General features: G+C 43.5%; 1 protein-coding gene across 5 annotated transcripts; it reads left to right on the top strand.

Annotated features, from left to right (window-relative positions):
- Window positions 1–2,601: 2,601 nt before the first annotated feature.
- Window positions 2,602–38,618, top strand: LOC135553029 (CMP-N-acetylneuraminate-beta-galactosamide-alpha-2,3-sialyltransferase 4-like). 5 transcript variants are annotated; one of them, XM_064985082.1, is made up of 12 exons: window positions 2,605–2,918; window positions 9,704–9,754; window positions 19,245–19,316; window positions 20,420–20,492; window positions 20,836–20,925; window positions 29,532–29,629; window positions 32,165–32,228; window positions 32,683–32,778; window positions 33,885–34,074; window positions 34,410–34,547; window positions 37,745–37,897; window positions 38,062–38,618. In XM_064985082.1, the coding sequence occupies exons 3-12, from the start codon at window positions 19,289–19,291 to the stop codon at window positions 38,149–38,151; spliced, it is 1,020 nt and encodes a 339-aa protein (XP_064841154.1). In that variant the 5' UTR covers window positions 2,605–2,918; window positions 9,704–9,754; window positions 19,245–19,288; the 3' UTR covers window positions 38,152–38,618. The 5 variants fall into 5 exon arrangements, with proteins under 5 accessions (XP_064841156.1, XP_064841157.1, XP_064841154.1 ...); XM_064985084.1 differs by lacking the exon at window positions 9,704–9,754 and having other exon boundaries at window positions 2,602–2,918; window positions 38,039–38,618; XM_064985080.1 differs by lacking the exon at window positions 9,704–9,754.
- Window positions 38,619–63,004: the final 24,386 nt, after the last annotated feature.

The raw sequence follows: 63,004 nt of genomic DNA, 5'->3' as shown, positions 1-63,004 counted from the left end.
CAAACATGAATTTATTGAACAGTGGGGGGAAAAAAAACAAAGATTGAGTGTAGAGACATCCAGAATGAGATTCTGATGTAATGAGTTGGTTTGGAGTGTTTTTGGGCATTTTATAACATACTTTGACTACAATGCAGTATGAAAACATGTCTAAAGTGACAACTAATTTTCTCTCTAACAAAACATTTTTTTAAATATTTGGAAGGGGATCAACTCCAAGCACAGAAAGAGTAAAAATAATGCCGCATGTTAAAATGTGTGAACTTCCCCTTTAACGTAGGAAGGCTGATTCATCATTGTTATGATGAATTACATATAAATGCTGGATTGCTGATGGTATCCATTGAGAGCGTTTGAAGCCACCGGTCAGCCGTAATGCCCTTTAATGCCAACCTGAAATGGAAAGGAAAGAAACGCTTGTTAGTATCTACCACTAGATGACATATGTCGGACACATTATATCACTGGAGAATGGTATGCAATGAATTAATGTTCATGAGTCTTGTTTTTTGCTAAATATAATCAGCAGATTGAAATGTCACAATACTAACCACACCACACATCAGCACAGAACATGAAGCATCATCTGTGATTAAATTTGTATTGCAGCCTTACATATTCATCTCTATTCCCAAGAACCATCAACATTTTCCTTGGCCAAGGGAAAAAAAAAAATCTGTCTTTTTGTTGTCTTCCGTGCAGTGTTGTAATTAGGGTTCTGAGACGGATGATTTTTGACATTAAGTGGCTTTAGCTAAGCTTATATTGGAGTTGGACATTGCAAATGACCTTTGATCAGGCTTTTAGGTAGGATGATGCTTTGGCAAGGGCAGTGTTCTGGTAATAACCACACTGACAAACAGGATAGTTTTTCATTTTTCAAATTAAGTTATTAAGCTGTTCCATGCTTAGTAATTTTATTGAATTAGCTAGATATCATCTTTATATAATATAAATGATCTATTTTATTACTTCCATTGTACCTGTGATACTGTGTGTGAAATGCAGGGCCTTTTTCGAACAAATCTGTCGATTTAGTTAAATCAATAATCAAGGTGGACAGGATACAAAGTTACACAAATACTTTCCCCCTCCCAAATCTATTTTAATGATGTGATCTCTGCTACGGCTTAAATCAGATTAAAAGGCATTTGAAATTAAGCTCTCTGTAAAAAGCCCTCCACAAAGGGCCCTTTAATGTTTTTGGGGGGCCAAGCCAACTTTGTGGCACAAATGAAAACCAGGATTAATCTTTGAAAGGCACAGATACTCTAAGAAGGTTGTGTTGCCAGAATCAAGCATCGTTCCTCTATGACAATGCAAATGAGATATGAAAATGCACCTTCTACAGAGTCCACCATTTCCCTGCTAACTTAGACCTTAGAGAGAAAAGCCTAAGTACATACTAGGGAAATGTGCAATAGCAACACCTTTGTAAACCACAGTGAGGGAAAACGAGAGACCCTTAAGTTTGTAAAGTTTCACACCGTAGATATGACCTAATTACTATTACCTTAGTCAGGAATATGTGCAAAGACACACACACAGATGAGACTGCAAGATGTAGATTACTTGCACTTCAAATGTGATGTGAAAACTGAAATGGAAAACGGACTTCTCCCACGCAGTTATAACCAAGCAGAGATGCGCAGTTCTCCTGTCTGTTTTTTACAGGGCTCTGACACTGCCCTTGGTCAAAGAAGAAGCAAACATTTGCTCTCCCTTTGGTTATTGGCTTTCAAAGTTTGTAGTCTGTCAGGAATTAGAAGTTCAAAGTCCAGTAAATTTAGGACAGGGGTGGATCCATTTTGTTACATTAGACATCTACAGTATCATAAAATTACAACTTAATACAATATGAGAAGGTAATGATACATTTACTCGAGGAATGTCTCTTTCATATGTATCTCTTTTCCCCTTACAAATAAAAATCCTGTGTGCACACAGCAGGTAATACCAACCTGACCGACCGCTACAATATTCTCGCTTCACTCATATGTAGGCATATTGTTCAGGGTAGCCTAGTGGTTGGTATTACCGTTGAACTAGTAACCGGAAGGTTGCAAGTACAAACCCTGAACTGACAAGGTACAAAATCTGTCGTTCTACCCCTGAACAGGCAGTTAACCCACTGTTCCTAGGCCGTCATTGAAAATAAGAATTTGTTCTTAACTGACTTGCCTAGTAAAATAAAGGTTAATAAAAAGAGCTAAACCTGCTCGTGGGTCTCATGAACAAATGAGAGAGTACTGGATATTTCTTCCCTTTTGGGAATCAGCCTTCTCACTCAGGCTCAAGGACAAAAGCTGCCCACTAGTTCTCAGACAAAACAAATCCAATATTGTCAACTGTGGGTGTTGCGATTTTCTCATCACACACTTTTTTTAAAATAAATATAAATAAATTGGCTATTATAAAATATGATGACTTGAGAATGTGTGAAACTGTTTGTAGTTCACAGGAAAAAAGCACATTTAATTGTACGTACTTCAGAACTACTTTAAATACAGACAGCATTCAATCAATAAATTCATGAATCATTTTCTGTAAGTGGCTCAAGAACTGCATGCGCTGCGCATGTGCCAAAAATAAACATTTTGAAAAAGGGTAGGCGTTGTGCTGCCTACATTCCATTGGATCGTTCACTCTGCCTGCGGAGTTAGCAGCCCGTTAGATTACAGCCAACATATTATGAATTTGATATGAAAAGGTATTTTGCTTCTTAAATGTGTTATGTGTCCATGTTTTCAAGTCGTGTAGCCATAATCTTTGAAACGGAAACCACGGCGCCTCCCACTTGGCGCATAAAAACGCCTATTTCTTGCATCTCAGAGATAGAGTTGTTAAAGTTACTAACGTTCGCTTACATGCCTATGCCATTCTGCTTCGGATTGCCACATTTGTTAACTACATTGCTGGTAAGTGAATTCCCATTTGCTTTTTAAAGTTTTTCTTCTTATCAACCACAGCTGCCAAATACTGTGATTTAGCTGGCTAATTTTAATAATTCAGGAAATAGTGGTTGCATGCCATGCAATCGCATAGAGGCAACTAAAACCTATTTTAATTTAAAAGTTCTTGAATCAAAATGCTTAATGTATACTTTTCTGAACTTACTTTGACATCCATTTGCGAATCGATTTGTTTAGCATCGGATTAATACTTTAGCTAATAACCAATTTGTAAATGTTGTGTTTTTGTTGCCAGGTTACAGCACATTAATTGAGACAGAAACTGGGCATGAATGATGAACAAAACCGTATTTTGTTGGAAAAATTTAGTGAAAAACGAAAAACAAGTGCAACATGGCAGTTGGATGGCTTCACAATTGTTTTCGGAAAGTTTGAAAAATGGTTGTGGAAGTTGTAACATTGGGTCCGGGATGGTGGAAGATGTTATCCTTTTATTTTCACTTCCCTATAGTCTCCCTAAGCAGTCTGTTAACAGAATCACGAGAGCGTCTATTTAGTTTGACTCCCCACATGCTGTCTGTCAGCAGGGGCATGTCGGGAGTTGCCCCCTGAAATGAAATCTGGCCCATGAAATTAAGTGCAATGAGGTTGGCCTTGGCAGTTATGACTGTCTGCAAACTGTCATGCATGTTGAACAACATGCAATGTCCATTGTGTTATATTCAGCTAAATCATTGTTTTTTTTCTGAAAGATAACAAACTAGTGAAGCTCCACACAACAGTGAAAATGTAAAACTGTTATGATATTTTTTTTCTTTAATTGTAAGAGTGCTGACAGTCTTGTTTTCTATTAATGACTTTAGTGTCCTCAGCATTCTTGGATTAGGTCTAAGCATGATATAAAAAAACTTAAATGTATATGCCTATAGTCTTATACAGCAACACACAGTGCGTGTTCAGTTTCTTGTAGGTCAGCCCACTGGTCCTAGTATTGAAAGGTATGACTGATTATGGGTCCTGTGTGGCTCAGTCGGTAGAGCATGGCGCTTGCAACGCCAAGCGTCGTGGGTTCGATTCCCGCTGGGGCCACCCATATGTAAAAGTAGTGGCCCCAGCCGACTTGTAAGTCGCTTTGGACAAAAGCGTCTGCTAAATGGGATATATATAATATATATATATATAAAGAGTAGCATAGTTGGTGCATAATGAGATTACTGATGTTCACTTCAATAGATTTTGTTTTCTCAGATTAAAATTGAGAGATCCAGCAACCCGAGGGCATTGTGGTGTTTTCTTAACCTCTTGACGCTAGGGGGCACTATTTTTATGTTTGGAAAAAGTAGGCACTAACCATCCCTTAAGTGGGATAAATGTCATCAACAACCACTGAATAGCATAGCGCAACATTCAATGAATATTACTAAAAATATTTATATTCATGAAATCACAAGTGCAATATAGGAAAACACAGCTTAGCCTTTTGTTAATCCACCTGTCGTTTCCGATTTTGAAATTGTTTTACAGCGAAAGCAATCCACACGTTTTGTAAGGTTTATCAATCGCATGACAAAACATTAAGTACACTTAGCATCAGGTAGCTTGGTCACAAATCAGAAAAGCAATCAAATGAATCGTTTACCTTTGCTCTTCGGATGTTTTCACTCACGACACTCCCAGTTACACAACAAATGTTCCTTTTGTTCCATAAAGATATTTTTTTTTATATCCAAAATACCTCTGTTTGGCGCATTATGTTCAGAAATCCGCAGTAAAGAGTGGTCACGCCAACGCAGACTAAAATTCCAAATAATCCGTAATGTCCACAAACATGTCAAACGTTTTTTATAATCAATCCTCAGGTTGTTTTTAAAGTATATAATCGATAATATATCAACCGCAAATGTCTTTCACAGTAGGAGAGGGAAAAACAATAGCTGTCCAAATTCTGTTGCGCGAGCAAAACTCATGTGACCACTTGACGTGACGTTATCGTTCTGGCTCATTTTTCAAAATAAAAGCCTGAAACGGTCTGAAGACTGACACCTTGAGGAAGCGATCGGAATAGGAATCTGGTTGATATCCCTAAAAATGGAGCAATGGGAGGCTATGGAACATGGAGTTTTCAAAACTTTTGATTTTCCACAGGGCTTTGCCTGCAATATCAGTTATGTTAAACTCACAGACAATATTTTGACAGTTCTGGAAACTTTACAGTGTTTTTATATCATAATCTGTCAATTATATGCATATCCTAGCATCTGGTCCTGAGAAATAGGCTGTTTCCTTTGGGAACGTTATTTTTCCAAACACAAAAATAGTGCCCCCTAGTTTCAAGTCCAATACAGCAAATGAAAAACGTCTTGTTAATCTACCCATGGTGTCTGTTTTAAAAAATAAATAATAATAATAGAATTTAAAAAAATGCTTTACAGTGAAATCACAACATATGATTGTTAGATCACGCCAAATCCAAAAAACACAGCCATTTTCCCAGCCAAAGATAGGAGTCACAAAAAACAGAAATGGAGAGAATTAATCACTAACCTTTGATCTTCATCAGATGACACTCATAGGACATCATGTTACATAATAGACCCTGCTCAAAAAAATAAAGGGAACACTTAAACAACACAATGTAACTCCAAGTCAATCACACTTCTGTGAAATCAAACTGTCCACTTAGGAAGCAACACTGATTGACAATACATTTCACATGCTGTTGTGCAAATGGAATAGACAACAGGTGGAAATTATAGGCAATTAGCAAGACACCCCCAATAAAGGAGTGGTTCTGCAGGTGGGGACCACAGACCACTTCTCAGTTCCTATGCTTCCTGGCTGATGTTTTGGTCACTTTTGAATGCTGGCGGTGCTTTCACTCTAGTGGTAGCATGAGACGGAGTCCACAACCCACACAAGTGGCTCAGGTAGTGTAGCTCATCCAGGATGTAACATCAATGCGAGCTGTGGCAAGAAGGTTTGCTGTGTCTGTCAGCGACGTGTCCAGAGCATGGATGCGCTACCAGGAGACAGGTCAGTACATCAGGAGACGTGGTGGAGGCCGTAGAAGGGCAACAACCCAGCAGCAGGATCGCTACCTCCGCCTTTGTGCAAGGAGGAGCAGGAGGAGCACTGCCAGAGCCCTGCAAAATGACCTCCAGCAGGCCACAAATGTGCATGTGTCTGCTCAAACAGTCAGAAACAGACTCCATGTGGGTGGTATGAGGGCCCGACGTCCACAGGAGGGTGTTGTGCTTACAGCCCAACACCGTGCAGGACGTTTTTCATTTGCCAGAGAACACCAAAATTGGCTAAATTGCCACTGGCGCCCTGTGCTCTTCACAGATGAAAGCAGGTTCACACTGAGCACACGTGACAATCTGGAGACGCTGTGGAGAACATTCTGCTGCCTGCAACATCCTCCAGCATGACTGTAGCTTCCTTCAGTAACCACGAGCACAACCATTCCTTGATTTTAACTGGCGGCTTTATTCTGTAGTTTTAGTCAGAATTATCACCTTCCGTGAGAACTATAAAGTAAATGAAAAATATAGTTAAGCACACTCTTACAACCTTATCTTACGAGTGACTTATTAGCTTGGTATAACTCTGAAGTGCTTACATGCATAATAGTTTAACCGGCGTTATAACGGGTTCAGATTAAACACACGAATAAAGGAAAAAATACCTCATTGGCTGCTTATACAGAAGGGAGGAAATCAAACTTCACACGTATTATTCCTGGCATGAATTCACACTTCATCCTAACATACACTCTTCAACCTTTATGAACTACACCCGATGACATGAAAACTTAGCTAACTAGCGGCGCAGGATTGCCTTCCCTCCAACAGTGTGTTGCTACAATAAGCATCCCTGTTACAACAGTATTAGCTACGTAGTTCCGCTTGTATTATCATTTCCCCCGCACAGCGGACACGTAAACAATTCAAACAAAAGACAACGACAACCTGTAAGTCTAACTGTCAGTTACAATGACCGGTTTGGCGGTGGGTCAGTCATGGTGTGGGGTGGCATTTCTTTGGGAGCCCTCCATGTGCTCACCAGAGGTAGCCTGACTGCCATTAGATACCGAGATGAGATCCTCAGACCCCTTGTGAGACCATATGCTGGTACGGTTGGCCCTGGGTTCCTCCTAATGCAAGACAATGCTAGACCTCATGTGGCTGGAGTGTGTCAGAAGTTCCTCCAAGAGGAAGGCATTGCTGCTATGGACTGGCCTGCCTGTTCCCCAGACCTGAATCCAATTGAGCACATCTGGGACATCATGTCTCGCTCCATCCACCAGCGCCACGTTACACCACAGACTGTCCAGGAGTTGGCGGATGCTTTAGTCCAGGTCTGGAAGGAGATCCCTCAGGAGACCATCCGCCACCTCATCAGGAGCATGCCCAGGCATTGTAGGGAGGTCATACAGGCACGTGGAGGCCACACACACTACTGAGCCTAATTTTGACTTGTTTTAAGGACATTACATCAAAGTTGGATCAGCCTGTAGTGTGGTTTTCCACTTTCATTTTGAGTGACTCCAAATCCAGAACTCCATGGGTTGATAAATTTCATTTCTATTGATAATTTTTTGTGATTTTTGTTGTCAGCACATTCAACTATGTAAAGAAAAAAGTATTTAATAAGAATATTTCATTCATTCAGATCTTGGATGTGTTATTTTAGTGTTCCCTTTATTTTTTTGAGCAGTGTATGTATGTTTTGTTTGGATATAAATATGCACATTATCAAACATCTCAGTTTACATTGGCGCCATGTTCAGAAATGCCTCCAAAATATCCGGAGAAATTGCAGAGAGCCACATCAAATAACAGAAATACTCATAATCATTGATGAAAGATGCATGTTTTACATACAATTAAAGATACACTTGTTCTAAATGCAACCTCTGTGTCAGTTTCAAACAAACTTTACGGAAAAAGCAAACCATGTAATAATCTGAGACGGTGCTCAGATAGAAACAACATTTCTTCGCCATGTTGGAGTCAACAGAAATAGGAAATTACATTATAAATATTCCCTTACCTTTGATCTTCATCAGAATGCACTCCCAGGAATCCTAGTTCCACAATAAATTGTTGTTTTGTTCGATTATGTCCAAGTAGCTACTTTTGTTAGTACGTTTAGTACACATATCCAAACGCTCGTGCAGGTCCAGTCAGACGAAAACTTCAAAAAGTTATATTACAGGTCGAATAAACTTGTCAAACTAAGTTTAGAATCAATCATTAGGATGTTTTTATTATAAATATTCAATAACGTTCCAACCGGAGAATTCCTTTGTGTCTATAGAAGTAATGGAAGGCAAGTCGATATCATGTGGAATGAGCATGACCAGGACCTGGCTCTCTGCCAGACCACTGACTCAGTCCCCTCTCATCCGTCCCCACATCAGAGTAGAAGCTTCATTCAAGGTTCTACAGGCTGTTGACATCTAGTGGAAGCCGTAGGAAGTGCAAACAGATCCATATCCCACTGGGATTTCAATAGGTGATGAGTTGAAAATCGACCAACCTCAGATATCCCACTTCCTGGTTGGATTTTTCTTAGGTTTTCGCCTACCATATGAGTTCTGTTATACTTAGACATCATTCAAACAGTTTTAGAACCTCCAGAGTGTATTCTATCCATTACATTACATTTACATTTAAGTCATTTAGCAGACGCTCTTATCCAGAGCGCCAATAATATGGATATATTATGATCTGGGACAGAGTAGGAGGCAATTCACTCTGGGCACGCTATTCATCCAAAAGTGAAAAAAAAGTTTTAAACAGTCCCAAATCACATTACACAATTTTACAAACGGTATCATCCTCACTCATTCGTCTTATACAACAATTCGATGTCAACCTCATATCTGAGGCTATTATATAAACAGCGTTATGGTAATATGGCCGCACCGTCTCCCATGAGTTTCACCAAAACGTAGCAAACGGACCAGTTCGGTGAAGAAACCAGCTACGATCTTCTATACCTTCTCCGGAACATAAATGTTGTTCGGGCCTCAAGTTCTGTGAGATGAAAGAAATGCCTTTGTTCTCTATGAAATGTCACTCTGTCTATACTGTGTGGCCATGAGGCAGGGGCTTCACTGGGAATTTACGACCTCTCTGACCACAGCAGCCTGGTTGTAGGAGCAGAGAGAGGGTGATGGTGCTCGCTGTACCCAAAGAGGGCAACGTCATGACACAGTGGTCAGGTATTCTGCCACTGTGTACGCTCTGTTTAGGGCCAAATAGCATTCTAGTTTGCTTTTTATTTTTTTTAATTATTATTCTTTCCAATGTGTTAAGTAATTAGCTTTTTGTTTTCTCGTGATTTTGGTTGAGTCTAATTGTGTTGATGTCCTGGGGCTCTGTGGGGTGTGTTTGTGAACAGCGCCCCAGGACCAGCTTGCTTAGGGGATTCTTCTCCAGGTTAATTTCTCTATCGGTGACTGCTTTGTTATGGAAGGTTTGGGATTGCTTCCTTTTAGGTGGTTGTAGCGGGTATCGGCCTAATTCTGCTCTGTATTCATTATTTGGTGTTCTACGTTGTACACTGAGGTTATTTTTGCAGAATTCTGCATGCAGAGTCCCAATTTGGTGTTTGTCCCATTTTGTGAATTCTTGGTTGGTGAGCGAATCCCAGACCTCACAACCATAAAGGGCAATGGGCTCTAACTGATTCAAGTGCTTTTTTTGTCAGATCCTAATTGGTATGTTGAATTTTATGTTCCTTTTGATGGCATAGAATGCCCTTCTTGCCTTGTTTCTCAGATCATTCACAGCTTCGTGGAAGGTACCTGTGGCGCTGATGTTTAGGCCAAGGTATGTATAGTTTTTTTGTGTGTTCTAGGGCAACGGTGTCTAGATGGAATTTGTATTTGTGGTCCTGGCGGCTGGACCTTTTTTGGAACACCATTATTTTGGTCTTACTGAGATTTACTGTCGGTGCCCAGGTCTGGCAGAATATCTAGGTACTGCTGTAGGCCCTCCTTGGTTGGTGACAGAAGAACCAGAACATCAGCAAACAAGACATTTGACTTCAGATTCTAGTAGGGTGAGGCCGGGTGCTGCAGACTTTTCTAGTGCCCGCGCCAATTCGTTAATATATGTTGAATATATTTGATTTCTTTATCTTTTATAGTTTCATTTTTTTTTAAATTGAATTACAATTTTGGGAAAGAGTTTCTCTTAGGTCTGAGTATTTGTCACAGTATAATAGGAAATGCAGCTCTGTCTCTACCTCTCCCCTGGAGCAGAGTGAGCACAGCCTCTCTGGGCAAACAGGTTAGTCTGTGACGACCGGTCTCTATAGCCAGACTGCTCAATGAGTCTGTACCTCGTCAGTGTTTTCCTCACTTTTCTGTCAGATATTCTGCCACCATGTACTGTCTGTTTAGAGCCAAATAGCATTGAAGTTTACTTTACTTTTATTTATTTTTTGTTTTTCCAATAGGTGATATATTTTTGTTTTGTGATGATTTGGTTGGGCCAGATTTTCTGAGTGCTGTCCTGAGGCTCTATGGGGTTGGTTTGGGTTAGTGAACTGAGCCTCAGAACCAGCTGCCTGAGGGGACTCGCCTCTTGACATTGTAGAGCTGTGTGATGGAATGTTTTGGGGTCACTTTTTTTTTAGCTGGTTGTAAAATTTGATGCCTCATTCGAAAAGAAAAAAAGGGGTATTGGCCCAATTCTATTGGCCCGTTATTTGGAGTTTTTCTTTGTACTTGCAATACAGTCTTGCAAAACTCTGCATGCAGTATTTCGATTGAATGTTTGTCCCATTTGGTAAATTTGTTGTTAGAGATTGTACCCCATACTTCTCTGCCATATAGAGCAATTGGTTCTATAACTGATTTGAAAATTGAGCCAGATTCTAATTGGAATTTAGATTTTGATGTTCCTTTTAATGGCATAGAATGCTCTTCTTGCTTTCTCTCAGCTCATTCACAGCCATGTGAAAGCTACCTGTGTTGCTGATATTTAGTCCTAGATGTGTGTTCTAATAGAACTGTGTCCAAGTAGATTTATATTTGTCATCCTGATTTCTGGACCTTTATTTGGAATATCATTACATATATATTTTTTAGGTTAACAGTCAGAGCCCAGGTCTGACAGAACCTGTGAAGATGATCGAGGTGCTGCTGTAACCCCTCTTTAGTGGGAGACAGCAGCACCAGGTCATCTGCGTACAGCAGGCACTTGATTTCAGTGTTGTGTAGGGTGATACCAGGTGCTGCCGATTCTTCTAATGTTTTTGCCAATTTATTAATGTAGAAGTTAAATAGTGTTGGACTTATTGGGCAGCCATTTGATTTAATAACATATGTTTTCCCTCTAATACCACTTTCTATAGTTTATAAAAAAATACCTTTGTGCCAAATTGAATCAAATGCTTTCTTGAAATCTACAAAGCAAGAGTAGATTTTGCATTTGTTTTCGGTTTACTTGTTTGTTAGTGTGAAGGGTGTAAATGTTGTCTGTATGATGATTTTTTAGAAATCCAATCTGGCTTTGCTCAGGATGTTGTTCGTCAAGGAAACGGTGTAGTCTACTATTTATAATACTGCAGAGAATTTTCCCCCATGTTGCTGTTAACGCAAATTCCTCTAATTATTTGGGTTAAATTTGTCTCAATTTTTATAGATTGGTGTGATCAATCCCTGGTTCCAAATATCGGGGGAAATACCTGCAGTGAGGATAATGTTGAAGGGTTTGAGTATTTTGAATTTGAATTTGAATTTGGGGGGGGGGGGGGGGGGGGCAGGGGACCCAAAAGCAGAGGCAGAGGCAGAGGACCCAAAAGCAGAGGACTTCAATCCTTGTAAATTCCAACAATCAATGTAAAAAGATCTCATAACTTTTTTTTTCCTTCAAAATGAGACCCTCTCAATCCAACAAGAACTATTAAATTACGATTTTTAAATTAACGTAAACTCTTATTATTCAAATGTGATTTATCATTTTAAGATAACATTTGTGTCATGCCACTTGGGTGGATGTAGTGTGAGGATGGTGGAGTTCTTGTGCTCACCATGACCCTCGGCCTATCACATGTGAGAATAGTAGACTCAGCATTTGTTTAATGTCACTAATTTCGCTGGTGGGGGCTGGACCAGTTGCTCCTCTCACAGCCTGTGCGTAGCTCTGCCTGCTGGGCTGTGGCTCCTCCAAGTGTGGGTCTGTGGTGGGGGGCTGGGGGGTGGGAAGCCTCGTCTGGGTGGCTCTGAAGCTGGGGTTGTCTGTGCTGTGGTGGGCATTGAGATTTGGTGCTGTGACCGTGGCTGGGGGGTCCAGGGTGCTGGTCCGGGGTGTTGTCTCTGTGATCTCGGAGGGGTGGAGATTACTCCGCTGTTCCTGGGTGGAGAGGTCGGACTGCGGTTTAAAGCAACGTCCTTGAGTCTTGGCAAGGATGGGGACTGTCTCCCTGTACAGGTGAACATAGTCATAGAGACAGTCCAGATTGAGGGTGGGATGGTGGGCCAGGTGTGCATTGGGTCGCAGGCCACAGTCTCGGGAGAGGCTGGCCTTTATTCTTTGGATTGTGGTAGGGTGGAAGTCCTTCCTCTGTAGAAGGGTTGACACCACAATTCTTGAGTTGGGGAAGATTGCGGAGGCCTTCTCAATCACTCCCCATAGTGAAGTCGCCACCCTCTCCTGCTGAGCACGCAGGTCGTTGCTTCCGCTGTGTATGATGGTGGCTTGGCGACCCAAGATGGGCCTTATCAAGCAGCTCCATGGCACTCTGCATTGTTGGGCACCACACCTTTCTCATTGTGTCTAGGGAAAAGTTTCTTCTCCTGAACAAACTTCCCATTTGAGTCCCTCAACAGGACGATGTCAGCCAGTGTTTCTTCTGGACTGGAGGGGGAAGAGGGGGGGCTGGTGGGTGTTGGAGCTGGGGTGTGGCTGGCCTGTGCCGCTGTCAGTGGGAGGCTGTTCTGTTGGCTGGGGAGGAGGGGTGCAGCAGGCAGGGCTGGGAGGCCTGGCTGGTTGAGCTAGGCTTCTCTGCTGTGTGAGGGCAGGTCATAGTGGTGATCTAGCTGCTTCTGCAGTCTGTCCTGTGTTCTCTTTCTCTCCTGCAGCTCTTCTCTTAGTGTGGTCAGATCGTTATTACTGTTCTGCCGGTCTTTTTGGAGCTCTCTCACCTCTTTTGTTAGATCAGCCAGCTCTCTTGAGATCAGAGCTCTCTCTTGCTGAACCTCATTCAACTGTGTTGCAAGGCTGCTGTCCCGCTCTGTCCACACCTTGGTTAGGAGCTCCTCTAAGGTGTGGTTGTCTGGTTGCTGTTTTCTCATGCTCTCCCTGAGCAGGACCACCTCCCCCTCCAGTTTGGTGACCTCATGGCAGCCATGGTGGTGAGGGCCTGAGCCTGCTCTGCACTGAGGGGGTTGCTCTCCTCCTGGGGCGTGTCCTCCACTATGGTGGGAAGAAGTCTGTTTCAAACCGCCTAAGATTACCTTGCACCATGACAGTCCCAGTCTTGTAGAGATTGATTGTTATCATGGTGCTGTTAGGGTTGTCTGTCTCTTTTGATTTTCAGCTTCCACCCATTAGATTCCCTCTTTCTTTATGGATGGGTAGTGAGAGCACACTGCTGAGCACCATGCCCGGTCAGTGACGAAGATGAGATTACTCACATCACCGTTTTTGTAGAGATCTGCGAAAAATAGTTTCTGGCCTCCCATTTAGAAGTTTCTGTTTAAAATCTATTGTAATTTTTGGCCTCTGGAGGACAGAGAATCGATTCAGCGCTGAGGGTGAGTGGGGACATGGTGTCTGTGGCCTCTGCTACGGCTTTGTCCTGCGCCCCGTTGCCATAGCAACCGATTTGTTTGTCTGCTGCTGTTGCAAGCTAGCTCTAAATTTAGTTCAAAAACCAGAAAAAAGTGACATCTTTACACACAAAAACAAGATATGTTTAAAGTTAGTCCGTGCTCCTTTTTGGTTTACTCACTCAGTTTGGTTGTTTTGATGTAGTTGTATTAACTCCCCTTGCTACGTTTGTTCTAGCTCATTTCTTCTGGCTAGCTTGTTAGTCTGCTGACTAGGTCTTTATTGTGTAGCTAGCTAGCTAGAGTCAACTTCTAAACTTGAGGTGTGAACAGTGTGTGTTCTCAGTGTGAACCAAGATGGCATAGCAGTTCAGTCGTCGGAATACCTAGGATAGGATAAAGTAATCCTTCTCACCCCCCCCCCTTAAATGATTTAGATGCACTATTGTAAAGTGGCTGTTCCACTGGATGTCATAAGGTGAATTCACCAATTTGTAAGTCGCTCTGGATAAGAGCGTCTGCCAAATGACTTAAATGTAATGTAAATGTCTTTTGTCCTCGTCTTGTCGTGTCCCGTGTGTGTGTGTGTATATATATATTTTTTCATACATTTTTTATTTTATTTTTTATTTTCCATAAACTCATCCTCAAAACACTCCTACAACCCGCCTCACCAATTTATATTTATAAAAAAGTATTATTTACCTCAAGTCTGTAATCATCCAAGAAGCTAGCCAGAAACTCCAAACTCCAAGGAGCTAGCCAGAAGCTAGCCAGGAGCTAGCCAGGAGCTGGCCAGGAGCTAATCCAGAAGCTAATCGGAAGCTAGTTGGAGTTTTTGTCGATTCCGGAGCGAGCATCGGTTGTTCCGGAGCTAGCCAGCTTAGGAGTTCCATCAATCGCTCCTGGGCTGCGGTCACCTGTACGGACCCGTTTTGCTGCCTGCGCGGAGCCCCGCCGGCGTTGTCTACCCGAGGGAGTTATCCGTCTGGTTCCTCCGTCGCGACGTTGCCTGGGCGCCCATCTGCAGCCTGCTAGCCATTAGCTGTCTTATCGGCTGCTATCTGAATAGATAATCGGACAATTTATTTATTTATTTTTATTGTTATTTTTTTTCTTCTTCTGGGCCTCTAGCTATATCTATTGTTTTTATTTTTGTTGTTTTTGTGTGATTTGGATTGGTCCCCTCTACCACACGGAACCCCACTAATCTACTGACGGAGCGCAAGAGGTGGCTAATAACAGACGTCCATCCTATGCTAGCTTGCAACCGATGGCCTGGCTGGCTGTCTGGATCGCTGTGCCCCCAAACAACCTCTCCACTCTGGACCCTTTTGATCACTTGACTAAGCATGCCTCTCCTTAATGTCAATATGCCTTGTCCATTGCTGTTCTGGTTAGTGTTTATTGGCTTATTTCACTGTAGAGCCTCTAGTCCTGCTCACCATACCTTATCCAACCTATTAGTTCCACCACCCACACATGCAATGACATCTCCTGGTTTCAATGATGTTTCTAGAGACAATATCTCTCTCTTCATCACTCAATACCTAGGTTTACCTCCACTGTATTAACATCCTACCATACCTTTTGTCTGTACATTATACCTTGATGCTATTTTATCGCCCGCAGAAACCTCCTTTTACTCTCTGTTCCAGACGTTCTAGACGACCAATTCTTATTGCTTTCAGCCGCACCTTATTCTACTCCTCCTCTGTTCCTCTGGCGATGTAGAGGTGAATCCAGGCCCTACAGTGCCTTGCTCCACTCCTATTCCCCAGGCGCTCTCTTTTGACGACTTCTGTAACCGTAATAGCCTTGGTTTCATGCATGTTAACATTAGAAGCCTCCTCCCTAAGTTTGTTCTATTCACTGCTTTAGCACACTCTGCCAACCTGGATGTTCTAGCTGTGTCTGAATCCTGGCTTAGGAAGACTACCAAAAATTCTGAAATTTTAATTACAAACTACAACCTTTTCAGACAAGATAGCACTGCCAAAGGGGGCGGTGTTGCAATCTACTGCAAAGATAGCCTGCAGAGTTCTGTCCTACTATCCAGGTCTGTACCCAAACAATTTGAACTTCTACTTTTAAAAATCCACCTCTTTAAAAACAAGTCTCTCACCGTTGCAGTCTGCTATAGACCACCCTCTGCCCCCAGTTATGCTCTGGACACCATATGTGAAATGATTGCCCCCCATCTATCTTCAGAGCTCGTGCTGCTAGGCGACCTAAACTGGAACATGCTTAACACCCCAGCCATCCTACAATCTAAACTTGATGCCCTCAATCTCACACAAATTATCAATGAACCTACCAGGTACCTCCCCAAAGCCTTAAACACGGGCACCCTCATAGATATCATCCTAACCAACTTGCCCTCTAAATACACCTCTGCTGTCTTCAACCAAGATCTCAGCGATCACTGCCTCATTGCCTGCATCCTTAATGGGTCAGCTGTCAAACGACCCCCACTCATCACTGTAAAACGCTCCCTGAAGCACTTCAGCGAGCAGGCCTTTCTAATCGACCTGGCCGGGGTATCCTGGAAGGATATTGATCTCATTCCGTCAGTAGAGGATGCCTGGATATTTTTTTTTTTAAATGCCTTCCTAACCATCTTAAATAAACATGCCCCATTCAAGAAATTTAGAACCAGGAACAGATATAGCCCTTGGTTCTCCCCAGACCTGACTGCCCTTAACCAACACAAAAACATCCTATGGCGTTCTGCATTAGCATCGAACAGCCCCCGTGATATGCAGCTGTTCAGGGAAGCTAGAAACCATTATACACAGCCAGTTAGAAAAGCCTAACTTTTTCAAGCAGAAATTTGCTTCCTGCAACACTAACTCAAAAAAGTTCTGGGACACTGTAAAGTCCATGGAGAATAAGAACACCTCCTCCCAGCTGCCCACTGCACTGAAGATAGTTAACACTGTCACCACTGATAAATCCACCATAATTGAGAATTTCAATAAGCATTTTTCTACGGCTGGCCATGCTTTCCACCTGGCTTCTCCTACCCCGGTCAACAGCACTGCACCCCCCACAGCAACTCGCCCAAGCCTTCCCCATTTCTCCTTCTCCCAAATCCGTTCAGCTGATGTTCTGAAAGAGCTGCAAAATCTGGACCCCTACAAATCAGCCGGGCTAGACAATCTGGACCCTTTCTTTCTAAAATTATCTGCCGAAATTGTTGCCACCCCTATTACTAGCCTGTTCAACCTCTCTTTCGTGTCGTCTGAGATCCCCAAAGATTGAGCAGCTGCGGTCATCCCCCTCTTCAAAGGGGGGGACACTCTTGACCTTAAACTGCTACAGACCTATATCTATCCTACCATGCCTTTCTAAGGTCTTCGAAAGCCAAGTCAACAAACAGATTACCGACCATTTCGAATCTCACCATACCTTCTCTGCTATGCAATCTGGTTTCAGAGCTGGTCATGGGTGCACCTCAGCCACACTCAAGGTCCTAAACAATATCTTAACCGCCATCGATAAGAAACATTACTGTGCAGCCGTGTTCATTGATCTGGCCAAGGCTTTCGACTCTGTCAATCACCACATCCTCATCGGCAGACTCGACAGCCTTGGTTTCTCAAATGATTGCCTCGTCTGGTTCACCAACTACTTCTCTGATAGAGTTCAGTGTGTCAAATCGGAGGGTCTGCTGTCCGGACCTCTGGCAGTCTCTATGGGGGTGCCACAGGGTTCAATTCTTGGACCGACTCTCTTCTCTGTATACATCAATGAGGTCGCTCTTGCTGCTGGTGAGTCTCTGCTCCACCTCTACGCAGACGACACCATTCTGTATACTTCTGGCCCTTCTTTGGACACTGTGTCAACAACCCTCCAGGCAAGCTTCAATGCCATACAACTCTCCTTCCGTGGCCTCCAATGGCTCTTAAATACAAGTAAAACTAAATGCAAGCTCTTCAACCGATCGCTACCCGCACCTACCCGCCTGTCCAACATCACTACTCTGGATGGCTCTGATTTAGAATACGTGGACAACTACAAATACTTAGGTGTCTGGTTAGACTGTAAACTCTCCTTCCAGACCCATATCAAATATCTCCAATCCAAAGTTAAATCTAGAATTGGCTTCCTATTTCGCAACAAAGCATCCTTCACTCATGCTGCCAAACATACCCTTGTAAAACTGACCATCCTACCAATCCTCGACTTTGGCGATGTCATTTACAAAATAGCCTCCAATACCCTACTCAACAAATTGGATGCAGTCTATCACAGTGCAATCCGTTTTGTCACCAAAGCCCCATATACTACCCACCATTGCGACCTGTACGCTCTCGTTGGCTGGCCCTCGCTTCATACTCGTCGCCAAACCCACTGGCTCCATGTCATCTACAAGACACTGATAGGTAAAGTCCCCCCTTATCTCAGCTCGCTGGTCACCATAGCATCTCCCACCTGTAGCACACGCTCCAGCAGGTATATCTCTCTAGTCACCCCCAAAACCAATTCTTTCTTTGGCCGCCTCTCCTTCCAGTTCTCTGCTGCCAATGACTGGAACGAACTACAAAAAGCACTGAAACTGGAAACACTTATCTCCCTCACTAGCTTTAAGCACCAACTGTCAGAGCAGCTCACAGATTACTGCACCTGTACATAGCCCACCTATAATTTAGCCCAAACAACTACCTCTTTCCCTACTGTATTTAATGTATTTATTTTGCTCCTTTGAACCCCATTTTTTTTATTTCTACTTTGCACATTCTTCCATTGCAAATCTACCATTCCAGTGTTTTACTTGCTATACTGTATTTACTTTGCCACCATGGCCTTTTTTTGCCTTTACCTCCCTTATCTCACCTCATTTGCTCACATCGTATATAGACTTGTTTATACTGTATTATTGACTGTATGTTTGTTTTGCTCCATGTGTAACTCTGTGTCGTTGTATGTGTCGAACTGCTTTGCTTTATCTTGGCCAGGTCGCAATTGTAAATGAGAACTTGTTCTCAACTTGCCTACCTGGTTAAATAAAGGTGAAATAAAATAAATAAAAAGGTGCAAAGTTACTTTTTTCTATTCTGAATGAATAGAGTTCATCACTTGTCTGGAATTGTTTTTTTTATTAGTGTTTAACTCATTCTAAAAACAAAAAAATATTAAATATATCAGGATCTCATGTTGAGCATGACTCTCTCCCTCTGGTGCTCAGTCTCGCTGTGTGTCGGGCTCTGTGTGTCTGGTGCGTGCTCTCTCGCTCGTGTGTGTGTGTGTGTGTGTCTCTCTATACATCGATCTGCCACGCTGTCTGATTACTGGACACGGCTTTCTGGTGGATGGACACTGGTTGCAGACAATTCCACTTTTTTCACAATGAGCAGAGTCTACGTATTGCCTTGGTGTTTCAGCTCACTTCCAGCTGCTCATTTATCACCCGGAAGGAGAAAGCTGTCATTTATGGTGCTGTTTAAAGCGCTTGGTTAATTTAATTGGCTCGTGCCACTGCTGTCCGATTGAGCCAGATGTTTTTTGATGCTAATATGTTGTTCCTCCTCCCTCAGGGTAACATCATGCGCAGGACTGAGATGAGAGAGCGACGGAGCATATGAAGATGTCCCTAAAGACTGCTAAAAGTAAGCTCCCCCGCTGCTTCCTTACAGTGGGTGGTTAGTAGACCTGTACATAAAATACTTTTATCACACATTGAACCCCTGTCTCTTCATTTGTGGCAGTTGTACATTAAATTTGTCTTCTTGGATTTTCTTTACTTTTCTTTTTATCAAAGGATTACAGTATTTGTACAACTCTAGCCCAGTACAGTTTAATTTCAATTCGCTCAAGATTTTGGTGGATGTAGTGTTGCACAATAACATCCTTGTGTTATAGCTCTCACATACTGTGCTTTGTCTTACACATTAATTCAGCCATTGTACATACTATAAGACACATTCCAAGCCTGTCATGTATAGTCCCGATGTTACTGGATGTGTTATGATCATCATACAGAAACACACAGCTTGGCTCTGCCTTGATCTGGCCTTCTCATTTTGTCTCCTTTGACAGAAAACACATTGGCCTTGCCCTCAGAGACGGATACTTGCTTTTGCAATTTACACCAGCTCATTTTGGTTTTGACTATAGCTGCTGTGCTGAAAATGAAAAGCCATTTCAAGGTTTCTCTGGCTCAGTTAATGGGAGGCCCAGAATGCAGATTCAGCTCGATGGAGACCGTGTTTAGTTTGGCACTACATGTTTGCCTTCATGTAAGCAGCCATTTGTATTTCTGTAAGAAACGTGTGGGAAGTATGTCTTTGAGTTGGAGGACTGCCCTCCCTCCCAATCCCCTATACATGTAGATACACTCCCCAGCCCAGATAGTGCCCTATCAGACGAGAGAATGGTTGTGGTCTGAGATGTTTCTCATGTGGAGGTAGAGGGGACTTTTGTTCGGCAGAGTTGTTTGATATGGGAACTAAGTTCTTGGTTCTGCTGTGTTTTTTTGTTTTCTTTTGTCTTTAAGGCTCAATTAATAGCACTCCTCCGTTCCACTCCAGTTAAGTTAGTAATACTGTACTGTAGGAAGTTAGAATCTGCTTGCAGTCCTGCCTGCCTGCAGATTGGATCTCATGCCATAATTATCAGCAATTTACAATGTCATGAACTAGGATTTGACCACAGGCTATACAAGAAAAGCATGAGGTTGGTTTCTAATCTATTCATGTGGTTCTCTCTCCAGCATGGTGCTTTAGACTGATCGTTATTGTTCTGTTCTTCGTCTCCTACTACTGCTCCCATGTCTTCCTGCAGAGGTAAGGCTGCTCGGCCCTCAGCCCTGGTCTACCGCCTAGAAGCTCCCTCTCTGTGGAGTGGCAGGTAGACCAATCACACAGATACTCATTTATGCTTTTACTGAAGGAAAGAGAAACCTTGAAATAAGGCCACTGCTGAGTCACATAACGTTGACAACCATTCCATTCGCCTAGCATCTAATCAACCCACAGCTGTAAGTGGGTAAATGGCGGTCAATTTAGGCCTTCAATAGATACCCACACTTGTCTTTTTTTTTATTTTTAACTAGTGTCACTGGACATGCTGAGTTAAAAGTAATACGTTTCTGTTCCAAATGTGGTGATTCATGTGCTTGTGTTTCAGCTATGGAGGCACCAGCAAGTCTCCTCCAACTCCGAGCAAGTCACTGTGTGGTGGCTGGCTAAAGCAGAAATGGGAGAGCCTCAATTTTAAGTGAGTAATGGAATGTCTATCTTTAAAACAAGGAGGGTGGGGGTGATGCCAATGCTTTTACTGGAATGCCAGGTGCCAGCTTCTCTGTCCATTTGGGGGCTGTTTTCACCCAGTCACCAGTAAAAATCAGATTTTTTTTTGCAAGTAAGAACAATTTTATTATGAAAGGAAATAATTTTCAGCCCAAAGATTAAAGTACATTTTCTGTAACAATCGTGTAAGTTGAAACTGTTGCTGGCTCATCATTGAAAACAGACCACTAAGAGCAAGTCAATTTTTAAAGGATCTTTCGATTCACACAATTATTTTTCAGGAGGACAATGGACAAATGTATTCCTCTGGCTTGCTGAATACCTTTTGTCAAGGATACTTGACTGGTCCCCCTTTTTTTTATCTTTTTTTTTAACTCTGCTATTATCAGTTTATTCAATTGGGTATTTTCTCATGGTCAATACTGTTTGCCAATGATTGTGATTCATGTGCGTGGCAGTGATGGTCAGGTCATTTTACACATGCAAATTACATTTACATTACATTTAAGTCATTTAGCAGACGCTCTTATCCAGAGCGACTTACAAATTGGTGAATTCACCTTCTGACATCCAGTGGAACAGCCACTTACAATAGTGCATCTAAATCATTTAAGGGGGGGTGAGAAGGATTACTTATCCTATCCTAGGTATTCCTTGAAGAGGTGGGGTTTCAGGTGTCTCCGGAAGGTGGTGATTGACTCTGCTGTCCTGGCGTCGTGAGGGAGTTTGTTCCACCATTGGGGGGCCAGAGCAGCGAACAGTTTTGACTGGGCTGAGCGGGAACTGTACTTCCTCAGTGGTAGGGAGGCGAGCAGGCCAGAGGTGGATGAACGCAGTGCCCTTGTTTGGGTGTAGGGCCTGATCAGAGCCTGGAGGTACTGCGGTGCCGTTCCCCTCACAGCTCCGTAGGCAAGCACCATGGTCTTGTAGCGGATGCGAGCTTCAACTGGAAGCCAGTGGGGTGACGTGAGAGAACTTGGGAAGGAACACCAGACGGGCTGCGGCGTTCTGGATGAGTTGTAGGGGTTTAATGGCACAGGCAGGGAGCCCAGCCAACAGCGAGTTGCAGTAATCCAGACGGGAGATGACAAGTGCCTGGATTAGGACCTGCGCCGCTTCCTGTGTGAGGCAGGGTCGTACTCTGCGGATGTTGTAGAGCATGAACCTACAGGAACGGGCCACCGCCATGATGTTGGTTGAGAACGACAGGGTGTTGTCCAGGATCACGCCAAGGTTCTTAGCGCTCTGGGAGGAGGACACAATGGAGTTGTCAACCGTGATGGCGAGATCATGGAACGGGCAGTCCTTCCCCGGGAGGAAGAGCAGCTCCGTCTTGCCGAGGTTCAGCTTGAGGTGGTGATCCGTCATCCACACTGATATGTCTGCCAGACATGCAGAGATGCGATTCGCCACATGGTCATCGGAAGGGGGAAAGGAGAAGATTAATTGTGTGTCGTCTGCATAGCAATGATAGGAGAGACCATGTGAGGTTATGACAGAGCCAAGTGACTTGGTGTATAGCGAGAATAGGAGAGGGCCTAGAACAGAGCCCTGGGGGACACCAGTGGTGAGAGCGCGTGGTGAGGAGACAGATTCTCGCCACGCCACCTGGTAGGAGCGACCTGTCAGGTAGGACGCAATCCAAGCGTGAGCCGCGCCGGAGATGCCCAACTCGGAGAGGGTGGAGAGGAGGATCTGATGGTTCACAGTATCGAAGGCAGCCGATAGGTCTAGAAGGATGAGAGCAGAGGAGAGAGAGTTAGCTTTAACAGTGCGGAGCGCCTCCGTGATACAGAGAAGAGCAGTCTCAGTTGAATGACTAGTCTTGAAACCTGACTGATTTGGATCAAGAAGGTCATTCTGAGAGAGATAGCGGGAGAGCTGGCCAAGTACGGCACGTTCAAGAATTTTGGAGAGAAAAGAAAGAAGGGATACTGGTCTGTAGTTGTTGACATCGGAGGGATCGAGTGTAGGTTTTTTCAGAAGGGGTGCAACTCTCGCTCTCTTGAAGACGGAAGGGACGTAGCCAGCGGTCAGGGATGAGTTGATGAGCGAGGTGAGGTAAGGGAGAAGGTCTCCGGAAATGGTCTGGAGAAGAGAGGAGGGGATAGGGTCAAGCGGGCAGGTTGTTGCGCGGCCGGCCGTCACAAGAAGCGAGATTTCATCTGGAGAGAGAGGGGAGAAAGAGGTCAGAGCACAGGGTAGGGCAGTGTGAGCAGAACCAGCGGTGTCGTTTGACTTAGCAAACGAGGATCGGATGTCGTCGACCTTCTTTTCAAAATGGTTGACGAAGTCATCTGCAGAGAGGGAGGAGGGGGAGGAGGAATCAGGAGGGAGGAGAAGGTGGCAAAGAGCTTCCTAGGGTTAGAGGCAGATGCTTGGAATTTAGAGTGGTAGAAAGTGGCTTTAGCAGCAGAGACAGAGGAGGAAAATGTAGAGAGGAGGGAGTGAAAGGATGCCAGGACCGCAGGGAGGCGAGTTTTCCTCCATTTCCGCTCGGCTGCCCGGAGCTCTGTTCTGTGAGCTCGCAATGAGTCGTCGAGCCACGGAGCGGGAGGGGAGGACCGAGCCGGCCTGGAGGATAGGGGACATAGAGAGTCAAAGGATGCAGAAAGGGAAGAGAGGAGGGTTGAGGAGGCAGAATCAGGAGATAGGTTGGAGAAGGTATGAGCAGAGGGAAGAGATGATAGGATGGAAGAGGAGAGAGTAGCGGGGGAGAGAGAGCGAAGGTTGGGACGGCGCGATACCATCCGAGGAGGGGCAGTGTGGGAAGTGTTGGATGAGAGCGAGAGGGAAAAGGATACAAGGTAGTGGTCGGAGACTTGGAGGGGAGTTGCAATGAGGTTAGTGGAAGAACAGCATCTAGTAAAGATGAGGTCGAGCGTATTGCCTGCCTTGTGAGTAGGGGGGGAAGGTGAGAGGGTGAGGTCAAAAGAGGAGAGGAGTGGAAAGAAGGAGGCAGAGAGGAATGAGTCAAAGGTAGACGTGGGGAGGTTAAAGTCGCCCAGGACTGTGAGAGGTGAGCCGTCCTCAGGAAAGGAGCTTATCAAGGCATCAAGCTCATTGGGCACCTGGAGGGCGATAAATGATAAGGATGTTAAGCTTGAAAGGGCTGGTAACTGTGACAGCATGGAATTCAAAGGAGGCGATAGACAGATGGGTAGGGGGAGAAAGAGAGAATGACCACTTGGGAGAGATGAGGATCCCGGTGCCACCACCCCGCTGACCAGAAGCTCTCGGGGTGTGCGAGAACACGTGGGCGGACGAAGAGAGAGCAGTAGGAGTAGCAGTGTTATCTGTGGTGATCCATGTTTCCGTCAGTGCCAAGAAGTCGAGGGACTGGAGGGAGGCATAGGCTGAGATGAACTCTGCCTTGTTGGCCGCAGATCGGCAGTTCCAGAGGCTACCGGAGACCTGGAACTCCACGTGGGTCGTGCGCGCTGGGACCAGCAGATTAGGGTGGCCGCGGCCACGCGGTGTGGAGCGTTTGTATGGTCTGTGCAGAGAGGAGAGAACAGGGATAGATAGACACATAGTTGACAGGCTACAGAAGAGGCTACGCTAATGCAAAGGAGATTGGAATGACAAGTGGACTACACGTCTCGAATGTTCAGAAAGTTAAGCTTACGTAGCAAGAATCTTATTGACTAAAAATGATTGAAATGATACAGTACTGCTGGAGTAGGCTAGCTGGCAGTGGCTGCGATGTTGACACTACACTAATCAAGTCGTTCCGTCGAGTGTAATAGTTTCTACAGTGCTGCTATTTGGCTAGCTAGCTAGCTAGCAGTGTTGATTGCGTTACGTTACGTTAAAAGAATGACAATAGCTGGCTAGCTAACCCAGAAAATCGCTCTAGACTACACAATTGTCTTAGATACAAAGACGGCTATGTAGCTAGCTAGCTACGATCAAACAAATCAAACCGTTGTACTGTAATAGTTTCTACAGTGCTGCTATTCGGGGGCTAGCTGGCTAGCTAGCAGTGATGATTGCGTTACGTTATGTTAAAAGAACGACAATAGCTGGCTAGCTAACCTAGAAAATCGCTCTAGACTACACAATTGTCTTAGATACAAAGACGGCTATGTAGCTAGAAAGCTACAATCAAACAAATCAAAACTGTTTTACTGTTATAGTTTCTACAGTGCTGCTAGTCGGGGGCTAGCTGGCTAGCTAGCAGTGTTGATTGCGTTACGTTACGTTAAAAGAACGACAATAGCTGGCTAGCTAACCTAGAAAATCGCTCTAGACTACACAATTGTCTTAGACGTTAACTAGTTGCTTAGCTAGCTGCTGGGCAGATAGCAGTGTAGACTACGTTAGGACGACGAAATACGATAATTACGCAATTATCTTTGATACAAAGACGGCTATGTAGCTAGCTAAGAAGAAATTGCTAAGATTAGACAAATCAAACCGTTGTACTATAATGAAATGTAATGAAAATGTAATGAAAGGTTATACTACCTGCGGACCGAAGTGTAGATGCCACCGCCCGCTCCAACCCGGAACCGGAAGACAATAACGAGCAAATCAGGCAATAACGAGGTCACTCCTAATTGGAAGCCCCCAAGATGTCCCCTAGTCTTTCACTGACAACTACAACTGGCACAGCATGGCAAGAAATGTCTCCACAACTAACAGTCAAAGACTGTTACTTACTCGTAAACAGCTAGCGTCTAAAACATAATCCTCCATGTTAAATTCCAACCAGAGAATTAACATGAGGAGACTAAGACAGACATGACTGTATTCACATACATTTAATTACTAGTGAGGGCATGATGTTCGTCTCACCCCGTTCCTTGGAGTTTCAGTACGGTATATCATTGTTTTGTTCTTCTTGGCAGTAAAAATATGTTAATTTTAATTTGAACCTTTATTTAACTAGGCAAGTCAGTTGAGGACAAATGTCTTATTTACAATGACGGCCAAACCCGGACGACGCTGGGGCAATTGTGCGCCGCTCTACGGGACTCCCAATCACGACCGGTTGTGATATAGCCTGGATTCGAACTAGGGTGTCTGTATTAAAGCCTCGAGCACTGAGACAATCGGGAGCCCAAAAGTAGCTTTTAGCAGAGGATGGTTTATGGAGGGTCATGCTTGCTGAATGACATTATGTAGACATTACGTGTTGAGGGGGAAAATGTATTGAAATCAGCTTTGCTTATAATGAGTACGATTTTGTCTGCCTAACATGCTGACCAAACCAGACGCATGCGGGCGCCATTGCGCGCATGATTTTGTAGCCCCACACAAGACACAATCAGGACACGCAAGTTGAAATATCTAAACAAACTCTGAATCTATTATATTAATTTGGGGAAAGGTTCGAAAAGCATTAAACATTTGTCTATTTAGCTAGATAGCTTGCTGTTGCTAGCTAATTTGTCAAAGGATATAAACATAGGGTTGTTATTTTACCTGAAATGCACAAGGTCCTCTACTCAGACAATTAATCCACAGATAAAACGGTAAATCAAATTCCTTTCTCGTCATCTCTCCTCCTTCAGGCTACTTCTTTACTACTTTGGACTTTATATGGCGGTTGGCAACCAACTTTACGGTACATTACTACAACCAACTAGAGTGTGGACATCAGTTCATCTTTCAATCACCCACATGGGTATATGCTCCTAAAACCAATGAGGAGATGGGAGAGGCCGGACTTGCATTGCGTTGAGCTTTACAAATAGAAATGGGTTCTATTTTAGCGCATGGCCACGCAGATGCTCGCTGAGGCGTGCGAGCAGTGTTGGTGCAATGTTTGAGTAACATGTACAATTGAAGTCAGAAGTTTACATACACATAGGTTGGAGTCATTAAAGCTTGTTTTTCAACCAGTTAACAGACTATAGTTTTGGCAAGTTGGTTAGGACATCTACTTTGTGCATGATACAAGTAATTTTTCCAACAATTGTTTACAGACAGATTATTTCACATATAATTCACTGTATCACAATTCCAGTGGGTCAGATGTTTGCATACACTAAGTTGACTGTGCCTTTATACAGCTTGCAAAATTCCAGAAGTAATGTCATGGCTTAAGAAGCTTCTGATAGGCTAATTTACATTATTTGAGTCAATTGGAGGTGTACCTGTGTATGTATTTCAAGGCCTACCTTCAAACTCAGTGCCTCTTTGCTTGACATCATGGGAAATCAAAACAAATCAGCCAAGAACTCAGAAAGGAAATTGTAGACCTCCACAAATCTGGTTCATACCTGGGAGAAATTTTCAAACGCCTGAAGATCGTACGTTCATCTGTACAAACAATAGTACTCAAGTATAAACACCATGGGACCACGCAGCCATCATACCGCTCAGGAAGGAGACTCGTTCTGTCTCCTAGAGATGAGCGTACTTTGGTGCAAAAGTGCAAATCAAGCACAGAACAACAGAAAAGCACCTTGTGAAGATGCTGGAGGAAACGGATACAAAAGTATTTATATCCACAGTACAACAAGTCTTATATTGACATAACCTGAATGGCTGCTCAGCAAGGAAGAAGCCACTGCTCCAAAACCGCCATAGAAAAGCCGGACTACAGTTTGCAACTGCACATGGGGACAAAGATTGTACTTTTTGGAGAAATGTCCTCTGGTCTGACGAAACCAAAATAGAACTGTTTGACCATAATTGCCATTGTTGTGTTTGGAGGAAAAAGCCGGAGGCTTACAAGCCGAAGAACACCGTCTCAACCGTGAAGCATGGGGGTGGCAGCATCATGTGGGGGTGCTTTGCTGCAGGAGGGAAGAAAAATTGTGGATATATTGAAGCAAAATCTCCAGACATCAGTCAGGAAGGTAAAGCTTGGTCATATGTTTCTTCCAAATGGACAATGACCCCAAGCATACTTCCAAAGTTGTTGCAAAATGGCTTAAGGACCAAGCCCTGACCTCAATCCCATAGAATATTTTTGGGCAGAACTGAAACAGTGTGTGCGAGCAAGGAAGCCTACAGACCTGACTCAGTTACTCCAGCTCTGTCAGGAGGAATGGGCCAAAATTCACCCGACTTATTGTGGGAAGCTTGTGGAAGACTACCCAAAATGTTTGACCAAATTTAAAAGCAATGCTACCAAATACTAATTGAGTGTATGTAAACTTCTGACCCACTGGGAATGTGATGAAAAATAAAATATTAAATAAATCATTCTCTCTATTATTCTGAAATTTCACATTCTTAAATAAAGTGGTGATCCTAACTGACCTAAGATGGAATTTTTTACTAGGATCAACTGTCAGAAATTGTGAAACTGAGTTAAATGTATTTGGCTAAGGTGGATGTCATCTTCCGACATCAACTGTATGTGTACCTTTTTTTTTTGCATTGCATGTGATGCAAGCGGTATGGTCAGCATGTAATAGACATGCGGGTTGATTACGTTGAACAATGAGAAGGAATTATGGCCATTAAGTTCATTTCAGTTTAACTCTTGAAACTCCCCATCCGGGATCGTGACTAAAGCCTCAGGCTCATTAGCATAACGCAACGTTAACGATTTCTGAAAATCGCAAATAAAATGAAAATAATGCGCCTGCTCTCAAGCTTAGCCTTTTCTTAACAACACTGTCATCTCAGATTTTCAAAATATGCTTTTGAACCATAGAAATTGACTAATTTGTGTAAGAGTATGCAAAGCTAGCATAGCATTTTGAGTAGCATTTAGCACGCAACATTTTCACAAAAACCAGATAACCAAATAAATAAAATCATTTACCTTTGAAGAGCTTCGGATGTTTTCAATGAGGAGACTCTCAGTTACATACCAAATGCGCAGTTTTTCCTGAAAGCGTCTGTGTGTAGGAGAAATCGCTCCGTTTTGTACATCACATTTGGCTACCGAAACGAACCGAAAACCGAATTAACTCCATAATATCGACCGAAACATGGCAAACGTTGTTTGGAATCAATCCTCAAGGTGTTTTTTCACATATCTCTTCATTGATATATCGTTCGTGGAAGCCTGCATTCTTCTCTGAATTCTGTGGAAAAATACTTGCAGCTGACTTTTGCGCACCAATTTCGGCGCAGGACACCGGGCGGACACCTGGTAAATGTGGTCTCTTATGGTCAATCTTCCAATGATATGCCTACAAATACGTCACAATGCTGCAGACACCTTGGGGAAACGACAGAAAGGGCAGACTTACTCCTCTCGCATTCACAGCCATATAAGGAGACAATGGAAAACAGAGCCTCAAAAATCCTGCTCATTTCCTGGATGCCGTCGCATCTTGAAGCTCACGTTCTAGGGCACGCACAGAAAATATCTTTGCAGTTCTGGAAACGTCAGAGTGTTTTCTTTCCAAAGCTACCAATTATATGCATAGTCGAGCATCTTTTTGTGACAAAATATCTTGTTTAAAACGGGAACGTTTTTCATCCAAAAATGAAATTGCGCCCCTAGAGTTTCAAGAGGTTAATGACAAACTAAACTGCCAGGTCAACAGTGTAGATCTCCATGCCATTGGCAGTGTGGAATATTTAGTAGGAACTGTACAGCATATCTTTGTATTTCTGTTTTTGTAATGTGAAATCTATTCTCCCCTGTTCCTAATACAGCATTAGCAGACAAACACAGCTCTTCTTCAAACTGGATGATTTCTTCTGGCGACATAATCAGTCCACTCTTCCATTACCCTACGGTATTAAAGGCAGTGGTATGTGCTCTCATTTCATTGTGTAATTGCTTTGTTTTCATTTTTCCCACAAAGCCTTTAATGGAACATGTTTAGGAAATTACATTTCATTCTAATTTTGCTTTTATTTCAAAAAGTAAAAATAAGGATGCCATTGTATTCTCTATCGCCCCCAATCTTTGATAAACACAGATATTAAACTTTTTTTCCAACAATGTTGTCGTCTCATGACTTACCAAATTGAGCCACACAGACCAAAGCGTTTATCCTCGGATAGCCTCTGACTATGGGCTGTATTATCTCTTGATGCAGAAAAAGCTTTTGATTGACCAAAATGGTCATATCTCTGGTCTGTTTTGGAACATATAGGAATTGGCTCCATTTTCATTAATATTATTGAAATACTATATGCCAATCCCTCAGCGATAGTTATAACAGACAATATCTGCTCTGTTCAGAATCACTAGAAGTAGCAGACAAGGTGATCCAATTTCACCTCTGCTATTCTTATTATACATGGAACCTCTTTCCCAGGCAATTTGTCAATCAAAGGAAATAACACATTTCTGTCAAATCTACTGATGTATTCAATCTGACCTCAGTCGGTGTAATTATATCCCAGTTGCTTTAACCAGCAGCATATTGTCAAAATGAATATATTGCCAAGGCTGAATTTCTGTAGTTTAATGCTTCCCGTTGGCTCCACCTTCTGGAAATTTAGATAAAAATCCATAGTCCTGCTTCAAAATGTAAACAATCCCAGATAAATGAATACATTTACAAAGAGGGAAAGAGGTTGGTACAAATAGTCCTCCTAACTTTAAATTGTATTTCCAAGCTCTAGCATTTTGCTCCACCTTGAATTTGTTTAGACATTATTATTGTACTGGCTGAGTAGAGAAAAATATGGTGTCTCCTATGGCCCTGATATAAATCTTCACTGATTTATATCACTTAAACAATGTAAACTACGCTTAGGTCATATTATTGCTCATACAATTTCTATTTGTTGCAAAATGTTTAAACAATGTGACTGGGATTCTAAATGTCATGCCCATACTCCAATATTTCACAATAATGCCCTGCAATCTGGAGGTGGCCTTTTTCATCCGCCCCAATGGTCCACATGTGGAATCCGTACCCTTGCTGTTATCATGGACACTAATGATTTGAGAACATTCCAAGATTTGAAAGATCACATTACAAGGTAACTCCTTTTTTCTAAATGTACAATTTAGGACATTATAGCTGCTCAATGTAGTCCCTTGGGAAGCCCAACTACCGAAACATCCAATGATGAGATTTATAAATAAATTATCCGTTCTTTCAGAAGCCCAGATCAGTATAATATAAATCAAATTCTGAGCTAGCCATTAAACTATGGTCCACAGATCTAATTGAATTTGAACCACCACTGGAACAGAATATAGAAAAATATGACTTTGGCATCCCGTAATCCAATGCATCAATTTATACATTTTTAAGTTTGTTCAAAGAATGTATTTAACACCAAGGAAATGTTTTATGATGAAATTGCCCCCAACTCCCAACTACTACCATTCCTTCATGTGATGTGGGAGTGCAATGCAGTTAAATGCTTCTGGGATGAAGTTACACAATTTATTTCCAAGTGCATGAATTTAAATATTCAATGCTTTGCATCTATGTTACGTGACAGTGATTGATCAAGAGATTCATGGAGCTGTCAGAGAAGATGACTGCTGGCAGGCAGCACTACTGTGAAAAAAAAAATGTTGGCTCTAAGATGGCAACCACCTCACTCTCTATAATATTAGAAGTTATTACTTTTATAATTTATTGACAGATAGGCTGAATGGTGCTAGTCAAGGAACAATTGAGTTTTATTTTATTTTTTATTTTACCTTTATTTAACCAGGCAAGTCAGTTAAGAACAAATTCTTATTTTCAATGACGGCCTAGGAACAGTGGGTTAACTGCCTGTTCAGGGGCAGAACGACAGATTTGTACCTTGTCAGCTCGGGGATTTGAACTTGCAACCTTTCGGTTACTCTGCCGCCCCAGAGTCTTTGACTCTGTTCTTTACAATCTCTGCTAAATCCCCACACATTCAAACCAATTTATATACTGTATTTATTTAGACTTTTGTTAATTTCTATGCTTTCAGGCCCATGGGGAAGGGTTGGTACAGGGGGAATCAGAGGATGGATAGGAGGGGGGGGGGGGGGAGAGACTGATAAGCAACTTCAGTTGCTGGGTGGGTGGGGAAAGGGTGGGAGGAATGCGGGAGGTTGGATGGGACTAGGGGGTCCTCTTTGTATGCATTTATTTGTATTGTTTTCTACATGTAAAAAGAAAATGGCAAAACCTAAATAAAAAGCAAAAAATATTAATGCTCTACACGCTATTAGCTTACTAAGAGTAATTTGATTGTGAGAAGCATTATGGAGTCAATGTCCACTAGGTTTATGCTCCCTTTCCAGAAAACGTGTGTGTGACATGCGTTGAGTTTACCACACATTTATCAGCATTTACAATCAGTCCAAGTGATCACACCTTGTTTAATCTCTTTTCCAGAGTTGCTGCTGCTGAAGGTTTTAGCCATTATTGCCAATTACAAAATGCCGGCCAGCATTGATAGGTAATGGGATGAGTGATTCTTAGCCATATTAGCAAGGTTGTTAACCTCTGGTGTGCCGTATGAACCACTTTATTTCTTACAATAATTGTTATGGTCACAAAGAACCACCGATAGCTGATATGTGTCTGAGAGCAATATATGTTGGTGTGTCTCCTAAATGTAGTGTAAATGCTGTGCTAACATAATGACTCAAATCGTGTGTGTGTAATGGGTGGACAAATGTGCCACAGGGAAGCTGCCTTAGTTCATTGACTTCATTTCAAGCAAGAATGCCAAATGTCAACCCAAGCAGTGACCAGTCACTATTACAATGGCAGTGCTGGAAAATGTCCAGTAGTTCTACTGTAGTGTGCAGTTAGTCACCCCTCAAAGTGTCCTTGAACTTTAAAATAATGGATAAGGCAACACTAAAGTAAAGGGATTGTAATAATTTTATTTTGTTTTATGTCCGCAGTCTAGACTGCAGAACGTGTGCAGTCATAGGAAATGGGTTTGCCATTAAAAACAGCTCCTTGGGCGGCATCATCAACGAGTACGACGTGGTGATCCGGTAAGTATAAAGCCTAATGGTTCCATCCTTTTTTCTACCACACGATTGTCATTAAGTCCATCCTCCCTCTCTCTTCTATTGAACTGTTGCTACAACTCACCACTTCTGTTTAATTTATCAGATCTATCTGATTCACTACGTTTGATGGACTATTTCCTCATTGACCCAATGATGCTCCTGCCCAATTCAATTAGTGTTATTCCTAATCAATATCATTATATAGAGTGCAATATAATGCCGTACAGTCGAGCCATATAATTTGATATTGAAATATGGCTTAGAGTCCAGTCTGTAGCTGCAATAGTGTTTAGCCATTTCCCCAATGGCCTTTTCCATAGCAATTCCAGTAAAAAACAAACAGATTTTCTATGGTGCGGAGTCAAGGGATAATCTAATTCGTATTGCCCACAAAAGCGTAATGCAGTCAATGTGGCTGTACCATAATGGCCAGCTCAGACTTGTGAACTTGCTTTAATGCCTTTCTCTGTGTAACCAGTATACTGTTGGGTTAACTCTGTCTCTTTAAAGGGGGGATTTGGTCTACCTGGCAGAAAAATAACCCAGTGACCTCTCCAAATCTCATTTATAGCCTTTGACTGAATACAGGCATTTTGAGTTTTGTATAAGCCTCTTGCCAACAGCCCAGACAATTTTGCCGGGTCATATTGAGGGTTAGGGTTAAGTCATATCCAGCATTAGGTCATATCAAGGCACAATGCACTCTGCTCTGTTCTGTTCAGCTCAGTTCTTACATCTCCCGTTCTCAGACGCTAATCTCACAGGCTGAGGAAATCGAGTTCATTGACATTTTTGTTCTGCTCTCCTACAAAGCGTTCTCCTACCTCCATTCTTGTTTTGATACATGGTGGTGAAATGTGGAGTTAATTCTGTTACATTAGAGGGAGGGTAGAACAGCTCTAAACTTAGTTATTATGTTAATTTATTTTTGTCCAGAGTTGCACTGTTACATGGCAACCTTGTGTTTTTTGTATTGCTTTTTTTATTCAAATGTAGGACACGCAATGCTATTTAAACTACTACTCTGTTTAATTACTATTTTTATAGAAGGGAATGGCTAAGGTTTCTCTTTCTGTATTCCTGTGCAGGCTAAATGACGCCCCCGTCAGAGGTTATGAGGACGACGTGGGGAACAAGACCACTATGCGTCTCTTCTACCCTGAGTCGGCCTCCTACAACCCCAGCATGCACAACGACCCCGACACCCTCATGGTCCTAGTGCCTTTCAAACAGCAGGACCTCCGCTGGCTCAAGGAGATCCTGTACGACGAGAAGAGGGTACTGGATGTGTGCGTGCACACACCTCCGTTTTATCTGCTTCCCTGGTACTTGCCATGCAGTGACAAAATATGCAGAATCAATGGCAGCCTTGCCAAACCTACTTGAAAATTTCAACTGTGGTCTCAGCAGCCCCAACACCCCCACTCTCTGGTTTAGCTCAGGCTGCTATGGTCGCTCTTAGCATGATTAGGAATAGGGTCATTATCCCCTCATTTACACATCGACTAGGTTGCCCTGAGAAACTGAGTAGAATGAGACTAAAACAGGGCCTCAATTGTGTAGACATAGGCTCTGTGTGTGTGCACTCGCTGATCAGTGTGTGTGTGTGCCAGGTGAGGAAGGGTTTCTGGAAGCCCCCTCCACAGATCTGGCTAGGCAGTACCAGTCGCATCCGGGTGCTGGACCCTCACTTCCTGCATGGAACGGCCAGCAGTCTGCTACAAATCCCCCTTCACCCAAAGACAAAACAGGTAAGGGACCAGCTCCGTTTATTCCTATCTACTTTGGGAACCAGGATATGGGCAGAAAATAAATCTGAAGTGGACTTAAGCTCTATCAAAAATCTTCAAAGACTGCAGTACTCAAAGGTCCAATATTTGATTAGCTACAGCACTTAAAATTGAATATTATTTAGCAAACAGGCTTTTTGACTTGAGGTCAAGAGTGGTGTTTGTACCACATAAGTGCACAAATGAACATTTTGCTCCTCTTGACATTTCATCAACGTCATTAAAAGATAAGGCCTTGATGTTTTTTTAGGCCTCTCAGTACATCCTTAAAAATAATTGGTTGTTGAACAGGGGCCAGTGTTCTGTGCTGTCTGTAAGCATTTCTACCAGCTACAGTTTGGAAAGGAGAAGGTCAGTTTCAAATGCTCTACTGATTACCCAGAAATGGAAGAGCAAGAAAAACAGAAAATATCAGTGGAACATATGCAGAATGGAACAACAGAACTAATGGAATCAAGAAAAATGATTGTGAAATAGAATATTGTGACAGATTACATTTTAATAGTAAGCCATTGAGCTGTTTTCTGTTCACAAATTGGACCACAATTCTCCGCTTGGCTGAGGAATTCTAGGTTTTGAAATACATGATACATTGATTTGAACTATAACTAATGTGGAATTATGTTTTCATTGGCCAAGAGGTCCATCTGCCAAGAGAGCCTGTTCAGTGCATGGTGGAGATGTCTTTGAGATGGAACAAAGCCAGGTTTAGTTTGATCTCTCAGCGAGCCCCTATGTCAGAGACTGAAGCTGTGCACCCTTTGGTCTGCTGAAACAACATTGAGCCAAGGTAACAGTGGTAAAGAAGGGGTACTGCAGGCAATCAGTCCGACAGTAGCCCGCCATCTGCGTGACCCTATTGGCCACTCCGAGCACTCGGCCCTGACCCCTTTCCCCACTCTCTCCTCTGCCTTGTCTCTTTCCTGGGTCAGAGAAGCCTGTGTGTGCCCCTTCAGCCAGCAGGAGGCTAAGAGGGCCTGACCGCAGACCCACAGCCCCCATGCCTCTCTCACCCTGCCCCGTGGGTGCCATGTTGGCAGTCATCCACATGCCCTGTGAGAAGGCAGCAGCAGGCAGTCCCCCTGGTTACAATAGAGGCTGACTGAGCTGAGGGCTAGAGGGCTAACTAATGCCCCTGCCAGTCACAGTCCCCAATGCCTCTCCCACCCCTTTCCAAAACAAAGATCCCACTCCCACCACTCTGGTCTGGCTGGGGAACAGCAGTGACAATATTCACCCCCTCTCACCAAGGCTCCATGGGCCCACGACCAAACTATGCGACGCACTACAGAAGTTGGAGTGCTCGTTGACCGACCACATTAGGCTAATGCACCCAGCCCAGCCAGGCTCATTAGGAACCTGGTTTGGAGTAATGTCCCCAACGGTGTGATGAAGAGAAGCAGGGGTTTGAGAACTTGACTGGTCCTGTCCAATTTCTCTCTCCTTAGGGCTTGGGGTTGGATGTTCACCCCAGACCGCATGCTCGTAAAGCCTTGCGGGCCACGCTCTGACAGATGCATCCTCTTTCCACGCAGGAAACTGACGTGTCTCGCCTCGAACAGGCGAAAGAGATCGAATGCATGTTACTGATAGGAGGAGCAGAATGGAAGTTTTATTCCTGTGTCACAATATTGATGTTTTAAAAGTGCCTCTTACACAGACATTTACTTTGGAAATGGTCCTGCACCCAGTATTGGCTCGGTCTGCCATTTTGAAGGTTTTGTGTCTTGTTTTATTTTCATTTTATGTGGCTGATTTATACTGCAGACCATCAGTAGGGGTCTATTGGAAAGAATTGGGAAAGCAGTGGGGTGTAGTAATGGACCTGAACAAGAAGCTTTCTTGGAAATTGTGGGTAGTTGAGTAAACCAAGGGTAATGATTACATGGGAGAATAGGGTTGAGCCACCCTTGTTTCTAGGAAACAATTTATAATTTGACCAAATACTTAGGAAGAGGTCTGAAGGAAGAAACCACATTGTAAAAGTTAGGTACAACTACTTACCACTTTTAGATACTTTTAAGACTGTTTTATACATGAGTTGGCCTCTACGCTTCAATATGAGCTCCTTAACCTAGCACGAAAGTGTGTTATTGTAGCTTTGTGGGCTAATATAGTCAAAATATTTGCCTTTGGTTAAGTTTAGCCAATGGTTGCTCTAATGGCAAGTTAAGCAAATTGAAGTGTTTCCTTTCCAGGTGTAATGCAAGGCATTATTGCTGGGATATGAGGTAACAAAAGGGTCTGGCCTATGTTGAAAGTGTTTTTTGTGTGTGTTTTTTTTAAGTACAAGGTTTTTATTCGGTTTTAAGCCTGTGTTAAAAGACAAAGTGATTGTGTTGAATTGTGTTTGGGAAATAAAGGTAGACATGGTTTAAAAAGGTAGTGGTAATATTACATTCAGTACAGAAATGTGTAGGTGACTTACCCTGTCCCACTTTTTTCAAAACTAATGTTTACATGAATTCTGATTAGTTCCAGGGATACACAACATATGAAGTATATGTAAATATCTTTGTTGGAAAGAGTACTGTTTCCCTTGTTGGGAGTGATGCTGAGTGTAAACAATGGCTCAATTTATCCCACTCTCCCCAAGGACAGATAAGGAAAGGCTATTGGAAAGTGAACAGAGTGCACCATTTGGAAATGGGGAATTTATACTCCCTCACAGCTGTCATGTGGAAACAATTCCCCTGTGAACATTAGTAATCATTTAATTAAAAAAATTTAAAAAATCACCTTTTATTTAACCAGGTAGGCCAGTTGAGAACAAGTTCTCATTTACAACTGCGAACTGGCTAAAATAAAGCAAAGCAGTGAGACACAAACAGTTACACATGGAATAAACAAACGTACAGTTAATAACACAATAGATTAGTAATTATTTAAGTCAGCAAGAGCTGAATCAAACCAGGGACACCCCTCGTATTGTTCTGGAGACAAAAGTAATAATACCATCTCCCTTTGTCCCAATACACATTAAGGAAAGGGCACACTGCTCTGTAATATACCAGTGATGCCAACTAATGTACTAGAAGTGCAGAACTAGAGGACTCATGAGTTTTTACAGGTCCCTGCTACCCCCTAGTGTCAAACACGATACTACATGTCTGTTACCATACCATAGTTGTCATTGGTTTTGGTTCTCACTCCTACAGAAACCAGTACACCCCACCACAGGGATCCTAGCCGTGTTTGTGGCACTCAACTACTGTGACGTGGTGCACATAGCTGGGTTTGGATATCCAGCATCCAAAAACCAGAAGTATCCTATACACTACTATGGATATGACACTATGAAATCCATGAAGGTGAGTGTACATGGGATTTTACTCAACTCCCATGTCAGGGATGAACACTCTAAGTGTTCTACGCCATGGTAGTATTTTTTTTTTGTGCACTTGTGTGTATGTTTTCAAAAAAAAATCTGGCAAAATAAGTGATATGTTTAGGCTTTGCTTTCGTTCTGTTTCAGGATTCCTACCACGACCTTACCCATGAAGCAGAAGCCTTAAAAAAACTAGAGGATTCGGGGGCTATCATGTACTTACACCCTCACTCCTGACACATACTGTACACACATGGGCACGGTCCAGAAACAGCCCCTATCCCTTACCTCCTAGGAACTTAATCAAAATATGAAAGGAATTTTCACTGCACTGCTAATACCTATACATTTTCCTTTAGGTCTACACACAAGCCTAGGTGGTAGAGGTTAGCGGGTGTTTTTGGACTGGGTTACACGCAGATGTCAGTTGTGAACTTGAATCCTCTCTGCTGGCAACACGGTCCATACAGTCCAAACATCATAATCACACATTGTGCCATTCTTAATTCACCTCACTCTTATTGAAAATAAATATGTATTTTCAGAAAAATATATATATTTAGAAGAATTATTATTATTATTTTTGAGTTCTGATTTTATTTTTTTATTTTTTATTAACTTTAAAAAAATTGTCTCTTAAATGTTACCACTGGATATTTTATTGTATGTAATTAATTTTTATTAAAATGAAATCTAAATGGAAATATCACTGTTCAGTTTTAAATTTCTTAGCAAAGACTGATTTCTTTTGTGCCATGGTCAGACATTTTTTCATAATTTGTTGATGTTTTTTTAGTTGTGAATATTTTTGTCTTATGAGATGTACATTATGAACACCTGCTCTTTCCATGACTCAGACTGACCATGTGAAAACTATGATCCCTTATTTATGTCACTTGTTAAATCCACTTCAATGTAGATGAAGGGGAGGAGACAGGTTAAAGAAGGATTTTTAACCCTTGAGACAATTGAGACATTGATTGTGTATGTGTGCCATTGAGGGTGAATTGGCAAGACAAAGATTTTAAGTGCCTTTGAACGGGGTATGGTAGTAGATGCCAGGCACACCGGTTTGTGCAACGCTGCTTGGTTTTCAGTTTCCCGTGTGTGTCAAGAATGGTCCACCACTCAAAGAACATCCAGACAACTGTGGGAAGCATTGGAGTCAACATGGGCCAGAATTCCTGTGCAACACTTTTGACACCTTGTGGAGTCCATGCCCCAATGAATTGATGCTGTTCTGAGGGCAAAGGGGGGTGCAACTCACTATTAGGAAGGTGTTGTTTTGTACACTCAGTGTATGTAGCGGAGTTCATTGTAATTTGGTTTATGGGAAAAGCGATAGCTGACCTTTGTTAGCTACATGGAAGTGTATTTACAGTGGAAGTTCTGTCAGCTTTTGGCCACTAGATGGCGAAAAGGCACTCCATGAAGTTGGCGATGGATACAGTAGGTAGCCTCTCCTTTCACAGTCCCCAGAAAACAGACACTTCAGAGATTTTAAGTTTGGTGCAGTTCCAACAACAGCAGCCAGCCGTACCATGCAGTACTTGTGCTAAAGCCAATCCTGAACATCTGGAGTACCAGGAGACCGTGCAAGACTCTTTATTCAGTGACTAGTGACAGATGTCAATGATGTTTTTTAACCACTCTAAATGCAGTGCAATCCTTATTAGAGCTGACATTAAGTTCTGTCTGTCACTACATCCTCATTGCCAGCGAGTGGCCAAGCACAGCCTCACTCATAGTCTAACCCAAATCAGTCAGTAAGTCTACACAGGAGCGGACATAGTGATTTGGAGGCCAATTTGATCCCCCCCACCACCCCCTGCTAAGAAGTAAATGGGATTTCTAGTAAATATGTAATTTCACTAAACATTTTATTTTAATGTGCCATGAACATAACCTCATGACTGGTTCATGGTCTTCATCTGATTGTCAAACAAATCACTTCAAATGCTTGTGTTCCTATCTCCAACACTGCAGTAATATCTAAAGATGCACAAATCTAAAAATGGAATTAAGAAGTATATCCCTGAAAAGTTGCATATCACAGGGGCTATTCGATGCTAATGCAGAACGCCACAGGATGTTTATGTGCTGGTCAAGGGCAGACAGGTCTGAAGTGAACCAAGGACTTTATCTATTCCTAGTTTGTTTTTTATTGAGAGGGGCATGCGTACTTAAGATGGTGAGTAAGGCACTTTTAAAGAATAGCCAGGCATCTTCTACTGACGGGATGAGATCAATGTCATTCCAGGATACCCCGGCCAGGTCGATTAGAAAGGCCTGCTCGCAGAAGTGTTTCAGGGAGCATTTAAAAGTGATGAGGGGTGGTCGTTTGGTCGCAGACCCATTACGGATGCAGGCAATGAGGCAGACAATAACAAGGGCATTTATTTTCTTCTGTATCAAAGACATGTAAGTGCTACTCTTTCAACTAATGAGTGAACTGATGATGTGCAAAGGCTGCTCAGGGACACAGACTGTCACTGCAGATACAGTGGAAGTTGGAAGTTTACATACACTTAGGTTGGAGTCATTAACTCGTTTTTCAACCACTCCACAAATTTCTTAAACTAGTTTTTGCAAGTCGGTTAGGACCTCTACTTTTGTACATAACACAAGTCATTTTTCCAACATTTTTTTTACAGACAGATTATTTCATTTGTAAATCACTATCACAATTCCAGTTGGTCAGAAGTTTACAAATACAAAGTTGACTATGCCTTTTAAACAGCTTGGAAGAGTCCAGAAAATTATGTTGTGGCTTAAGAAGCTTCTGATAGGCCTTGAAATACATCCACAGGTACACCGCCAATTGACTCAAATTATGTCAATTAGCCTATCTTCAAACCCAGTGCCTCTGCTTGACATCATGGGAAAATCAAAAGAAATCAGCCAAGACCTCAGAAAAGAAATTCTAGACCTCCACAAGTCTGGGTCATCCTTGGGAGAAATATCCAAATGCCTGAAGGTACCACGTTCATCTGTACAAACAATAGTACACAAGTATATACACCATAGGACCATGCAGCCATCATACCGCTCAGGGAGGAGACTCGTTCGGTCTCCTAGAGATGAACGTACTTTAGTGCGAAAAGTGCAAATCCATCCCAGAACAACAGAAAAGCACCTTGTGAAGATGCTGGAGGAAACGGGTACAAAAGTATCTATATCCACAGTAAAATGAGTCCGATATCGACATAACCTTAAAGGCCGCTCAGCAAGGAAGAAGCCACTGCTCCAAAACCGCCATAGAAAGCCAGACTACGGTTTGCAAGTGCACATGGGGACAAAGATTGTACTTTTTGGAGAAATGTCCTCTGGTCTAATGAAACGAAAATAGAACTGTTTGGCCATAATGACCATCATTTGTTTGGAGGAAAAAGGGGGTGGCTTGCAAGCCGAAGAACACCATCCCAACCGTGAAGCATGGGGGTGGCAGCATCATCTTGTTGGGGTGCTTTGCTGCAGGAGGGGCTGGTGCGCTTCAAAAAATAGATGGCTTCATGAGGAAGGGAAATTATGTGGATATATTGAAGCAACATCTCAAGACATCAGTCAGGAAGTTTTAAAGCTTGGTCGCAAATGGGTCTTCCGAATGGACAATGACCCCAAGCAAACTTCCAAAGTTGTGGCAAAATGGCTTATGGACAACAAAGTCAAGCTTTTGGAGTGACCATCACAAAGCCCTGACCTCAAACCTATAGAGCATTTGTGGGCAGAACTGAAAAAGTGTGTGCGAGCAAGGAGGCCTACAGACCTGACTCAGTTACTCCAGCTCTGTCAGGAGGAATGGGCCAAAATTCACCCAAATTATTGTGGGAAGCTTGTGGAAGGCTACCCGAAATGTTTGACCCAAGTTAAACAATTTAAAGGCAATACACTCAATTCGTATTTGGTATCATGTAAACTTCTGACCCACTGGGAATGTGATGAAAGAAATAAAAGTTGAAATAAGTTATTCTCTACTATTATTCTGACATTTCACATTCTTAAAATAAAGTGGTGACCCTAACTGACCTAAGACAGGGAATTTGTACTCGGATTAAATTTCAGGAATTGTGAGAAACTGAGTTTAAATGTATTTGCTAAGGTGTATGTAAACTTTTGACTTCAACTAAATGTAAATGTAAACTGTATATTCCTTCTCTCGTCTGTATACAATATCAGCTTTCCACTCGATACAATTACATCTCTCTCTGTGCTACACAATTTAATGTTATGGGTTATTGTTGTTTAGAAGGGTAAAATTATTTACTGTGCTTACAACCACAGTACTGTACATTAGACAAGCCCAGTGAGCAAAATTGTTTGAAAGATGTTTTTTCAACTAAAAATGTCTTTCTGATACCTTGTGCTCATAGGGAGGTTCAGCTCAGCTCTCAATTACCACAAGGTCAAGACTTTTAAAGGTTTTCCTGTGGCTCATATCTGGCACGTCATAATTGAATGAACTGCTAAATTAAAAAAAATACTTGTTTTATTTCAGTTGAAATGGCACCTGAAATGCATTGCCTCTCGATTAAGGCATGTCCTCTGCGTATCTGTGCCTTGGCCGATCTGTTTACACTGTCTATTATGGTATGGTGCATCCAGGGAAGAGACCTCCTATTCACTGAGGAGACCAGTCTAATCTCACCAAAACAACTGTGAGTTTGATAATGTAGCGTGGCCATTTCATGCAACTTAAAACCAATTTGATACTGCGTGTTGAAACAAATAATTTACTTTATTCATTTAACCATTCAGTTTCAGTCTCCAGGGCCCAGTTTTTCCAAGTTATCTGGATTTCAGCTATAGGATTAAATGCAAAGAAATCTACTGAACAAAAATATAAACGCAGCATGCAACAATTTCAAAGATTTTGCTGAGTTACAGTTCTTACAAGGAAATCAGTCAATTGAAATGCATTAATTAGTCCCTAATCTATGGATTTCACATGACTGGGCAGGGGTGTAGCCATGGGTGGGCCTAGGAGGGCATAGACCCGTCCATTTGGGGGCCAGGCCGACCCTCTGGGGATCCAGGCCCAGCCAATCAGAATTAGTTTTTCTTTTCCCACAAAAGGGCTTTATTACAGACAGAAATACACCTCCCCCTTCTGACGATCCCACAGGTAAAGAAGCCGGATGTGGAGGTCCTGGGCTTGCGTGGTTACACACAGTCTGCGGTTGTGAGGCCAGGTTGGACATTCTGCCAAATTCTCTAAATTAATGTTGGAGGTGGCTTATGGTAGAGAAATTAATATGAAATGATCTGGCAAAAGCCCTGGTGGACATTCCTGCAGTCAGCATGCCAATTGCATGCTCCCTCAACTTGAGACATCTGTGGCATAGTGTTGTGACATATCTGCACATTTTAAAGTGGCTGTGTCCCAGGCACAAGGTGCACCTGTGTAATGTTCATGCTGTTTAATCAGCTTCTTGATATGCCACCCCTGTCAGGTGGATGGATTATCTTGACAAAGGATAAAATGCTCACTAACAGGGATATAAACAAATTTGTGCACAACATTTGAGATATGTTTTTTGTGCATATGGAACATTTCTGGGACCTTTTATTTCAGTTCATGAAACATGGGTCCAGCACTTTACATGTTGCATTTATTTTAAACTCAATGATTTGTCTGTTCTATTCATTATATTTATTTGCATTTAATCCTATCTGATAACTTTGGAAAAACTAGGCCCAGAGCACTACCATTATATGTTGAGGGGATTGACTGATTTTAAAAGCTTATAGTGTAGTTTTCTCCATTCTCTCTGTATTCTGTCCGAGACACAACTGGCCACGAATGAAGAACTCCGATGATTGTTGATGCACGTAACTGCCATGGTGTTGATGAGAGGAGCTCACTGTGTCATGCTTAATGGACTGCTCTCACACTCTGTTCTCTTATGCAACTGACTGAGAAACTGTGGGCTGTTTACAAGAGAGCTGGAAACCAGGTCAGTCTGTTGGAGGATGCGTGCACGCAGTTCAACCTGGCTGGCTCTGGACATTATTGTTTTGAGCAGTACACTGTTTATCTCTGGCCAACTGATTCATGGGTGCAAACAAATAGATCCAATTGAGATGTATTCTCTTGCCTTCTCAGATATTTACACAGCAACACTATCATTTAAGTGCCTATTATTCTGAATTTGATCCAACTGTGACTTTAATTGCCCTGTGCAGACAAAAATGTGATTTTCTTGTTTTTTATTTATATATATATATATATATATTTACACACTGAGGTTGGAATAATACTGTGAAAATAATTATAATGCCATTTTAGTGTAAGAGCTGTTTTAAAAAATCTGACATCTCTGACTATTTTGGTGGGATGGAGAAATGCCTGCCTGGTTATATCACCAGGTGGTATATGAGTTAATAGATCAATAAGAAAGGGTTCCAAACCTTTCTGCCAATAACAACTTTAATTCAGTTTTCCCCTCCCCACTCAGACCACTCCCAGATGGTCCTAACATAATTATTGCTTTAGAGATTGCTCTTCCCAAAAAGCTTTTTTTGTTTGTATTTTAATTTAAAACAATCACAATAAGGTACTAAATTGTTAACCAGAAATAATTTGATATTGAAAACGGATGCATTGGACCTTTTTTTAAGAAGTTTTCCTTGACAATAATAAGAGCCAGTTTAGCCAGAGCCCTACCTCATATCTAATTTCACCATATGGTACATACATGCAGTCCACCCATTATGATATTTTGCAAACCAGTTCGGTTACTGGCCCGATGCTCTTAACCTCTAGGCTACTTGACACTCCACAAGTCGCCCCCCTGTGACCAATTTGGGTATTTTGTTTTGTATACCTCACTCCTCCCGACGCGGGTGAGAGATGGAGACTCAATGCTGAAGTGTTGGAGCCCAGAGGAAGGTTTCTCTCTGGATTGTGTGGGATGCAAGGAAAAAGGGGTGTATTCTAGAAGGATCTCGCTTTACACACCACTCACTCGCCCACAGTGAGGGGCACTGCAGTGATTCAGGTGCTTCTCCCATAAACACCAAAGCTAAATGAAGTAGGGAACTGGGTACATGGGGAGAATAATGAAAAGAATAAGCTTATTTTTCGTGTGCGTGGGCACTCATTAGAGATGGGTGTCCAAGTTTGATTTCCTCTCTTTCTACCCGAAGTTCTGCAGTAAGATGACTGCTCACAGTTGTAATTAACCATTTCAGTATGGATAAAAAGGGAAGCTGTGCGGGACAAGTGGAATGGTTATTTTCACTGATTCAAGGAAAGCCAGGCATACCTAATTATTTGTTTTATTTAGATGGGCAAGTCTGTTAATAACAAATTCTTATTTACAATGACGGTCTACTCCGGGCTAACCCGGACGACACAGGGAACTGGGTACAGTTCCTATGGGACTCCCAATCACGGCCGGATGTGATACAGCCTTTACAGCTTTTAAACTACATTCGCTAAAATCCTATTCAAAGTTTATAGTCCAACGTTTTAAGACCATTGCTTCAAGAGATGTTAAACGAATTCGCCCATCAAGTATGGGTCGCGACGTGTCAGACTAAGTGTTTAATTAGTGGAATTGATTTGGCCAAGAGCCACTGCGCTCTCTGTGCAGTGCGCACTCTGCTTAGCAGCGGTGCCTCTGCTCAGTTTGGCAGCTGCGCGAGTGGGAGGAGATGCCCGTGTGCTTTACCAGATATTTTTCCTGCAGTTTTATTGAAGATCACTCCACGACCCACACGCTGCATTGCTGTCGTTCAGAAGTAGATGATGCGCTGTCAGCGACTTTGATAATTCCCACTCGCCATCACCAAATGGACTCCAGGTAGCCACAAGTTCTGACTGAGCTTAATTGTCATGAAACGCAAATACAGCGATTAGTTTCTCTATCTTGGTTTAATACGAGGAGCGCCCACAAAATGTTTTGTGCGGGGAAGTGTTTAGTAATGAGTCTCACAAAACGAACAAATTAAAACGACACGTCCTGACCAAACATCCACAGCATGACGGTAAACCCATGGAGTTATTTCAGAACAGGGCAGAATGCTTCAGGAAACTGCTTCGACAGTGGAAAAGTAAGTCAGCAAGCAAGGCATTGTTGTCATTTTATAACAGGTGGTGATACGCAGAAATAAGGGAGTACAGTACTATGTCTGAGGTGCGAGTTTATTTTTCAAAAAATCCCGTTGCACACAACGAATAGCTAGCTAGCTAACTACTGATAGTATAACCCTAAGTAACTACAGATGAAGTTGAACATTTCAGGCCGTCTGTACATTTTACTGTAAGAATTATTGTTGAAAACAGTCTAGATTGAAACTGTTACTTTTTAAATACAAGTAATCATGTTTATTCTGGAATAAACCGATTGACGCAAGATGCAGTTAACAGTTCATGGTTGCGGTCTCCTGTCTGACTGCGAATGCAGTAGATGTTCTTATCCAGTTTGGCACCACATACCTGTACCTATATGAGTCGGGGTTCTCAACAATGGCATACTTTTTAAAAAACCTGTAAAAAGTACAGTAACAGACTCTTATGTAAGCATGACCTCAGGGTTGCATTGTCCAAAACCAAGCCCAGAGCAGACATGCTTGTTGAAAACTTCAACCAGCTACACGCTAGGAGTGTATATATATATATATATATATATATATATATATATATATATATATATATATATATATATATATATATATATATATATATATATATATATTCTGGTCTACATCTGTGTGATGTGATCAGTCAGTTTTTTTTCTCAGTTCAGAATTGTTGTTTTAACAGCAACAGTTTCAGCCTAGACCTTTTTTTTCAACAATACTTTGTACATTAATATGTACAGTAGGCCTGCTCAAGTTTTCATCTACAGTTACTTATGGTTTTACTATCAAACTGAGCCTGTGTGTGTTCTGTTATACATCTGTGTGTTGTAATCAATTATTTAATGTATTTTAATAGCAACAGTTCCAACCTAGACAGATATGCAAGAGTGTTTGTAATGGGGAAAAATAAACATGAAAGGGTATTTATATGGGTGTTTTGTCATTTGTCTAATAATTCATTTGTTTTAGGCATAAGGGCAATAAAATGTACTGATGTGTACATATACAGTGCCTTGCGAAAGTATTCGGCCCCCTTGAACTTTGCGACCTTTTGCCACATTTCAGGCTTCAAACATAAAGATATAAAACTGTATTTTTTTGTGAAGAATCAACAACAAGTGGGACACAATCATGAAGTGGAACAACATTTATTGGATATTTCAAACTTTTTTAACAACTCAAAAACTGAAAAATTGGGCGTGCAAAATTTTTCAGCCCCTTTACTTTCAGTGCAGCAAACTCTCCAGAAGTTCAGTGAGGATCTCTGAATAATCCAATGTTGACCTAAATGACTAATGATGATAAATACAATCCACCTGTGTGTAATCAAGTCTCCGTATAAATGCACCTGCACTGTGATAGTCTCAGAGGTCCGTTAAAAGCGCAGAGCATCATGAAGAACAAGGAACACACCAGGCAGGTCCGAGATACTGTTGTGAAGAAGTTTAAAGCCGGATTTGGATACAAAAGATTTCCCAAGCTTTAAACATCCCACTGAGCACTGTGCAAGCGATAATATTGAAATGGAAGGAGTATCAGACCACTGCAAATCTACCAAGACCTGGCCGTCCCTCTAAACTTTCAGCTCATACAAGGAGAAGACTGATCAGAGATGCAGCCAAGAGGCCCATGATCACTCTGGATGAACTGCAGAGATCTACAGCTGAGGTGGGAGACTCTGTCCATAGGACAACAATCAGTCGTATATTGCACAAATCTGGCCTTTATGGAAGAGTGGCAAGAAGAAAGCCATTTCTTAAAGATATCCATAAAAAGTGTCGCTTAAAGTTTGCCACAAGCCACCTGGGAGACACACCAAACATGTGGAAGAAGGTGCTCTGGTCAGATGAAACCAAAATTGAACTTTTTGGCAACAATGCAAAACGTTATGTTTGGCGTAAAAGCAACACAGCTCATCACCCTGACCACACCATCCCCACTGTCAAACATGGTGGTGGCAGCAGCATGGTTTGGGCCTGCTTTTCTTCAGCAGGGACAGGGAAGATGGTTAAAATTGATGGGAAGATGGATGGAGCCAAATACAGGACCATTCTGGAAGAAAACCTGATGGAGTCTGCAAAAGACCTGAGACTGGGACGGAGATTTGTCTTCCAACAAGACAATGATCCAAAACATAAAGCAAAATCTACAATGGAATGGTTCAAAAATAAACATATCCAGGTGTTAGAATGGCCAAGTCAAAGTCCAGACCTGAATCCAATCGAGAATCTGTGGAAAGAACTGAGAACTGCTGTTCACAAATGCTCTCCATCCAACCTCACTGAGCTTGAGCTGTTTTGCAAGGAGGAATGGGAAAAAATTTCAGTCTCTCGATGTGCAAAACTGATAGAGACATACCCCAAGCGACTTACAGCTGTAATCGCAGCAAAAGGTGGCGCTACAAAGTATTAACTTAAGGGGGCTGAATAATTTTGCACGCCCAATTTTTCAGTTTTTGATTTGTTAAAAAAGTTTGAAATATCCAATAAATGTCGTTCCACTTCATGATTGTGTCCCACTTGTTGTTGATTCTTCACAAAAAATACAGTTTTATATCTTTATGTTTGAAGCCTGAAATGTGGCAAAAGGTTGCAAAGTTCAAGGGGGCCGAATACTTTCGCAAGGCACTGTAGTTGCATGTTTTCATAAGCTTTGGTGTGAAGAAAACACAGGATTTATTATTTGGTTCCCAGGCTGGAAAAGTTTAAGAACCCCTAACCTAAGTTATGGTTTTATGGCAAGAGGAGTAATTCATCTCCCTGACAACCAACAAAGATCAGTTGTCCTGGATGATTTAAAGTCTGGTAGACTGCCATTTTCTCCTAAACTGTGGTTGAAGGTGTTGTGGCCAAACATTGTTTGTGTTATTGAGCAGCACTACAGTTGCTGGCTGCTATAGGTGGACAGGGTCAGGGGGGAATTGGTATGCTGTGTGCATAATAAACCATGACTGCGAAGGCTGCGTGTGTGTGGTTTTATCCATGGTCTGATTGCAGATCTCAGTACTCTCACTTGTCTCGCCTCATTCACTGAGACTCTCTGGCCATTTTGCATGGCATGTGGGTGGGATTTCTGCCAGGCACCACTCTCTGTCTGGCAGCATGCCCGCTGTCAGTGTTACTGTCAGTCTTATCTGTCTGTCATCTCCTCCTGTCCTCCAGCATCTAAAGCTAGGACAGTGTCACAAGACTGTCTGTGTCACCATGCTTCTATTAACAACGCCAGTTTATGTTCCATCTGACTGACTAGGGACAGGTAAACAAGAGTGACATTCAAGCTTTGTTCACACAGGAGGCCTTAATGCTCAAATTAGTTTTGTTTTTCAAATCCGTATTGGAATACTGACTGTCCAAACAGCAAGTTACAAGTGACTAGATTTGTGTGTGTGCAGACTAGTCATTTGCTGACATGGCTACGCTAGTTGTCATGGTAATGGCGGGTGTGTGTAGTGGTGGTGGTGTTCTTGCTTTCTATCACTCAGAAGTTATGTGGCAAAAGGTGACAACAGTGCTTGCAATGGAAGTTTCCCAGTAGCTTTGAGTGTTCAAAATCAGTTTAAGAACACTTAAAGCCTCAGGATAAGATGATCCAACTTTCAAAACAAGTCATTTTTGGCTAGCCACAGCAGTCAACTAGCTAGCTAGGTAGCTGTTTCGCTTTGTAGCATGTTCACTAATCTGTTTGACAAAAACGTGGTAGCTTGTTAATCGTTAACAAACTGTCAACAGAGTAGGTAGCAAGCAACACAATCCGACAAATAAGTCTCAAACCCACTAGAGGGAAAATAAATCAGATATGACTTTTCAGACAAGTCACATTTCCAAGAATCAGATCTGTAAATGATTTCAAACCATGAAATATCCAGTTAATGTGCCTTTTGGCTGTTCAGACTGCAGGAAAAATAACTTATTTTTAAAATGTATTTTATTTGAGTCACTTCAAATAGCCAGTGTGAACAAGGCTAAACCCACTTAATCCCATCAATCACAGTAGTAAAAAAAGTATTATTTGTACTTTACAGGCTCTAGAGAATTTAAAGTTGTACTTATCAACAAATAAGTCATTAAGGTGTCTAGTATTTTTCATGATTTCTCAAAATGGTCACAAGCATACAATTCAAAGGTATAGTTCAGACAAATTTGCCACCAGAAGTCTGTTTTCGACACTTAAAGAACAAATACATTGTTTTTAAAAAATATTTTATTTGTAAATATGTAGTCTTATGTAGCAAAATGTACATTGAAGAATGTAAAATATAACATTTTGATTTGTTTAACACTTTTGGTTACTACATGATTCCATATGTGAATGATTAGTGGGAATCTGTGTGGGTAGCTGGACAGGTAGGATGACTGACAGTGAAGGTGAACAGGCGGTCACGTGTCAGGTGACAGGAATGGATGAGACTGAGGCAGGAATTCCTTTAACCATAAAGTGGTATATTTACTGAGTAGTCTGTGGTGGATTCATGGACGTACAGAACTTCTGGATCAGATGGTGTTAAGGAAGAGAAAGCAGCGAGATCAGGCGATGGCCATTTCCTCCTTTTATGGAGTTGAGATCTGTCGGACATTTCCACCTGACCTAATTAAAGCGCCCCTGGCCCAGCTGAGTAAATGGCAATGAATTAAAGAATTATTCCACCAACTCCATGGGCCTTTTCTACAGCCACCCCGGAAATTTGTTAAATTCCACACTCCTCAAAAAAGGCTCATTGCTCCCCGTCCTCTGTCATCTCAGGGAGAGGAATTAGTCGGGCAACTGGCCGGATATATGTCCGGTTCTTCACCTGGATCTCCACTGATCTAACACGACCATCGGTCCCAGGCATGGTCTTAGTTATACGGCCCACCGGCCAGGAGGCTCGAGGCAGCTGAGGGTCCACCATCATTACTACTTGGCCAGTTTCTAGGCTGGCCATTTCTGTCCACCGTTTCTGTCCACGAGAGCAGTTATTATAGCTACAACAACCTTTTGTTTCTGTCCACGGTTGTTTGGTCGGTAGGGGGGGGGTTTGCTTTGCTCCAATGATGTAACCAAGATGGCATAGCAGTTCAGACGTCTTTTGTCCTCGTCTTGTCGTGTCCCGTATATATATATATATATATATATATATATATATATATATAAAAAATATATATATATATATATATAAAAATATATATATATATATATATATATATTTACAACTTTTTTCATACATTTTTTTATTTAAATTTTCCATAAACTCATCCTCAAAACACTCTCCTACAGCCCGCCTCACCAATTTATATTTATAAAAAAGTATTATTTACCTCAGGTCTGTAATCATCCAAGAAGCTAGCCAGAAACTACAAACTCCAAGAAACTAGCCAGAAACTACAAACTCCAAGAAACTAGCCAGAAGCTTGCCAGGAGCTAGCCAGGAGCTAATCCAGAAGCTAATCACAAGCTGGATCAGGAGCTGGACGGATACTGGCCAGAAGCTAGCCAGGGGCTAGCCAGAGGCTAATCCAGAAGCTAATCGGAAGCTAGTTGGAGTTTTCGTCGATTCCGGAGCGAGCATCGGTTGTTCCGGAGCTAGCCAGCTGAGGAGTTCCATCAATCGCTCCTGGGCTGCGGTCACCTGTACGGACCCGTTTTGCTGCCTGCGTGGAGCCCCGCCGGGCCTTCACGGCTGAACTGCCGACGTTGTCTACCCGAGGGAGTTATCCGTCTGGTTCCTCCGTCGCCACGTTGCCTGGGCGCCCATCTGCGGCCTGCTAGCCATTAGCTGTCTTATCGGCTGCTATCTGAATAGATAATCGGACAATTTATTTATTTATTGTTATTGTTTTTTTTCTCTTCTGGGCCTCTAGCTATATCTATTGTTTTTATTTTTGTTGTTTTTGTGTGACCCTTTTGATCACTCGACTAAGCATGCCTCTCCTTAATGTCAATATGCCTTGTCCGTTGCTGTTCTGGTTAGTGTTTATTGGCTTATTTCACTGTAGAGCCTCTAGTCCTGCTCACCATACCTTATCCAACCTATTAGTTCCACCACCTACACATGCAATGACATCTCCTGGTTTCAATGATGTTTCTAGAGACAATATCTCTCTCTTCATCACTCAATACCTAGGTTTACCTCCACTGTATTCACATCCTACCATACCTTTGTCTGTACATTATACCTTGATGCTATTTTATCGCCCCCAGAAACCTCCTTTTACTCTCTGTTCCAGACGTTCTAGATGACCAATTCTTATTGCTTTCAGCCGCACCCTTATTCTACTCCTCCTCTGTTCCTCTGGCGATGTAGAGGTGAATCCAGGCCCTACAGTGCCTTGCTCCACTCCTATTCCCCAGGCGCTCTCTTTTGACGACTTCTGTAACCGTAATAGCCTTGGTTTCATGCATGTTAACATTAGAAGCCTCCTCCCTAAGTTTGTTCTATTCACTGCTTTAGCACACTCTGCCAACCCGGATGTTCTAGCTGTGTCTGAATCCTGGCTTAGGAAGACTACCAAAAATTCTGAAATTGTAATTCCAAACTACAACCTTTTCAGACAAGATAGAACTGCCAAAGGGGGCGGTGTTGCAATCTACTGCAAAGATAGCCTGCAGAGTTCTGTCCTACTATCCAGGTCTGTACCCAAACAATTTGAACTTCTACTTTTAAAAATCCACCTCTCTAAAAACAAGTCTCTCACCGTTGCAGTCTGCTATAGACCACCCTCTGCCCCCAGTTGTGCTCTGGACACCATATGTGAACTGATTGCCCCCCATCTATCTCCAGAGCTCGTGCTGCTAGGCGACCTAAACTGGAACATGCTTAACACCCCAGCCATCCTACAATCTAAACTTGATGCCCTCAATCTCACACAAATTATCAATGAACCTACCAGGTACCTCCCCAAAGCATTAAACACGGGCACCCTCATAGATATCATCCTAACCAACTTGCCCTCTAAATACACCTCTGCTGTCTTCAACCAAGATCTCAGCGATCACTGCCTCATTGCCTGCATCCGTAATGGGTCAGCTGTCAAACGACCCCCACTCATCACTGTAAAACGCTCCCTGAAGCACTTCAGCGAGCAGGCCTTTCTAATCGACCTGGCCGGGGTATCCTGGAAGGATATTGATCTCATCCCGTCAATAGAGGATGCCTGGATATTTAAAAAAAAAAATGCTTTCCTAACCATCTTAAATCAACATGCCCCATTCAAGAAATTTAGAACCAGGAACAGATATAGCCCTTGGTTCTCCCCAGACCTGACTGCCCTTAACCAACACAAAAACATCCTATGGCATTCTGCATTAGCATCGAACAGCCCCCGTGATATGCAGCTGTTCAGGGAAGCTAGAAACCATTATACACAGGCAGCTAGGAAAGCCAAGGCTAGCCTTTTCAAGCAGAAATTTGCTTCCTGCAACACTAACTCAAAAAAGTTATGGAACACTGTAAAGTCCATGGAGAATAAGAACACCCCCTCCCAGCTGCCCACTGCACTGAAGATAGGAAACACTGTCACCACTGATAAATCCACCATAATTGAGAATTTCAATAAGCATTTTTCTACGGCTGGCCATGCTTTCCACCTGGCTACTCCTACCCCTATCAACAGCACTGCAACCCCCACAGCAACTCGCCCAAGCCTTCCCCATTTCTTCTTCACCCCTAATACTAGCCTGTTCAACCTCTCTTTCGTGTCGTCTGAGATCCCCAAAGATTGGAAAGCAGCTGCGGTCATCCCCCTCTTCAAAGGGGGGGACACTCTTGACCCAAACTGCTACAGACCTATATCTATCCTACCATGCCTTTCTAAGGTCTTCAAAAGCCAAGTCAACAAACAGATTACCGACCATTTCGAATCTCACCATACCTTCTCTGCTATGCAATCTGGTTTCAGAGCTGGTCATGGGTGCACCTCAGCCACACTCAAGGTCCTAAACGATATCTTAACCGCCATCGATAAGAAACATTACTGTGCAGCCGTGTTCATTGATCTGGCCAAGGCTTTCGACTCTGTCAATCACCACATCCTCATCGGCAGACTCGACAGCCTTGGTTTCTCAAATGATTGCCTCGTCTGGTTCACCAACTACTTCTCTGATAGAGTTCAGTGTGTCAAATCGGAGGGTCTGCTGTCCGGACCTCTGGCAGTCTCTATGGGGGTGCCACAGGGTTCAATTCTTGGACCGACTCTCTTCTCTGTATACATCAATGAGGTCGCTCTTGCTGCTGGTGAGTCTCTGCTCCACCTCTACGCAGACGACACCATTCTGTATACTTCTGGCCCTTCTTTGGACACTGTGTTAACAACCCTCCAGGCAAGCTTCAATGCCATACAACTCTCCTTCCGTGGCCTCCAATTGCTCTTAAATACAAGTAAAACTAAATGCATGCTCTTCAACCGATCGCTACCCGCACCTACCCGCCTGTCCAACATCACTACTCTGGACGGCTCTGATTTAGAATACGTGGACAACTACAAATACTTAGGTGTCTGGTTAGACTGTAAACCTTCCTTCCAGACCCATATCAAATATCTCCAATCCAAAGTTAAATCTAGAATTGGCTTCCTATTTCGCAACAAAGCATCCTTCACTCATGCTGCCAAACATACCCTTGTAAAACTGACCATCCTACCAATCCTCGACTTTGTCGATGTCATTTACAAAATAGCCTCCAATACCCTACTCAACAAATTGGATGCAGTCTATCACAGTGCAATCCGTTTTGTCACCAAAGCCCCATATACTACCCACCATTGCGACCTGTACGCTCTCGTTGGCTGGCCCTCGCTTCATACTCGTCGCCAAACCCGCTGGCTCCATGTCATCTACAAGACCCTGCTAGGTAAAGTCCCCCCTTATCTCAGCTCGCTGGTCACCATAGCATCTCCCACCTGTAGCACACGCTCCAGCAGGTATATCTCTCTAGTCACCCCCAAAACCAATTCTTTCTTTGGCCGCCTCTCCTTCCAGTTCTCTGCTGCCAACGACACAGAGACTGGAACGAACTAGAAAAAGCACTGAAACTGGAAACACTTATCTCCCTCACTAGCTTTAAGCACCAACTATCAGAGCAGCTCACAGATTACTGCACCTGTACATAGCCCACCTATATTTTAGCCCAAACTACTACCTCTTTCCCTACTGTATTTAATGTATTTATTTTGCTCCTTTGCACCCCATTTTTTTTATTTCTACTTTGCACATTCTTCCATTGCAAATCTACCATTCCAGTGTTTTACTTGCTATACTGTATTTACTTTGCCACCATGGCCTTTTTTTGCCTTTACCTCCCTTATCTCACCTCATTTGCTCACATCGTATATAGACTTGTTTATACTGTATTATTGACTGTATGTTTGTTTTGCTCCATGTGTAACTCTGTGTCGTTGTATGTGTCGAACTGCTTTGCTTTATCTTGGCCAGGTCGCAATTGTAAATGAGAACTTGTTCTCAACTTGCCTACCTGGTTAAATAAAGGTGAAATAAATAAAATAAATAAATAAAAATTTCCCTCTGTGCTGTAGACTTGGTGGGTAATCCCGAATGAATCGGGCCCAAAAGTGTCGCCACCGGTGTCTGCCTACGAGGTTGGTATCAGCATACATGGCTTGAGGAAGTGACGCATCTCGTCGTCCCATGAATAGCATATTCGGTGTAACCGGATCGGGGTCAGCGATGTCTGCAGAGAGATATCCCAAGGGTTTGGAGTTCAGAATCCCTTCCACCTCTATCAGGATGGTCCTCAAGACCGTTTCAGTGACAGTTTGGTCCCCTAGTACGACTCGTAAGGCCGTCTTTACAGATTTGATCTCTCGCTCCCATGTTCCTCCAAAATGAGGAGTGCCTGGAGAGTTAAATTTGAATGAGATTTGTTGGTCCATCAGCTGATCCTGGAGGCTGGGTTCCATGGCTTGGAAGGCTTCCTCCAACCTGGCTTCTCCTGCCTTGAAGTTCGTACCTCTGTCAGCCATGATCTCGTAGGGTTTCCCCCGTCCGGAGATAATAAACCGCCGTAGGGCCATGAGAAAGGCTTCCGTATCCAAACTCTCCAGTAGGTCCAAGTGGACACATCTGGTTGTCAAACACTTGAATAGAATGCCCCAGCGCTTTTCCACACGACGACCTAACTTGATCATCAAGGGGCCAAAGCAATCTACTCCTGTTGACCAGAAGGGTGGTTTAAGGAGGCGCAAGCGAGCAGGGGGTAAATCTGACATTTTGGGCACCGTAGCTCCGGCCCGCCATCTCTGACATTCTACGCAGGCGTATTGGTGCTTACGAATGGCTCCTCGTCCTCCAATTATCCAGTACTTCCGCCTCATCTCCCCATAGACCCTCTCTGGCCCTGGGTGGAGAAGCCGCTCATCATAACTCTTGATGAGGAGCCTGGTAAGAGGGTGTCTGGAGTAAAGGATAATTGGGTGGATAGCATCTGGGTCCAAAACCTCTGCTTGGCGCAGCCTCCCTCCGACTCTGATCACTCCAAGGATTGGATCATATTCTGGGGCAAGAGAGAGAAGACGGCTGTCCTTAGCCACTTCCCTACCGGCTTTCAGAGCTTTTAACTCCTCAGGGAAGCTAACCGCTTGTGCTTGCTGGAGGAGTAGCATCTCTGCCGCGAGGGAGGTGGGTATAGGAGCCACCCCATCTGAGGTCTGGTTTGTGGCGGTGATCAGATCCGGCAGTGTTTGGGATTGTGTTAGGTCAGGGAGAGCCGTTGTTGGTTCCGTAGAAATGCTGTAGCATTGGGCGGACTTCCTTAACCTCTCTGGGCAACCCGACGCGCTAGCGTCCCACCTTGCCAACAATAAATGCAAATGCGCTACGCCAAATGCTAATAGCACTCGTTAAAACTCAAACGTTCATTAAAACTCACATGCAGGGTACTCAATTGAAGCTACACTCGTGAATCTAGCCAACAAGTCAGATTTTTAAAATGCTTTTCGGCGAAAGCATGAGAAGCTATTATCTGATAGCATGCAACACCCCGGAATACCAGAAGGGGACGTAAACAAAAGAATTAGCGTAGCCGGCGCTACACAAAACGCAGAAATAAAATATAAAACATTCATTACCTTTGACGAGCTTCTTTGTTGACACTCCTATATGTCCCATAAACATCACAATTGGGTCTTTTTTTCGATTAAATCGGTCCTTGTATACCCAAAATGTCCATTTATGAAGACCATCAGATCCAGGAAAAACACCGTTTTGAAACGCAACGTTATTTTTTTAAATTAAAAAAGTTGCCTATAAACTTTGACAAACCACTTCAAACTACTTTTGTAATCCAACTTTAGGTATTAGTAAACGTTAATACGCGATCGAATTCAACACGGGGCGATCTGTATTCAATAGCATTAAGTCTTCAGACGATGGTCGATATTCTCTCTACCAAAACTTCCTTTGTGATGCAGTAATGACAGGAAGTGCCTCTTCTTCGTTGAACCAAGGAATAACGTCACATCAATTGCCAAGACTGGAGACATCGTGTGGAAGCTGTTGGAATTGTCAACTGGGAGCCATCTATTTTCTCTTCCCATAGACAATACAGGCAACTGGCGCATTGATATTTTTTTTCTTTTGGGTGATCAGTTTTCCTTGGGATTTTCCCCGAGACACACATTCGGTTATAGTCACAGCCGTGGTTTAACCAGTTTTAGAAACTTCAAAGTGTTTTGTATCCACACATACTAATCATATGCATATACTATATTCCTGGCATGAGTAGCAGGACGTTGAAATGTTGCGCGATTTTTTACAAAATGCTGAAAAAAGTAGCCCTAGCTCTAACTCATGAGCTTCAGTTGGTTGCGGAGGGGCCGTACGCCTGGTGGCTGACGGCCACTCGTTCTCTGGTTGGGACAAGAATGGTGGTCCCAAGCTCCAGCGATGGGGTTGAGCCAGTTCCTGTAATAATGTCATCAGCAGGATTGTTTATGCTATCAACATACCTCCAGTCCTGGACTTCTGTTAGGTCTTGGATTTCCGCAATGCGAGTTCCGACGAACACCTTATACCTGCAGGACTCAGACTTGAGCCAGGTCAATACAGTGGTCGAATCACTCCAGTAGATGACCCTTTGGATTGACAAGGTGAGCTCGGCTCGCAAGGTAGAGGCCAACTGGGCTCCGGAAAGGGCAGCACTGAGTTCCAGCCGAGGCATTGACAACTGCTTCTTGGGTGCGACCCTGGACCTGGCCATGACAAAGGAGACATGGGTGTGGCCTGCCTTATCCTCCACTCTAAGATAGGAAACCGCCCCATACGCTCGCTCCGAAGCGTCACAGAACACATGCAGTTCCAGGCATGATCCCGGTTGGTCAGCACAGGATGGTACATAACATCTTGGCATTTGGACATCAGAGAGCTCCGTTAACTCCGTTTCCCAACAGATCCATCGTTCCACTAGGTCAGCCGGGTGGATTGGTTCATCCCAGTCCCTCTTGGTCTGCCACAGGTCCTGGACTAAGACTTTGGCCCGTGTTGTGTATGGCAGGATATACCCAAGGGGATTGTATTGACTGGCCAGGGTCCGATAGATGGTGCGCAGAGTGGGGGTTTCGGTACTCGGGGATGAGCGGTGCTTATACCCCAGGGTATCCGGTATGCAGCTCCACCCCAGTCCTAGAGTGGGCTCTTCTGGGTTAGCACCCGACTGCGTTAGCCATAGTTCACTGCTACTGGACCTAGCTTGTGGTGGGAGGTGCTGGATAACCTCCGCTCTGTTACTAGCCCACTGTCGGACCTCAAATCCCCATTTGGACAGGAGATTCCGTACTTTATCAAGGAGTGCTTTCGCTTCAGCCGTGGATGGGATGCTCTGTAAGCAGTTATCCACATAGAAGGCATTTTCCACTGAATCCAATACTTCTGGGTCACTGTCTGGATGCTCCCGTGCGTGTCTCTGCAGAGCGTATATGGCACAGCAACGACTGCAGGTGGTGCCAAATGGGAGTACCTGCCATTCATAGATTGTGGGCTCTGCATCTCGTTCCATATCTCGCCATATGAACCGGAGCAGTGTGGTGTCGGAAGGCAGTAAACGAATCTGATGAAACATGGCTTTGATGTCTCCACTGATGGCTGTAGAGTGCTGCCGGAACCGGTGAAGGACACCGAGCAAGGAAGGACCTAAGTTTGGTCCGGGGAGTAGACAGTCATTCAGGCTTTGACCAGCAGCTTGGTATGAACAGTTGAAGACAAGTCTATACTTCCCACCATGTTGCTGGATAACATGGTGAGGGAGATACCAGGATTCACGAAGTGCGTTTCCCTCTTCATGAGCTGTCACTTCAGTGACGTAGCCTGCCTTCACAAGGTTATGAATCTCTCGGTTATGAACTTCTACAAGCTCAGGATTCTTCACCAGGCGTCGCTCCGTTCCACGCAGTTGTGGGAGTACAGCCCGTGTCATGGTTGCCAGAGGAGGATGGTTGGGCACCCGTAGCAGTGGGGTTGCATACCTGAGAACGCCATCCATTTCAGTGGTGGTGGTGCTCTTCTCCAGGAGGTCTAATGCATAGGAGTCATGTTTCGAGCGAGTGACCTCCTGTAGCTTCCGGTTGGAGAAGGTGTCCATCTTCCAGAGCATCTCAACATTCCGAATGAGGTCAGTGGCTGCATCTGGATTGCTTCTGGTGAAGAGGACTTGCTGTGACTGTACAGCTTGGGTGTAGAGAAGTAGATGGGATGGACCTTGCACAGCCCAACCCAAGGATGTATGGACAGCTATGGGCCCTCCTTCTGGTCCAGCTCGTAGAGGCTCAGTCGGGGTGACGAGATGTGGGTGGTCTGACCCAATCAGGATAAGTGGCGCTACTCTGGCCAGGTTAGGAAGTGGTCATCCTCGTAGATGAGGATATTGTTTCTGTAGAACACATACCGGGCAGGAGTGCTCTGCGAGATTCAAGCTATCTGCCGTGAAGGCATTGGTGATGTTATAGGCCATGTCCCTGTTTCCTGAAGGTGAAATGCTAAAGGTTACAGCAGAGCCTTTCATTTGGTTAACATCATGTCGCACCGTTCTGAGATTAAGGGTCTCGGGGGTCCCCTCCAGGTTAAGCTGACGGGTGGCTGCCGTGAGTATGATTGTTCTTTCTGACCCATCATCTAGAACGGTGAATGTATCAATGCTTCTCCCTTCACTTTGCAGAGTGACCTTGACCACCTTCAACATGACCCTTGGAGACCGGTTCTGCTGGTCGAGGTACAGCTCCTTTGCAGCTCCTACCATGAGCATACCCTGCTCCTTCTGTGCTTGGGGAATTAGATCATGCAACACGGTGAGATGGATTTCTTTACAGCGGTTGCAGGGTTTCTCCAATGTGCAGCCTTATGGCTACGGGCACACTTGTAGCACCGCTCGCCTGAAGTGATCCAGGCCTTCAATTGAGTTTGAGTGAGCTTTTTTACCCTGGGGCATGAACCAAGGTAGTGCCCCTTACTATTGCAATATGGGCAGTAAGGCTGAAATTTGATGTTCTTGCTCTTGAGAGGGGTCTACCACTCTAAATTCCAAGCATCTGCCTCTAACCCTAGGAAGCTCTTTGCCACCTTCTCCTCCCTCCTGAATCCTCCTCCCCCTCCCCCCCCCTCCTCCCTCTCTGCAGATGACTTCGTCAACCATTTTGAAAAGAAGGTCGACGACATCCGATCCTCGTTTGCTAAGTCAAACGACACTGCTGGTTCTGCTCACACTGCCCTACCCTGTGCTCTGACCTCTTTCTCCCCTCTCTCTCCAGATGAAATCTCGCTTCTTGTGACGGCCGGCCGCCCAACAACCTGCCCGCTTGACCCTATCCCCTCCTCTCTTCTCCAGACCATTTCCGGGGACCTTCTCCCTTACCTCACCTCGCTCATCAACTCATCCCTGACCGCTGGCTACGTCCCTTCCGTCTTCAAGAGAGCGAGAGTTGCACCCCTTCTGAAAAAACCTACACTCGATCCCTCCGATGTCAACAACTACAGACCAGTATCCCTTCTTTCTTTTCTCTCCAAAACTCTTGAACGTGCCGTCCTTGGCCAGCTCTCCCGCTATCTCTCTCAGAATGACCTTCTTGATCCAAATCAGTCAGGTTTCAAGACTAGTCATTCAACTGAGACTGCTCTTCTCTGCATCACGGAGGCGCTCCGCACTGCTAAAGCTAACTCTCTCTGCTCTCATCCTTCTAGACCTATCGGCTGCCTTCGATACTGTGAACCATCAGATCCTCCTCTCCACCCTCTCCGAGTTGGGCATCTCCGGCGCGGCCCACGCTTGGATTGCGTCCTACCTGACAGGTCGCTCCTACCAGGTGGCGTGGCGAGAATCTGTCTCCTCGCCATGCGCTCTCACCACTGGTGTCCCCCAGGGCTCTGTTCTAGGCCCTCTCCTATTCTCGCTATACACCAAGTCACTTGGCTCTGTCATAACCTCACATGGTCTCTCCTATCATTGCTATGCAGACGACACACAATTAATCTTCTCCTTTCCCCCTTCTGATGACCAGGTGGCGAATCGCATCTCTGCATGTCTGGCAGACATATCAGTGTGGATGACGGATCACCACCTCAAGCTGAACCTCGGCAAGACGGAGCTGCTCTTCCTCCCGGGGAAGGACTGCCCGTTCCATGATCTCGCCATCACGGTTGACAACTCCATTGTGTCCTCCTCCCAGAGCGCTAAGAACCTTGGCGTGATCCTGGACAACACCCTGTCGTTCTCAACCAACATCATGGCGGTGGCCCGTTCCTGTAGGTTCATGCTCTACAACATCCGCAGAGTACGACCCTGCCTCACACAGGAAGCGGCGCAGGTCCTAATCCAGGCACTTGTCATCTCCCGTCTGGATTACTGCAACTCGCTGTTGGCTGGGCTCCCTGCCTGTGCCATTAAACCCCTACAACTCATCCAGAACGCCGCAGCCCGTCTGGTGTTCAACCTTCCCAAGTTCTCTCACGTCACCCCGCTCCTCCGCTCTCTCCACTGGCTTCCAGTTGAAGCTCGCATCCGCTACAAGACCATGGTGCTTGCCTACGGAGCTGTGAGGGGAACGGCACCGCAGTACCTCCAGGCTCTGATCAGGCCCTACACCCAAGCAAGGGCACTGCGTTCATCCACCTCTGGCCTGCTCGCCTCCCTACCATTGAGGAAGTACAGTTCCCGCTCAGCCCAGTCAAAACTGTTCGCTGCTCTGGCCCCCAATGGTGGAACAAACTCCCTCACGACGCCAGGACAGCGGAGTCAATCACCACCTTCCGGAGACACCTGAAACCCCACCTCTTCAAGGAATACCTAGGATAGGATAAGTAATCCTTCTCACCACCCCCCCTTAATGATTTAGATGCACTATTGTAAAGTGGCTGTTCCACTGGATGTCAGAAGGTGAATTCACCAATTTGTAAGTCGCTCTGGATAAGAGCGTCTGCTAAATGACTTAAATGTAAATGTAATGTAAATGTCTTCTACCCGGGTTCCTCCCCGGCTTCACTATTTAAGTACATGGTAGTGTGATTCAGCCTTTTCTGTCCCTCCTGGCATTCAAACTCTTTCCTTCCCCCGGTGGCTATGGCTGAGATTGTGGCCTGGTGAGCGATGCTCTTCGCCTTTGCCTTCACCTCCAACCATGCGGCCAGGTCTCTAAGAGCATAGGTGCTTCTCAAGCCCTCTTTTAGGATGCCCTTATTCAAACAATGTTCAATGAAACTGTCTCTGAGGTACACTGGAAGTTTGCTAAGAAGCCTGTTCTCGTGGGAGCCACATTTCAGCTCGTTCCCGTCTTCTCCTTCAACGGATTGAAGCATCGAGGTCAGGGATTGGACAGCCAGGGAGAATTCTTGGAAGGCAGCATGGTCTCCCATTTTAATTTGAGATGTGTTCAGGATGTTGTTTAGTTCATTCTGGACTAACTGACGTGGCTCACCATATCTCGCCTTCAGGGCCTGGAGAGCTGCAGTGTATGGTGTTACAGAGTGCATAAAGGATTGGGCCAGCCTGTATGCACTGGGAAACCGCAAATGATCCATTAGTACTTGGTATTTG

Source organism: Oncorhynchus masou, chromosome 13 (assembly GCF_036934945.1).
Source record: "Oncorhynchus masou masou isolate Uvic2021 chromosome 13, UVic_Omas_1.1, whole genome shotgun sequence".
NCBI lineage: Eukaryota > Metazoa > Chordata > Actinopteri > Salmoniformes > Salmonidae > Oncorhynchus > Oncorhynchus masou.
This window is presented reverse-complemented; position numbering and strand designations above follow the sequence as displayed.

Coding starts and splice junctions, on each gene's coding strand:
- LOC135553029 (XM_064985080.1), top strand. CDS start 19,289: ATGAAGATGTCCCTAAAGACTGCTAAAA. Junction 20,926..29,531: donor TGGGAGAGCCTCAATTTTAA/GTGAGTAATGGA, acceptor TTCCTAATACAG/CATTAGCAGACAAACACAGC. Junction 32,229..32,682: donor ATGCCGGCCAGCATTGATAG/GTAATGGGATGA, acceptor TTATGTCCGCAG/TCTAGACTGCAGAACGTGTG.